At 42.4% G+C, this 72,089-nt stretch overlaps 1 long non-coding RNA gene across 1 annotated transcript; it reads right to left on the bottom strand.

Moving 5' to 3' along the window:
* Positions 1 to 19,528: 19,528 nt before the first annotated feature.
* On the bottom strand, positions 19,529 to 40,670 carry LOC117501963. The gene is made up of 3 exons (XR_004558144.1): positions 40,660 to 40,670; positions 39,706 to 39,724; positions 19,529 to 19,586 (listed from the first exon to the last, which is right to left on the bottom strand). It is a non-coding gene; the product is annotated as an uncharacterized LOC117501963 (long non-coding RNA).
* Positions 40,671 to 72,089: the final 31,419 nt, after the last annotated feature.

Consider the following 72,089-nt stretch of genomic DNA (forward strand, 5'->3'; position numbering starts at 1 on the left):
ATTACGAAGTGACGCGGAAACTGTCAAGTTTTGACACGACTTGTAACTACAGATGGGTATTGATAAGATTTTATCGATATCGATGCCATTATCGATTCTGCTTATCAATCTGATTCCTTATCGATTCCCTTATCGATACCTTGTGAATTTTGTACTAAAAGTAGGCTTTACAGGTTTTCTATGTATTTCATTGAGTCTTAAAGTAAATAAGTATGAAATTGGTCACTGTATCCTTGATCTCTGGACATAAATAAAAATGAACAAAACGGTGTTTCACTTTGAAGTTATTAATTCAGTCTGGATTCTATCATTCTAACTTGACTCGTCAGAGAGCCGTGCAACGTTTGGAGCTGTGTGAACAGAATGGAGGACGATTTTTGTTTCTTTCTCGCAACAAGACAGGAGTCCCAGTTAGTAACTTTAATCCGCAAAAAAGTGACTCATGATTGACATATTCAGGGATGAAAGTGGTGAAAAACAAAAAAAAGCTGAAACCCAAAATTACCCCCAACACCACCTGCACGAAAATGTTTCAATTCTAGAAGCTCTGAAATGCAATCTGGGACTATTCCAGATGATAAACTGGAGTGAGTGCAGCATCCATTTAGGTGAGAAAAAAAAAATAACTTTCCTTATTCAAATTCATTCCAGTAGTATTCTGCTCTTACAAGGATGCAGCAGTTTTCTAGCTTGGCAGATAGTTCTGGAGGAAATCAATGAAGAAATTAACACATTGAAAATATGGTTTGACTGAAAACAAACTGTCATTAAACTTAAATAAGACAGGGATGAAATGGAGGTGTAAGAGTCACTAGGTGTTCACAGGAAACACTTATTTATTTCTGTATGTATGTATGTATGTATTTATTTATTTATTTATGTATGTTCATTGTTAGTTGCTTTTATATTTTCTGTTGTGTTTCTATTCAGGTTCTTTTGTCTCTTTCTCTAAAATTGTATATAATAATCATTAGATTATTAATATATAAACAAAAATACATTTAAGAAATATTACAATTTGAAAACAAATGCACCCGAACGTGATGACAGCTGCAACTGTTTAAAAATTGAAAATGCCATAGACATGCTAACGTGTTAGCATCACTGCCGTTTTTAAGTTATAAAATACATCTATCAACTGTTTCACAAGACCATAACAGTGTTATGTGCAGACGCAGGTTGAGGAGCGGACCAACGTCTGACCGAACCCAGCGCTAAATAACCAGAAAGCGGTTCCACAAACAAAACGATTTTATTTCCCCCTCTAGTGCAATAATTAGTGTACAACATAAATATGTGGTTTGTCTGGTGGAGTGAAGGACGGCGCGCTCTCCAGTGCCCAAAAGGATCGAAGCCTCGGCGCTTCTGGACTCAGATTCACCGCCAAACACCCCCCAGGTGGACACGACAAATTGACTCTGTGAAGGATGGAAAAGGTGAGGTAAGTCAACAGAGCTACAACAAATATCCCTCAGAGGCACACACTATCAGCTACACATTCAGGTCTGAATTTAAGCTTTATGTAAATGAGCAGCTTCTCACAACAGGTGGAGGATCATCAGTCCGTTCGCCATGGCAGTGAGAAGCAAACTGCACAATTCTCATCAATGTTCAAATACACTGCATAACAAAATACCAAATTACTATTAACGATCATTCAGACAATAATCACCTCTGATGTGTGCTGACAGCATGTGTCCCTCACCCGTCCTCCTTCACAGGCACGATGTGTCAAACCCTGGCGCGGTCCTCAGCGTCTCACAAACGAACGTCACAAGGTCGAGTTCCCGGCAATTCTGCTTGAACCACTCATGGCTTAAATGCAGAACGCCATCTCATTATCTGCTTCAGCTGAAAGTCTTTAAGTTTACACGTGAGCATCATCCACAGGTGCTGCGAGTCAGTAGGCCTGCACGTGAACATCCTCCACAGGTGCAGCTAATAATGCTGATGAGGGTGAAGGACTCTTCTGCCAGCACCTTCTCCACAGACAAAAACCAGTTTGCATACCACCTGGAGAGCAAAGAAAAGAAAACAACACAAAAACATCCAGCCAAACCCCCCAACACACAACAAACAGGTCGCTTTAACATAGAAAAGGTAAATAGTACTCACAGACGTATGCTCTTTAGGGTTTTAGCGGGTGAAAATTAAGCGAAAGAAAGAAAGAATAAACGAATCAATAGATCGAAGCATTGCTTCAATCTGTGAACCACTGCTTCGATTGGTTCAAGGTTCAAAGCAAAGCCACGCTGCAGAAAAGTTGATTATGGACCCGCTGCAGGGTCTGTAATCAGTGTAGAGAAATGATCATTTTCCTGACAAACACCCCCCAAAACAACAGCCACTCTCAAGGACCGATAACAGAATCGTTAAGCACAAAGGTTATTGATGTCGGTTGATCGAATCATTTCTTAATGATACCCGAAAGGAACTGGTTCTCGATACCCATCCCTACTTGTAACGCGGTGTCACATTTCCCTGCGTGTCATGACGAATCAGTTTTCTGTCACATGCGCACAATTAAACTCAGCTCCAAATGTCGTTCCACAGTTCCTGCTGAAGCTTCTCGGGATGCTCCTGCAGGTGTTCCACCTGCTGTTGTAACCAATGAGCGGAAGAACAAGTCTGAACCAGAGGAGCGAGAGGAGACTCACGTGCAGCCAGACATCTCTGCACCTCCTCCAGTCCGGCGGAGGAAGAAGAGTGCACACAATTAACGCCTGCTGAACCGCATTTAGTTTGATTGTTGACACCAAGTCAGCTAAAAGTCTAATTTCAGTGATCTTCAGCGCGCTCCTGCAGGTGTTCCACCTGCTGCATGTGCATGATGTTTGGGAAAATGGGCGAGACAAGAGCCGCATGAAGCCACACATCTGGCTCTGTCCTCCTCCTCCTCTCTGCACCACTCCATGGCACAGAGCCCAACTACGCATGCAGTCACAAAGTTCTTCTGAGATCACTTGACGGAGGGTCTATACGTTCAAATAATAATTAAAAAAATACTGTCATCACTCTTTACTCTTACTCAGTCAGTCAGTCGGTGCGCACTCATCGCCCCTTAATATTTTTTTTCTGGCGCTGGGCTTGTTTCAGACATTTTGGCATGAATGTCTTTCCATATACCTGAGCTGAGCTCTTACAGCTGGTTGTGCTGCACTCAGCATCAGTTTAATGCATAAAGAATACAGCACATCTCATTTTGGGAAGAAAAAAAATGTTTTATTTGATTGTAGTTTATTTTCTGTATTACAGTGTTTAGAAAGAGGTGTCATTTTATTTAAAGTGGCAATTTGAAGTTATTAATTCCGACTGGACTGTGTTTGTCTCAGCAGAGCCACGCAGCTGCGCGGCTCTAAACGCACGGAACGGAGGACGATTCTCATTTCTTGACGGCAACAAGATGAGTCCCAGTTAGTGACTTTAACCCACACAAAAGGGACTCATGATATTTTAATGGCTTTGAGAGGAGTTAAGAAGCGGACTTGCCGTTTCTGAAGAGCAGTGAATCAAAGATCCAACGAACTTGTGGTTCGAAGCATTGCTTCAATGATTCATGCATCAGAGAGGAGTCGCGCTGCAGAAACGGTTGATTACAGACCCGCTGCAGAGCAAACCCTGAATATCCGTAATACTTTATTTGTACGTCCGTATGACTCTGAAACTCGGAAAAATCCGTATAATTTACGGACAATCCGTATAGGTTGACATGTATGTTTTTGTGTGTGTGTGTGTTTTTTGTTTTTTTTTGTAACAAGTAACGGCATGGCGCCTAGAAAATGTATCGGAGTAGAAGTATGCAATTAAGGTCGGAAATGTAGTGAAGTAAAAGTGAAAGTAAGCTGAATTTAAAAAACTCAAGTAAAGTACAAAGTCTCCCAAAACATACTGTAGTGAAGTATTTTTACTTCGTTACTCTACAACACTGCACCTGGGGTAAATTCAGTTGATTGAACATGATTTGGAAAAATACACACCTGTCTACATATAAGGTCCCACATTTGACAGTGCATGTCAGAGCACAAACCAAACATGAAATCAAAGGAATTGTCTGTAGGCCTCAGAGACAAGATTGTCTTGAGGCACAAATCTGGGAAAGAGTACAGAAACATTTCCACTGCTTTGAAGGTGGCCTCCACCATCTGTAAATGGAAGAAGTCCAGATCCACCTGGACTCTTCCTATAGCTGGCCACACATCAGAACTGAGCAATCAGGGGAGAAGGGCCTTCGTCAGGGAGGTGACCAAGAACCTGATGGTCACTCTGTCAGAGCTCCAGCATTCCTCTGTGGAGAGAGGAGAACCTTCCAGAAGGACAACCATCTCTGCAGCAAGACACCAATCAGGAATGTATGGTAGAATGGCCAGATGGAAGCCACTCCTTAGTAAAAATGCATGGCAGCCAGGCTGGTGTTTACCAAAAGGCACCTGAAGGACTCTCATGTTTGGAGGAAACCAGGCACCACTCGTCACCTAGCCAATTCCATCCCTACAGTGCAGCATGGTGGTGGTAGCATCATGCAGTGGGGATGTTTTCAGTGGCAGGAATTAGTCAGGATTGAGGTTAAAATGAATGCAGCAATGTACAGAGACATCCTGGATGAAAAGCTGCTCCAGAGCACTCTTGACCTCAGACTGGAGCGACGGTTCATCTTTCAGAAGGACAGTGACCCTAAACACACAGCCAAGAGCCAAGACCTGAATCCAATTGAACATCTCTGGAGAAATCTGAAAATGTCTGTGCACCAACACTCCCCATCCAACCTGATGGAGTTTGAGAGATGCTGCACAGAGGAATGGACAAAACTGCCCACAGATAGGTGCACCAAGCTTGTGGCATCATATTCAAGAAGACATGAGGCTGTAATTGCTGTTAGGTGCATCAAAGGGTGTTGAGCAAAGGGTGTGAATACTTATGTACATGTGATATCTTAGTTTTTTATTTAAATAAATCTGCAAAAAAAAAAAAAAAAATGTTTTTCATGTTGTCATTATTACATTTGTGCTCTTTAATATCAAAATGAAAACTAATTTTTTCAACAAGTATACATAGTTTTTGTTTGTTTTTACAGAAAGCTCCAATAAATAATGACGTTCAAAGGCAGCTGGCTTTGGAAGTAACAGTCAGTGGAAAAAGTTAGTTGTGTTTCTGAATGCACATTTTTCTGGATTGTCCAACTTTGACAAGTCTGTGTTGTGGATAAATCAACACCATGAAGACAAAAGAACATTGCTGGCAACTTCATTAAAGATTGGGCAGTACAGTGGCCTCACAGGAAGAAGGTCATGGGATCAATTCACCCCTGTGGCCCTTCTGTCTGGAGTTTGCATGTTCAGGGGTTTGCATGGGTTTCCTGTGGGTGCTCCGGTTTCCTCCCACATTTAAAGACATGCAGGTTCAATGAATTGTAAACTTTAGAATTGTCCAGGTCTCCCTTGCAAAAGAGATCTTGATCTCAATGGGACTAACCTGGTTAAATAAAGATTAAATTAAATTAAAAGGAAATGAAATGGAAAAGTAATCTTATAGCTAAATCAAGAAAAATTTAAAAATCCATTAGGTTCAGATTTACTAAAGGCTCCCCCTCTAGCTGCCACCTTATCGTGGTGGCAGCTTTGCGTACCTGGATTATCCTAGGAGCTATGTTGTTGGGGGCTTTGTGCTCCCTGTAGGGTCTCCCAAGGCAAACAGGTCCTAGGACCGAGACATCGCCCGGTATGGCGGAGCCGAGGCCCCACCCTGGAGCCAGGCCTGGGGTTGGGGCTCGCGTGCGAGCGCCTGGTGGTTGGGCCTTAGCCCATGGGGCCTGAAAGAGCGATGTGGGCCCGCCCTCCTGTGGGTTCACCACCTGCAGAGGGGGCCATGGGGGTCGGGTGCAGAGAGGATTGGGTGGCGGTCGAGGGCAGGTGGCCCGGCGGCCCGGTCCATGCTCACAGTCCCTGGCTGTTGGGACGTGGAATGTCACCTCGCTGGGGGGAAAGGAGCCTGAGCTTGTGCAGGAGGTTGAGAGATACCGACTAGAGATAGTCGGGCTCACCTCCACGCACAGCTTGGACTCTGGTACCCAACTCCTGGAGACGGGCTGGACGCTTCATTTTTCTGGCGTTGCCCACGGGGAGAGGCGGAGAGCTGGGGTCACATTGATTATTGCTCCCCAGCTCAGTCGCTATGTGTTGGAGTTCACTCCGGTGAACAAGAGGGTCGCATCCCTACGCCTTCGGGTCAGGGACAGTTTTCTCACCGTTGTCTCGGCCTACGGACCGAGCAGCCGTGCAGAGTACCCGACCTTCCTGGAGTCCCTGGGAGGGGTACTAGATAGCGCTCCGACTGGGGACTCCATTGTTCTCCTGGGGGATTTCAACGCCCACGTAGGCGGCGACAGTGAGATCTGGAGGGGGGTGATCGGGAAGCAAGGCCTCCCCGATCTGAACCCGAGTGGTGTTCAGTTTTTGGACTTCTGTGCTAGTCACAGTTTGTCCATCACGAACACCATGTTCGAGCACTAAGGTGTCCATAAGTGCACATGGCACCAGGACACCCTGAGCCGGAGGTCGATGATCGACTTTGTAGTCATATCATCTGACCTTCGGCCACATGTCTCGGACACTCGAGTGAAGAGAGGGGCAGAGCTGTCGACCGATCACCACCTGGTGGTGAGTTGGATCCGCTGGGAGGGGAGGAAGCCGGTCAGACCTGGCAGGCCCAAACGTATCATGAGGGTCTGCTGGGAACGACTGGCGGAACCCTCTGTCAGCGAGGTCTTCAACTCCCACCTCCAGGAGAGCTTCTCCCAGATCCCGGGGAGGTTGGAGACATGGAGTCCGAGTGGACCATGTTCTCCACCTCCATTGTCGATGCGGCCGCTCGTAGCTGTGGTCACAAGGTCTCTGGTGCCTATCGCGGCGGCAATCCCTGAACCCAGTGGTGGACACCGGAAGTAAGGGATGCCGTCAAGCTGAAGAAGGAGTCCTACTTATCTTTGTTGGTAGGTGGGACCCCAGAGGCAGCTGACAGGTACCGGTAGGCCAAGCGTGCCGCAGCCCGTGTGGTCGCAGAGGCAAAAACTCGGGTCTGGGAGGAGTTCGGGGAGGCTATGGAGGAGGACTATCGGTCAGCCCCGAAGAGATTCTGGCAAACCGTCCGCCGCCTCAGGAGGCGGAAGCAGCTCTCCACCAGCACTGTTTACGGTGCGGGTGGGGAGCTGTTGACCCTGACTGGGGATGTTGTCGGGCAGTGGAAGGAGTACTTTGAGGATCTCCTCAATCCCATCGTCATGTCTTCCGAAGAGGAAGCAGAGACTGGGGACTCAGAGGCGGACTCATCCATTACCCAGGCCGAAGTCACCGAGGTGGTTAGAAAGCTCCTCGGTGGCAAGGCTCCTGGGGTGGATGAAATCCGTCCTGAGTAGCTTAAGTCTCTGGATGTTGTGGGACTGTCTTGGCTGACATGCCTCTGCAACATCGCATGGTGATCGGGGACATTGCCTCTGGATTGGCAGACCGGGGTGGTGGTCCCTCTGTTTAAGAAGGGGGACCCGAGGGTGTGTTCCATCTATAGGGGGATCACACTCCTCAGCCTCCCCGGTAAGGTCTATTCCAGAGTACTGGAGAGGAGAATTCGACCAATGGTCGAACCTCGGATTCAGGAGGAGCAGTGTGGTTTTCGTCCTGGTTGCGGCACACTGGACCAGCTCTACACGCTCCATCGGGTGCTCGAGGGTTCATGGGAGTTTGCCCAACCAGTCCACATATGTTTTGTGGATCTGGAGAAGGCGTTCTACCGTGTCCCTCGGGGCACCCTATGGGGAGTGCTCTGGGAGTACGGGGTCCGGGGTCCTTTGCTAAGGGCTATCCGGTCCCTGTACGACCACAGCAGGAGCTTGGTTCACATTGCCGGTAGTAAGTCAAACCTGTTTCCAGTGCACATTGGCCTCCGCCAGGGCTGCCCTTTGTCACCGGTTCTGTTCATTATTTTTATGGACAGAATTTCTAGGCGCAGCCAGGGTGTAGAGGGGGTTTGGTTTGGGAACCACAGAATCTCGTCTCTGCTGTTTGCGGACGATGTGGTTCTGTTGGCTTCATCAAATCAGGACCTTCAGCGTGCACTGGGGCGGTTTGCAGCTGAGTGTGAAGCGTCCGGGATGAAAATCAGCACCTCCAAATCCAAGGCAATGGTTCTTGACCAGAAAAAGGTGCTTTGCCCTCTTCAGGTCGGTGGAGTGTCCTTGCCTCAAGTGGAGGAGTTTAAGTATCTCGGGGTCTTGTTCACGAGTGAAGGACGGATGGAGCATGAGATCGATAGACGGATCGGTGCAGCATCTGCAGTGATGCGGTCGCTGTATCGGACCGTCGTGGTGAAGAGAGAGCTGAGTCGGGAGGCAAAGCTCTCGATTTACCAGTCGATCTATGTTCCGATCCTCACCTATGGTCATGAGATTTGGCTCATGACCGAAAGAACGAGATCGCGAGTACAAGCGGCCGAGATGAGTTTCCTCCGCAGGGTGGCTGGGTGCTCCCTTAGAGATAGGGTGAGGAGCTCGGTCACTCGGGAGGAGCTCGGAGTTGAGCCGCTGCTCTTCCACGTCGAAAGGAGTCAGTTGAGGTGGCTCGGGCATCTTTTCCGGATGCCCCCTGGACGCCTCGCTGGAGAGGTGTTCCGGGCACGTCCCATTGGGAGGAGGCCCCGGGGAAGACCCGGGACACGCTGGAGGGACTACATCTCTCGGCTGGCTTGGGAATGCCTTGGGGTTCCCCCGGAGGAGCTGGGGGAGGTGTGTGTGGATCGGGAGGTCTGGGCGACTTTGCTTGAGCTGCTGCCCCCGCGACCCGACTCCGGATAAAGCGGAAGAAAATGGATGGATGTGGTTGTGTGTGTGTGTGTGTGTGTGTGTGTGTGTGTGTGTGTGTGTGTGTGTGTGTGTGTGTGTGTGTGTGTGTGTGTGTGTGTGTGTGTGTGTGTGTGTGTGTGTGTGTGTGTGTTGGGGGAACACACTCCACAAGCCATTTGTGTTGGGGGGACGGATGATGACGACACACTCCATACGGCATTTGGGGGGGAGGGCGCACAGTAACACCAGTGTATGTTGCTAGGTTATGCCACTTTTGTGTGGCACTTTGACACTTTTCACAGACAGGTCAAATGTGGTCACCTGCTGTCTACTATCGTAACAGGAGTGCGAATAACCATGCCTTTTTCTAAGTGCCCAGCGAGCGGTGTTAGATGTTTGTGTGATGCACCTGGAATTTATCCCAAACCTGCCAAGAGGGGGATCGAATGAGCATTTGCAGGGCATTCGCTGTCTTTCGGCCGCTTGTGTGCGCGAATGGTTGTGGCGACAGGTGTACGAGGAGTTTGAGGTGTCTCCGATTTTTTACGAATGCTCTAAGGCATGCTGGGATATATTTAACCTAATGTCATCAGAAATCTTGGGCTGTAAATGGAGAACGACTTACAGGTGGTTGTCCATGAATGTTGCCACCGTGTTGAACAGGAAATTTGCATTATGCTTGTTTTTGTTAATCAAATCAGAGTTGTAGGCTCATTTTGTAGCCAATAGTGCATGCTTATAGTCTAGAATAGCATTGTGCCATGCAAGATGAAATACTGAACTATGCCATTTTCATTCTAGACCTCGATGCTTGTGGCCGCGTAAGTAATAACTGAACCAGGACAAGTGTGTGTTGGGGTGGGGTTTTAATGTAGGTGGACCAATCATGTCGAGTGTGGTTCTGAGCGCCAAGTTTAAGGTATCCACATGAATATCTGCTGAATGGTCATTTTCCAAAATTGATACCAAGATATCAGGGAGTCTGGCTCCAAGTTCTATTGTAGTTGAGTTGTTGATGTGTCACTGTGATGATAAATAAGTTTCTCATTCCAGTGAACAAGGTAACAAGACTGTAAATTTAATAAGTGAATGATTTGAGTCCACTGATGCAAGAGGCACAATGTCAATATCTGTGATAGTGATACTGTGAACGAGGACCAAATCCAGGGTATTTCCACTAATGTGTGTCGAACCCTGAATTCATTGCTGGAATCCTAATACAACTATAATACCCATAAATGATTTGCAGAGGAGGTCAGAAGGCTTATTTATAATGAATGATGAAGTCACCAACAACCTACCGCGTGCTGGGTAATCGGGAGAGTCGGGAGTTTTCCCGGTGGGCTGGGCCAACCTGGGGCCGTTGTGAGGGGGTGTTAATATATGCATACATATATGACCACCACTGTATCTTAAAGAGAAGACATTAAGTGTTATAAATGTTTTACAATCACGAAAATTCACAAGAAAATAACTTAAGACTGCTTCTTTTGCAACGCTGTTATATTTTCCAAAGCCTAAGGTAGGGACATACCATTACACGTTTAACACCCCTATGCAATCATTACACTTAATTGAGTCAAGCCCTGTGCACTCAGATGGGACTTGTGCTACTAGCAAGTATAGGAGGAGTGGCCCGTGAATGAAAAGATGGACAGAAAAAAGCCAAGTGCTGCCAAGTGTGCAAAGCTCACAGATATTTTTTTTCAAGAAGACAGAGCAAAGAGGGAAATGGTAAATAGGGCCGGGAATAACAGGCTACGTGCCTGTTGATGGCAGGATGTCAGCCATATCAACATTTGTAGTACAGTACCACCTCTTCCAGCTACTTACAGACTTCACTGACTTAAGCCGGGCATACACTGTACGATATTTTCAATCATTGTACTTGGCTCCAGCTCAAACTGTGCGACAAAATGGCAGGGTTTAAAAGTTCAGAGCACATGATTCATGTTCTCACACTGTACGGCCCGATGCTCTGATGCGATCTGACTGCTCACATTGTACGTTCATAAACCACACTTCGGACTGGTGTTTCCAAAAGCAAAACGTAACAGAAGGTTGTTTTTTTTTTAAATGATTTCATGCCTATCAGCGTGCACAGTGAGTGAAATCAGGTGGGGGGAGACTGAACGCATATGCGCGCGGGCGCACACACAGCGGGCGCACACACAGCAGACAACAACGATTCACGAGAGGACGTGTTTAAAATAATCATCTTTCTGCCACAACCAGGTGAAAGATGAACATCTCTTCTCCAGCGACAGGTCCTCAGCACTCAAGCATCTGTGTGCTGGATCATGACCTGAGAAACAGGCTACATGGCTAAAATGTTGAAGCTGTCCCTCCCCCACAATGCAAGGGATCTCCTCATCTTAGTCTCCGTAGTAACCGCTCATTTAATACAAAGTCATTCCAGTGGTATCCAACAATCCTCTGAAGAGACCTGCTGCCAAAGACATTCAGTTTTCACCTTAGGTCACTGGTTAGCAGTCTTGTATAAAGTACCTCAAAGTGATACTTGATACACCATCAGGTGTATCAAGATGGTCTAGTGGTTAAGGCATTGGGCTTGAGACCAGAAGATCCTCAATTCAAATCCCACCCTGACTGGAAAATCACTAAGGGCCCTTGGGCAAGGTCTTTCATCCCCATTGCTCCCGGTGTCTAGTACCTTGTATGGCAGCACCCTCACATCGCGGTGAATGTGAGGCATTATTTGTAAAGCGCTTTGAGCATCTGATGCAGATGGAAAAGTGCTATATAAATGCAGTCCATTTACCATTTACTTGAGTGAAAGTAAATAAAAATTAATCAAAGTAATAAAATTACTTTGATAAAAGTTAATGTCTCTTTTAAAAATAAAGTATCTGACATTTATTGTACTTAAGTATCAAAAATAAATTTCTCATAGACCAGGAGGGGGCGTCAGCCCCTATAAAAGGCTGGATCCACCTCGTGGAGCAGTTGGTGTCGGGATGTGTGTTTTCTGAAGACCACACAGTCTTTTTCCTGGAAGACCCACATACACAACAGCCAGGCTCTTGTGAAACAGAACAGTCATTTATGGTTGAACATTTGTGTCAAATTTAAGTGTCATCGACACCAATCACTGCAAAGCAACCAAAAGTAACGCTCTTTGCGCTCTCGAATCCAAAACGAAGGCATCGCTTTTACACACTGCTTCTCCGCAGCACTTCTCCTAGAAATTTTCAAATAAAATGAAAAAAACAGACACGCTGGACAGTTTTGTCTGTACTGAAATTTTCCCTCAAAGTGTTTGTCAACTCCACCCCGGTCTCACAGCATGTCATGATTCAGCAGCACGAAATATACATTAATCTATTGGTTTGTGATATTGTCACGAAAAGCGCCTCATTTTTGTCACAGCAGCACAAATTCATTCTCATTCATTGCGTGATGGCTGCACGAAATTAAAAATGAAGCGCGGGGAGGGGGTCGGGGTGGTTATGGTTAGGTTGGGGGAAGGAGTAGGATTAGTAATAGTCAGTTAAAAAAAAAAACCCTGTCACGAAAATTTTAATCATTTTGTGACGGGAGCATGAAAAAAAAACGTGAAACTGGGCTGGTTAACTCAGATATATGCGTTGGCTGGACTCCAGCGGGAGCCGATGTGTGTGTGTGTGTATATATATGTGTGTACATCAGCGTCCAAAATGGAGATGCTTTTCACCCTCCACAGTCTCCTCTTCCTCTGCGGGGATGCAGATTCAACTTATCATCTTTTATATTTTTTGTGTTTTAAACTTGTTTTATATCAAATACAACACTTGATGCTGCAGGAATGAAAGGTGCTGCGCTCCAGCTGTAGAGTACTGTACCTACTGCGCTCCGCCTTACTTTCGCCTCTGCAAACAGGCACTGCTCAATCAAATTTCTTCTACTTTTATATTGTAGTAACGAGTAATGAAGATGGTTCAGGGAGATGTATCGGAGTAAAAGTAGACATTTTATTGAGGAAATGTAGTCAAGTAAAAGTGAAAGTCACCAGAAATGTAAATAACAAAGTAAAGTACAGATACGTCAAAATTCTACTTAAATACAGTAACAAAGTATTTCTATTTCATTACATTACAACACTGATGTCCAGTGACCCCATGTAGGGCAGGATACGCATTAAATGTTGGTTTGTTTCTTGACTTAAACTATTGTGATGGCATATCCAAGCAGAAACGACAATTTTCATGTTGTTCGCTGCAACAGCACAGCTTCAGGCCAAACGTCTAAAAACCATGCGGAAGTACACCTCACATCGCAGGAACCGCCTCTGGCTGTTACGATATCACATCCTGTTAATATGACTGCTACACAAACCAGCTGAAATCACAAATCAGTTTGCGAAAAGACCACTTTTGTTGCTTCAAGAAAACATCAAGTTTGCAAGCAGCAAAAAAAAAAAAAATGAATAGATAAATAAATCTAAATAAATTAATAAAGCTTTTCAGAAGATTTGGACTTGCAGTGAACTGTGCCAAGTTCAACTAAATATGCAAACATAAATATCACATCAGAGTGTTGCACTGACAGTTTTGCTGTGTGTGTGTGTGTGTGTGTGTGTGTGTGTGTGTGTGTGTGTGTGTGTGTGTGTGTGTGTGTGTGTGTGTGTGTGTGTGTGTGTGTGTGTGTGTGTGTGTGTGTGTGTGTGTGTGTATATATATATATACGAGGGCTGTCAATAAAGTAACGGTCCTTTTTATTTTTTTCAAAAACTATATGGATTTCATTCATATGTTTTTACGTCAGACATGCTTGAACCCTCGTGCGCATGCGTGAGTTTTTCCACGCCTGTCGGTGACATCATTCGCCTGTGAGCACTCCTTGTGGGAGGAGTCATCCAGCCCCTCGTCGGAATTCCTTTGTCTGAGAAGTTGCTGAGAGACTGGCGCTTTGTTTGATCAAAATGTTTTTTAAACCTGTGAGACACATCGAAGTGGACACGGTTCGAAAAATTAAGCTGGTTTTCGGTGAAAATTTTAACGGCTGATGAGAGATTTTGAGGTGATACTGTCGCTTGAAGGACTTCCCACGGTGCGAGACATCGTGCAGCACTCTCAGGCGCCGTCGTTAGCCTGTTTCAAGCTGAAAACCTCCACATTTCAGGCTCTATTGATCCAGGACGTCGTGAGAGAACAGAGAAGTTTCAGAAGAAGTCGGTTTCAGCATTTTATCCGGATATTCCACTGTTAAAGGAGATTTTTTTTAATGAAAGACGTGCGGACGGATTGCAGCGTCGGCTCACAGCCGCTGCGACACTCCGCCACAGGAAAAACACCTCCGTTGGAAGCCTTAAGGACAAGTTGGAACATGTCCAGCTGTTAAACAATTTCTCATATACTCACTCCACTGAAAGCCATCAAAAGCCGCCTGGATTTTACAAATGGTTATCAACACGGAGGTGTTTTTCCTGTGCCGCCGCACCGCGCTGGCTGCGTCCCGACGCGCGGACCAGTCCACACGTCTTTCATTAAAAAAATCTCCTTTAACAGTGGAATATCCGGATAAAATGCTGAAACCGACTTCTTCTGAAACTTCTCTGTTCTCTCACGACGTCCTGGATCAATAGAGCCTGAAATGTGGAGGTTGTCAGCTTGAAACAGGCTGACGACAGCGCCTGGGAGTGCTGCACGACGTATCGCACCGTGGGAAGTCCTTAAAGCGACAGTATCACCTCAAAATCTCTCATCAGCCGTTAAAATTTTCACCGAAAACCAGCTTAATTTTTCGAACCGTGTCCACTTCGATGTGCCTCTCAGGTTTAGAAAAAATTTTGATCAAATAAAGCGCCAGTCTCTCAGCAACTTCTCAGACAAAGGAATTCCGACGAGGGGCTGGACGACTCCTCCCACAAGGAGTGCTCATGGGCGAATGAAGTCACTGACAGGCGTGGAAAAACTCACGCATGCGCACGAGGGTTCAAGCATGTCTGATGTAAAAACATATGAATGAAATCCATATAGTTTTTGAAAAAAATAAAAAGGACCTATACTTTATTGACAGCCCTCGTATATATATATATATATATATATATATATATATATATATATATATATATATATATATATATATATATATATATATATATATACACACACACACACACATACATACATACATATTTCTTTATTTATTCTGTATAGCTTAAGCATGACTGAGTACCACAGCAAAGCCTGAAGCAGTGAAGATTCTCTAATATGCATAACCTTAACCTAGAGGTCATGGAAATTCATTTCTACTTTCAGACAGCTACTGCCTTCAAGGAAAATAAAGTCGACTACACACTGTGCAGATCTTGCAAAAACAAACTTGCACTGCAGTCACTTTCTGATTCTGTAGATCTGTGGAAAGTTATCCCTGGAGGTGTATTGTCAAACAGTTGCTTGTGTTGAAGTGGCACTGCAGCTGTTCAGGTCCAAGCGCTCGATGGTCCCATTTCATTGTTCAGGTGAGGAAAGACCAGTGAGACCTTGATGCAAACAATGACACTGATTCCTCTTTTCTGAACTGCTCAAATTATGATTTAAGACAGTTTAACATCCACATGAAAACATCTGTGCCATCTGTAACCAAGAACAACAACAAAAAGAGAAGAAAATTTTTTATTTTTTTAATTTATTTTTTGCTTTGAAAAACAAAGGAACAGCGTGACCAAGCTGCAGTGGGACACATGCTGTCTACAGGGCAACTATTTGAAATCCAGCACATGCAGGTGATAAAAAGGGGACTGCATCAGAGTTTGAGGTATTAGTATAGTTTAGCTTTGGTTTTAGTTTAGTTTGGTCTTAGTGTAAAAAATGTTCTGGCATCATTGCAAACACAGACTTACATTTTTCTGTGACTCTGCTCTTCACTTCTTGATTGTCTCTGAGCCACTGGACATTGTGATAGGTAGACTACTGAACTCCTTGTTGTGCTATTGTTTTATATCATCACTTGATTTGTTATTATGACCAAAGCAGATGGTCACCCTACTGAGACTGGACTGATGGGGGTTTCTTCCTGTAATCAAAAAAAACCTGAGGGAGTTTTTCCCTCACCGCCATCAGCAATATGCTTGCTTAGTGGATGGACTAAGGTTTAAAATTTACTGATGTGTGTTGCTGCAGGAGTCTTAGTGTTGTGGACCTCAGTGGCTGGAGAAAGCCAAGGACACAACAACATTTCACCTGGGTGCAGCAGATAAATGGCTACTTTCAAGAGGGGGGGGTCAGGATGGTTGCCATCCAGGATTGTGTTCAGTTCCGTGGTGTAACTGAAGTGGTGACACGCTGCACCAATGCACGTTCCCAGACTGACACTTCTACAACCCCAATTCCAATGAAGTTGGGACGTTGTATAAAATGTAAATAAAAACAGAATACGATTTTCAAATCCTCTTGAACCTATATTCAATTGAATACACCACAAAGACAAGATATTTAATGTTCAAACTGATAAACTTTATTGTTTTTGTGCAAATATCCACTCATTTTGAAATGGATGCCTGCAACGCATTTCAAAAAAGCTGGGACAGTGGTATGTTTACCACTGTGTTACTTCACCTTTCCTTCTAACAGCACTCAATAAGTGTTTGGGAACTGAGGACACTAATTGTTGAAGCTTTGTAGGTGGAATTCTTTCCCATTCCTGCTTGATGTATGACTTCAGTTGTTCAACAGTCCGGGGTCTCCGTTGTCGTATTTTGAGCTTCATAATGCGCCACACATTTTCAATGGGTGACAGGTCTGGACTGCAGGCAGGCCAGTCTAGTACCCGCACTCTTTTACTACGAAGTCACGCTGTTGTAAAACGTGCACAATGTGGCTTGGCATCATCTTGCTGACATAAACAGGGACGTCCCTGAAAAAGACATTACTTGGATGGCAGCATGTGTTGCTCCAAAACCTGGATGTACCTTTCAGCATTGATGGTGCCATCACAGACGTGTAAGCTGCCCATGCCATGGGCATTAACACACCCCCATACCATCACAGATGCTGGCTTTTGAACTTTGCGCTGGTAACAATCTGGATGGTCTTTTTCCTCTTTTGTCCGGAAGACACGATGTCCATGATTTCCAAAAACAATTTAAAATGTGGACTCATCAGACCACAGCACACTTTTCCGCTTTGCGTCTGTCCATTTCATATGACCTCGGGCCCAGAGAAGGTGGCGGCATTTCTGGATGTTGTTGATGTATGGCTTTCGCTTTACATGGTAGAGTTTAACTTGCACTTGTAGATGTAGCGACAAACTGTGTTAACTGACAATGTTTTTTTTAAGTGTTCCTGAGCCCACACGGTAAGATCCTTTACACAATGATGCCAGTTTTTAATGCAGTGCTGTCTGAGGGATTGAAGGTCACGGGCATTCAGTGTTGGTTTTCGGCCTTCCCTCTTACATGTACAAAGTTCTCCAGATTCTCTGAAACTTCTGATTATAGATGTAGATGACTGTAGATGATGGAATCTCTAAATTCCTTGCAATTGAACATTGAGAAACATTGTTCTTAAACTGTTGGACTATTTTTTTCATGCAGTTGTTCACAAAGTGGTGATCCTCGCCCTATCTTTGCTTGTGAACAGCTGAGCATTTTGGTGATGCTCCTTTTATACCCAATCATGATCATGACACTCACCTGTTTCCATTTAACCTGTTCATCAGTTTGAACATTAAATATCTTGTCTTTGTGGTGTATTCAATTGAATATAGGTTGAAGAGGATTTGCAAATCATTGTATTCTGTTTTTATTTACATTTCACATAATGTCCCAACTTCATTGGAATTGGGGTTGTAATGTCCTGTATACTCTTCAAAACTGGTTTATCACAATATTACATTTAGTCATAATAAAGATACTGAAATCATAAAGCTCCAGGACATACTCACACTGCCTATTCTAACACATAGTCAAGTAAAAGATGTTAAGATGTAAACTTAAAATCTAACTTCCAACTTTAGAACTTTGCTGATATATTTTGTACAGTTGTTTCAACCTCAGACAATGTCACATCATGACATAACTGACACCAATACCAAGATTTCTTGGACTAAAGGATTACTTATCTAAAGTGTTTGACACAAGAATATGTATATATGGTACGTACTTATCATATTTCTGTTGGCACTAATGACTTCCTTGACCCTGAAAACAGGTATAGACACCAAACTCATCCTTCTAGCACCAGTAATGAGGGAGTTATGGGAGATTATTATATCTGCTGGTGGCCATTTTGCTTTCCACCTGTAAAAAAATTTCCACAAGGGTGCCAGGGTGGCACTCGGCTGATTCTTGTTCAGGACAGTCCAGAGAATCAACATATGAAACCATAAAACATCATCCATACCACAAAACACGCTTCAGCTACATTTTGTTGGACTAAGTCTAGCTTATTGTTAGGTTCACTGTAATTCATAAAGAACTGAGGATGGCTCTTTTTGGGGGGGAAACAGTATTGGTCAGTTGTAGTTTTTTGTCTGTATTACAATGTTTGGAAAGAGGTGTCAATTGATTTAAAACTGCAATTCGCTTTGAAGTGATTAAATCCCTTCGGCTCCTCCCTTGTTTGCATTCAGGGTCACCACAGCAAATCCAAGGTGGATCTGCATTTTGATTTGGCACAGGTTTAATTAAATCTTTGAATATCTTTCCAACTTAACTCTGTAGTACCCCCTTCACATATATGCCAATTGAGGCTGAATGGCATCAGAATGACACATCCGGTCACAGTCGGGAAGTATTGAGGTGCAATCTGAAGACAGATGGACAACAGTCTCTGAGCAGGCTACATAGATGGTCCCATTTGCTCGGCTGTCCCAAGTGTGTTGCTCAGTTCAAAACACTCTGGGCACTGTCAAAATGGGATGCACATGTGACAGCGATCGATGTGCAGTTTGTGTACTATCTGATCTCAGTCTACATATTCTGATGGCATCATAACAGCATCTGAAATGATCTGATTGAGCTCTGAGATTGATCGGTCACAGCAAAGCCTGCCGGCATGTTGTGCCATGTTTGTCCACCTCTACTGGACCCCGGCCAGGGAGGGCAAAGGAAATGTTCATATGTAATAACATGTATTTGGCAGGCATTCATCATGGGCAGTGGATGCGAACAGCGTGCAATCAGACTGAAAGTACCGTGTGCCACTGTAGGTCAATGCGTCACACAGCGCATGCCACCGCAGATCTGAAAAAGCGGTTAAATCCATAATAGACCTTACAGTACAGCTATAGTTCCAGTCCTTCCCGTGGGTGACATAAATAATGTGAAATATTGTGGCCATTGTAATTGAGACACCACGGGCAGGTGCGCCTCTCTGTGGTCTCATGTGCAGTAACCTGTCATTGCAAGTGTCAGAGGCTTGAAGCTGAACTGATCTCACCGCTGTAATATAGGTGTTGGAGGTGTGTGTATCGCCAAGCCATGACAACATTATTAACATGAAACTCACCTCCGGCACGGAACCAGAATCATTTCACAGACCACAGCATGTGGTGAAAAGCCTCTCACCTGGCTGCTGTGTGCTGCAAACAACCAGGGCATAAATAAATCATATGTGATAATCCAACCAGACATGCACTGCAGTGATGTGAGCAAAAACACACACAAAAAAGAAATGAAAGTTTGCAGGAAAGACTGCGTCTGATGAATGCTGGGAAAGCTTGGCCCACTGCCAGCAAACTTTCTGCAAAGGTATCCAGTGGCCATTTTTGCCATGTCAGCCTGGTTCCTGCACATTCTTGCTATGTGTGATGGGGGCTTAAGTTTACAGTTCACATTAAATGATGACACGTAGGCAGGTGGTGGCAGGGGACCTCGACTCTTTTTAGCAGGGTCACACACGGTGCTCATGTTTACATGTGTCAAGACAACCCATTTATGCCCACATTTTTTTTTTTTAAGTGGAAAAAATTGCATTAGTACCTTTGAGATTTTTTATTGTGAGTAGAAAATGACAGCGACACACTTCAGCAACAGTTGTTGCCAGTGGGGCAAAATGGGTTAAGTGCACATTTTATAAATTGTGGCCACCCTGCACACAATGTTTTATAATGGTCTGCACTAAATTGTGCTCTCATTATACTAAACAGTTCCCTCCTTTTAATAAATCATGCCATTCTTTTACTAAATCATGCGCTCATTTTAGAAATTGTGCACTCATTTTACAATGTTTAAAATGAGCGCACACTATAATACATAAAACAAGAACACAGCATAGTAAATTGTGAAGGGTATATCGTAAAACGAAAACACAATATTACAAATTGTGCACACAATATAGTAAAACAAGAGCACAATTTATTAAAACGTGCGCACAATGTCCTAAAACATGCACAGATTCTCTCCACATGCAAAACATTTTGCGATGACACTTCAAGGGCTCCATAGATCTACACATGTGGAAATTTATTCTTAAAGAATCAAGCACAAAATAAAGTTCGATATGCCAATTTGGGGTGGAGGGGGGTTCTTGTTTTCGTTGTTTTGTATTTTCTTTAATTGTGTGCAGCCTCTGTGCTGCACCTGAAACTCACTGATATCCATCTCATTAAAGCATTATGGAATCACAGCCACAGTCGGTGGAGACTTTTGTCAAAGATCAGTTTCAAAAATCTTTGTAAATATTCATCAACAGCAGCTTCATCATTTTTAAATTTTCCATATGCAAAAAAGAATGAATGTATGAATAATATGTATATGTCATGGACATGAACGAGCGAAGCTCTTCAGCATCTCACCATGTCATTTAGGTCCCTCAGACTTTTTTTTTTTTTTTTTTTTTAGTAAATGCCCCAGACTCCCCACCTTTTTAAGCATCGTTCTTTATTTGCCTCTCACATGCCTGGAAGCTCCTCACCATCTAACCATGTCCTCTAGGTCCATCACACTTTTTTCAGTAAAATGGTTCTTGGGAGCATGAGCATGACGACACACCCCCCCCCCCCCCCCCCCCCCTTAAGCATTTTCCTTAATTTGCCTTTCAGCTTCTGGAGGGGCTCTGCCTCCATACCACCCACCTTTTTAAGCATTTTTCTTTTTTATTGCCTTTCAGCTGACCCCCCAAATTACAGCCCTCTTAACCCCCTGCCATTTAAAACATTTTTAATGTAGATGTAAATTAATATTCAAAGTTTTCAGTTAGTTGACAGTAAGGCTATACAATATGGCCAAATTATCATATCTCAATATTGTCATATCAATATGATATACGATATGACTTTGATTTGACACAAAGTGCAGCAACAGTAAAAATGAAACATTCTTAAACAAAACAGTAATAATACCACACTCATTGTGTACTCATCATGAGGTTAGGATACTGTGCCCTCAAAAAAGTATTGGAACACTTGGAATTTCACACTTTTTAATTTGTTTATGCTATTTTAAATAAAAGAAATGCAAAAAATAAAGAACTAGAAGCACTCAGAGAGTGCAAACCTGCCAAGGCCATGGGGTCACTGACGCCATAACATCTACACGCCGTGGAATCATTGAACCTAAAAAAGTCTAACAATGATGTTTGCTCAGTAGTAAAAAAAGTTTCATCTGCTGTGACTGGATAGCATGTATCCTTAGCGCTTGGCATTACAGTTTATTGCAACTTGCACCTTTCCCAGAAGCTACTGTCATCTGAGCACTGATATAGATATTGCACGTGCTTATAGACAAAAACAAATAAGAGACAAAATTCAATTTATTATTCAACTAAACTGCAAACATATGAATTTTTTAACATTACAAGGCCATAGGGTCACTGACCCTAAAGAGATTCCCTCCTTGGCACAGTGATCTATTTCTTTTTGTCTCTTTCTCTAAAATTGTATATAATAATCATTAGATTATTAATATATAAACAAAAACCACTCCACAAAATTTCATCAAAATCTGTTCAAAACTTTTTGAGTTATCCTGCTGACAGACAAACAAACAAAAGCGACCGAAAACATAACCTCCTTGGTGGAGGTAATAAAAATTTCTAAAATTATTTTCCTCAAATTCAAACTGAAAGCAAATCTCTAAAACTTGATCAAACCTGTGTAATAATCAGTTTTATTGCCAGTTTTCTTTAGACAAGTCAGGGGATGGAAACATGAACATTTCCAAGTCACTGAATATGTCTTGGATAAATACAAAAGTTTCTTTTCTAGGCTTTCATCTCAAATTGTCATGCCCCGCCCAGTTCCAGGCTTCTGTCCTTATTTTCCCTCTTTCTTTGGTTCTGTTCCTTTTGCCCCAGCCTTGTTTTATTAATTGCCATTTTCATCATGTGTTTATTCTATGTTCTATTTTTGTTTTGGCACTTTCTTTCTTTGTTACTCTTATTCTTCAGCCATGTTCCAGTTCTGTTCTAGTTTTGTTCTATCAGTCTGTGTTTTCATGGTTTATCATTTAGTTGTTTGCCTATTTTTGCTGTTCTCATTTCTGTAATATGTAGTACTGTGATGCCAGGTTTTGTTATCACTTAAGTTTCTGTTTTTCTTATAGTTTTGTCTGTCTGTGCCACTCAGTTCTGTTTATCATGTTCTGGTATGCTTTTCAGGCCTGTTCAAGTTTAGATTCGTGTTCATGTTTTTCTTTGATCTTTAGTTGTCTTGTTGGTAATCTCTTCACTGCTCACTTGCACCTGTCTGTCTCAGCCTGTTCTCGTCTGCTCTGTGTCTGCACTCTTCTCAGTTCTCACGTGTTCACACCCAGCTTCGTTTTTATCTATCTTCTTCTGATCACGGCACTCTCTGCACCTGCACTTTCTCATCACTGTTGGCCACGCCCATTTGTCACCACCTTTCTACATGTCTTTTGCCACTTAGTTGTCACCTGACCACGCCCCCTTCAAGGCCCGTCCTCCACCACGTGCACCTCATTATCTTATTAACACCGGTTCTTATTTAAACTGCTTCAGTTCACTTCCTCCCTGCTCGTTCAGTCCTGTTTTGCCGTGTTTTTGACTCAGCTCTGTGTACCGGATCCTGCTTTTTGCCTCAGCCCTGACAACTCTGTTTGCTCGTGTACTGACCCTACTTGTTTTTGACCACGTCCTCTGTCTTGTCCCTGCCCGGTACTTTTGCTCCACGGACTGCCTTCCTGTTACCGAACCCAGGCCTGAATTAAACCATCCTTTAATCATACGTCCTGTTGTGAGCCTGCATTTGTGTCCAGCCTCTGTCTGTGCCTCTCCTCCGCTCAGTCCTGTCTCACATGCCTTTCTGTCAAATTGTAGTTGAACTTTCAGGTCTTCTTTTTAAGAAAATCTTCCTCTACACCTCTTCATCAGGAAGCAGGATTTTACATTTTTAATTACTTTATATCAAGTTGTAGAGATTTGCTTTCAGTCAGAGTTAAGGAAGATAATTTTAGAAAAAAATGTATTTGAAATGGAATAAATTAATTAAAATGTGTGAAATACCAAGTGTTCCAATACTTTTGAGGGCAGTTGAGAAACACTGAGGAGCCGTGGAATTCTGTAAATGGTGATACAAACATCAAGTTCAGCACAAATATTCCATAGGCATTAACTCTTTTGAAAAAACTGATTGGTCAGTTGAATTTTCTATAGGCAGCCAGGTAGGGGTCAACTGAAGAATTACATAGGGGTCAAAATTAAAAGATGCTCCAATCATATAGAAAACTACACCAAATTATTTGCCTGATCATAAAGATTCCACAAAGGTGTAGTTTGGACAATCTGTGACTGAATGTTATGGAGTTATGAGGTACAACCCCAATTCCAATGAAGTTGGGACATTGTGTAAAATGTAAATAAAAACAGAATACAATCATTTTCAAATCCTCTTCAACCTATATTCAATTGAATACACCACAAAGACAAGAAATTTAATGTTCAAACTGCTAAACTTTATTGTTTTGTGCAAATATTTGCTCATTTTGAAATGGATGCCTGCAACACATTTCAAAAACGTTGGGTTGGGCAGCAGAAGACTGGGAAAGTTGATGAATGCTCAACGAACACCAAAGTGGAAACAGGTGAGTGTCATGATTGGGTACAAAAGGAGCATCCCCAAAAGGCTCAGCCATTCACAAGCAAAGATGGGGTGAGGATCATCACTTTGTGAACAACTGCATGAAAAAAATAGTCCAACAGTTTAAGAACAATGTTTCTCAATGTTCAATTGCAAGAAATTTAGGGATTCCATCATCTACAGTCCATAATATAATCAGAAGATTCAAAGAATCTGGAGAACTTTCTACACGTAAGCGGCAATGCCGAAAACCAACATTGAATGCCCATGACCTTTGAGCCCTCAGGCGGCACTGCATTAAAAACCAACATCATTGTGTAAAGGATCTGACCGCGTGGGCTCAGGAACACTTCAGAAAACCATTGTCAGTTAACACAGTTTGTCGCTACATCTACAAGTGCAAGTTAAAACTCTACCATGCAAAGCGAAAGTCATACATCAAAAACATCCAGAAACGCCGCCGCCTTCTCTGGGCCCGAGCTCATTTGAAATGGACAGACGCAAAGTGGAAAAGTGTGCTGTGGTCTGATGAGTCCACATTTCAATTTGTTTTTGTAAATCATGGATGTCGTGTCCTCTGGACAAAAGAGTAAAAAGACCATCCAGATTGTTACCAGCGCAAAGTTTAAAAGCCAGCATCTATGATGGTATGGGGTTGTGTAAGTGCCCATGGCATGGGCAACTTATGCATCTGTGATGGCACCATCAATGCTGAAAGGTACGTCCAGGTTTTGGAGCAACACATGCTGCCATCCAAGCAACGTCTTTTTCAGGGACATCCCTGCTTATTTCAGCAAGACAGTGCCAAGCCACATTCTGCACATGTTACAACAGCGTGGCTTTGTAGTAAAAGAGTGCAGGTACTATACTGGCCTGCCTGCAGTCCAGACCTGTCGCCCAATGAAAATGTGTGGCGCATTATGAAGCGCAAAATACGACAATGGAGACCCCGGACTGTTGAACAACTGAAGTCGTACATCAAGCAAGAATGGGAAAGAATTCCACTTGCAAAGCTTCAACAATTAGTGTCCTCAGTTCCCAAACGCTTATTGAGTGTTGTTAGAAGGAAAGGTGATGTAACACAGTGGTAAACATACCACTGTCCCAGCTTTTTTGAAACGTGTTGCAGGCATCTATTTCAACATGAGCAAATATTTGCACAAAAACAATAAAGTTTATCAGTTTGAACATTAGATATCTTGTCTTTGTGGTGTATTCAATTGAATATAGGTTGAAGAGGATTTGCAAATCATTGTATTCTGTTTTTATTTACATTTTACACAACATCCCAACTTCATTGGAATTGGGCTTGTAAAAGCAGCAAGAATGGTGACAAAGGTCAGTTTCAGTTTGTTAAAGTTGCTCCAATTTTGGTTAAAAAAAATAAATAAATAAAAGATGCAAATTATTGGTTGAGTTAATCAGATTTTAAAAAGTAACAGTTTGCATCATGTGTCATGCTTACGGTAGCTCATGTTACAGGGTAACATATGTCACATGTCATAGAATCCAATAGACATTGACGTTGTTTGACCTTTACTTTGGAGACCAAGCATTCAGCACTGTCAAAACTATTATATTTATTAACTCAACCAATAATTTGCATGATGTTTTGCCAAAATTACAGCAACTCATTACCTTTTGTCCCCTGTACAAACTGAAATTGATCTTTGCCACCATTCTTGCCATTTTTACCCCAAAACACCATAACATTCAGTCATAGATAGTCCAAACTATACATTTTTGGGATGTTTATAATCAGACAAGTAACATGGCATAGTTTTCAATTTGACTGGAGCATTTTAAAATTTTAAGCCTGTAATTCTTCAATTGACCCCTACCTGGCTGCCTATTGAAAATTCAAGTGGCTAGTCATTTTTTTAAAATGTAGTGTCTAAGGTGTATTTGTGCTGAATTTGATCCTTGTATCACCATTTGAAGGATTGTTTCAGTTATCTGCTGCACTAATAAGCCAACAGAGCATGAACCAGCTGCTGTCTGTTAGCTTAAACATGTGTATATAAGGCAACCCGAATTAAAGGAGAAATGCTGCTTTTAACAACCTGGACCTCATTTCTGACATAAAATATGGTCGTTTACTCACAAATATGAGTTTGGTGTGATTAGCAGTCCATAGTTCAAACAATGTGTTCAGTTCAAATCTGAAGCAAACATTTTTCTTCTTCTACTAAGGTGGATTTGAACTTTTTGTGGTACACACCACCAACTACTGGACAGGAGGAGCAGCAGTCAATGTGACTCACTAATTTCAAAATGCAGGTCTTTCAACCAGATGTGAGGTGCCGTGACATGTCAATCATCTGTGTCCAGTCAGATTTCAGGGGAGTCCATTGCAACCCTGGCCTCCGCTCTAGCTCCACCCATGTCAGGAAGTGTTTCTGTTTCACTGTGACTGAAAATTTGGCACTTACTCTTTAAGTGTGAGCTTGCCAATGAATTCCAGAGAGATTCCATGGGATCTCGTCTGTCAATCCAGGAAGTGTCGATCTTGGAAGTGTTTGACATTTGACATTTCCTGTTTCACTGTGGAATAAGAATTTGGCGCTTTCTGTTTGGGCCACAGTGTACTATGAGCGAGCTTTGCGCCGCTGCGCGTTACTTCGCTCGTATTATAAAGATTATTGTTAATAATTCTACATATTTTAATCAAAGCTAAATTGAGGAAAACAATAAATACGAGGGATGCAGACTGACTGAACCCAACATGTCTTCATAATCCATCTCTCACATGTTTGAGTGGATTTAAAGTCAAATACTGTTCGCCGTCATTCACCACAGACTGTGTCTGGTCACCGCCATTACAGTAATGTGTTCAGCTCATATGCGCGCTAAAAATGGATTTAGGATCCATTAGCTTATTAGCCACAAAATTACATTATCTCCCTCAATGTGAACTCCAGAGCATTCCACTCTGAGATAAATAAGGCCACAGCAACAACCCCTGAACTGGCTATCAATGCTCTTATCTGTTTTTTTTTTTTGGTTTTTTTTTGTCCACCAGGGATCACGGTCACTCAGTCATTCCCTGCGCAATGTTTGGAAAAGAGACAAATTCACAGCTATTGGAAATATGTCACTGCAGTTTGTAGAAGTTTCACAGACAACAAAAATCAGATTTTTTTTATTCTACTGTATTTTAGTTCAATGTGAAGGAATCAGTCTTATGGGTAGATTGATTTTTAAATTTATAAAATGTAAGAATTTTTTTATGTTTATTTGTACCTTTTCCACCTCTGGAGGCAAAGATGAAGTCTCCAAATCAATTATTCAGTCTAATCAGACAAGCCCAGAGAAGTTGTGTTCCAAAAGGAAAGGATTCACATAATTTTCAAAACCAACTTTTCATTTGAACATTTTGAAAATATTGTTGAGTTTTTGGAGATATGAATTATTCAAGTTGTGTTTTCAGCACCATAATTATATATTTTATATTTATATAAATATTTCAGTACAATGGATAGGGATGGGGACAAGACCACCTACTGTTGTCAGGTTTTTGCCCTGATCTGGGTTATGGTTCCATTTTTTCCCCCTTTCTTTTGCCCATTGTCTGCCCCGGCCTTGATTTATTCGAGTTTTATTTTTTGTCTCTTGTTTACTCTCTGTTTGGTTTGTTTTTGCCACTTTGTATCTTTATTACTTTTCATACTTTAGCCATGATTCAGTTCCATTCTTGTTTTGTTCAGCCAGTCTGTATTTTCATTGTTTATCATTAGTTTATCACTTGTTTATTTTGTTCTTCTCATTTATGATATTATCAGTTATGTTGTAGTATCAGGTTTTGTTTTCTGTTAATCACTTCGTCTCTCTTTTACTTATAGTTTGTTTAGCCACTTTGTTGTTTGAGTCTTAGTTGCAGTTTAGTGTTGTCTTAGTGTTTATTTTCTTATTGTTCTTTTATCAGTTCCAGTGTAGTTTTGTTTCAGTACTTATTTTCAGATGTTTGCTTCTCAGTTCTGTTCTAGTTGTATTGCCAGTTTGTGTAGTCATTAGTTGCCATTGTTGGCAATGCTTTCACTTCTCACTCTTTCATGCACTTACACTCTTGCACATGCCTGTTTCATCTTTGTCTCTGTCTGCCATGTTCACTCTTTCCTTGCCTCTGTTTTCCCCTCTTGGATTCACCTGCCTACAGCTCCTTTCCAGATCCTTCTCCCACTACGTGCATCTTGTTATCCAATCACCACCTTTCCTTATTTAAATTGCTTCTGTTCACTTCTTCCCTGCTCGTTTGTTGACTTTTTCACTTAGCAGCTTACATCAATGTTCTGACCCTTGCTCTGTTTTTTGAACCTGTCTTTGCCTTTGTCCTGATTGGCCTGTGTGCCCACATATTGAACCCTGCTTGTTTTGGACCACGTTGCATTGCCTCGCCCTCGTCTGTACTTTTGCACCGTGGACTGTTTACCTGTGTACCGTAGCTTTGTCTGCATTAAAGATCCTATCTTTTATACTCATATACACAGCCTGTGAGGCTACATGTTGTGTCCAGCCTCTGTCATTCTTTTTGTACCAGTCATTCAAGAGAGCATTGCACTATAAAATGTCTTAACACATATAGTGCCAGTCAACATCATGTGATTTTTTTTTTTTTTTTATGAATGTGTTTTTTTTATTAATGAATGTATATTTTTATAATCTGAAACAGAGCCATGATCAGGTGGAACTGCTTTCAATTCTGAGAGGAAACCCAAGGAATTGAAAAGGTCACCTTCAGACGAAGAGTGGAACTAAATGCCAAATTTTGAGTCACTGCATTTTTTTACATTTGTAGTTTTCTCCTCATGCGTTTCTTTGCGATTAACTGGTTTAGTCTGACTACAGTTTTGTACACGATCAGGGTAAAGAGGTTTAATCTACTTTAAGATATCTAAAACTGATTTAAAGCAGACAGTTTCTGTGAACTGTTTCAAATTGTGCCAAACTATTGTGAAAATAATTTAAACTCATTTCTTTCCAAATAATTGTTTTTTTTTTTTAAACTGTTCTAAACCATTATTAAATACTGGCTGAATGAGATATTATCTGGGTAAAGTTGAGATCATTTTGATTTATGCAGCTTGAATACTTTCAAAAGCAAATAAGTCTTTTTAAGTCACTTTAAACTATTTTGAAGCCATTATTAATTTAAATGTTTTATTGGGTATTAATTAAACACCTTAAACCAGTAGGAAGCAATTGTGACGGGTACAGCTGTCTGACATTTTATAGAGAAAATGACTTATTACTAGTAAAAATGAGTTGATAGATGAATTATTAATGACCACAATCATTAAATGCACCTTGAGATTAAGCAAAAACTTTCAGTGTGGCCTCGGCCGGATGAAGAGAGAATATTTTTCTAAAGGCTTAGCTGTACTGCAAATTGTAATCTTTCTTCTACTTGCTTCATTATCACAACTCCCTCTTTGTGTCGGCTCAGAGGCTAATTAACGGGGGACAGAGGGACAGAGAGAGGAACGAACAAGACCTCAGTGATGGAAATCAAATCACAAGGACAGCAATGGGAGAAACGAATAATAATCAGCCCTCTGACTGCTCTCGTCAAAGTCAAGTAAGCAGAGTGAACAACCAACAGCTAGTAAGTAAGGCCTTTCACACTTACTTACCCATTCTAGGTGTTAAACGCGTCACGCATCATTCTAAAACCTATAATTTTCAATGAGAAGTGTTGCATTTTTGAAGCGTTGTGCCACCGCGATCACGCATTGCTGCTTGTCCTCAAGCAGCCACGGACAAAGTTCAACCCAATCCAACTTTCAATGCCGCGCGCTGTGACGTAGCTTTGTGCGTCCAATAGAAACACGGCATCAGGCCAAAACACAAAAGACTATGGAGTGCAGAAATGTGTATACACAGCAGTTTTCTGAAGAAAATCTTTAAAAAAAAATTTTACTTCATAATTAATTTGATAACTACCATACTTTCTGAACTATAGAGTGCTCCTGTATATTAGCCGCACCCACCAATTTTAAAAAGAAAAAAGAAATTGTACATAAATAGACCACACTTATTTATAAGCTGCGGGTTTCTACGTTATAACATGAGATATTTACACAGAAAGATGTTAGACAGAAAGATTTTTAACTTTTAATTAAATACATACCATAAATGCTTTTTTCCCCTGAAGTGTGACATGTAAATATTGATGCACATGTCATTGTCCAGCACGCGCAAATGTATGGAGCTAAATCCAGGCCAAAAGTTTTGTAATCTGAAAATAAAAAAAGATTGAAAAAATTAATTTTGAAACTGAAAATTCAATGTTTGTTCTTGAATTTTATAATCATTTAAAAAGTATTATCAAAATAAAAATAAGTGTAAGATATATATTTTTCAGTTTACATAAATTTTTGATTCAACTCTGTAATTATTTTGATCAAATAATTTATTCTCATTCATATTTCTTTTTTCACTTTCAGATCTTTTTTTCACTTTCAGATCTTATTTTTTCAGTTTCAAACTTTTGGCCCGTTCTGGCGTGGGAGGGCGTGGCTTTGATTGAGAGAGGCGTGAAATTGTGAGTGACAGGATAGCAATCAGTCCTCACATGATGTTGCTTTCAGGAAATGTGGGTACTTTGATAGATAATGACTTAACACTTTCTCTCCGCTGTATTGTCTTGATACCTGTAAATAAAGTGATGCTAAAGATGTCTATTACAAGTAATTCTTGACCACTCTTGGTCATTTTTGATGTTTAAAAACTGGAAAATATGCAAGATTGTAAAGTTTAACACCTATACCTAAAAAAAACGATGTGTCCCAAATCCACACAAGACCGTGAATGCAGCGCAGCATCGCCACATCAAAATGAGGCAGGTCGCTCATTTTACAGTCTGCAGTGGAGTGTTATGAGCTTTCTAAGTGACACACAGAGAGAACTGGCTCAGCAGATCTGAAGGAAGCTTTAATATGGACAGAAGCAAGCAGACCGCCCGTAAATCCAAATCCAAAGCCGCCCCGAAGAGCGCTCTGGCTACCGGCGGTGTGAAGAAGCCTCACTGTTACAGGCCCAGCACTGTGGCACTCCGCCACTACCAGAAATCCACCGAGCTGCTGATCCACAAGCTGCCCTTCCCGCACCTGGTGCGAGAAATTGCTAAAGACCTCAAGACCGACCTCCGCTTTCAGAGCTCCACTGTGATGCTCTGCAGGAGGCCGATGAGGCTGACCTGGTCGGCAGCTTGTGGATCAGCAGTTCGGTGGGTTTCTGGTAGCGGTGGATCTCTTTCAGTGCCTCAGTGCCGGGCCTGTAACAGTGAGGCTTCTTCACACTGCTGGTAGCTGGAGCGCTCTTCCGGCTTTGGATTTACTGGCGGTCTGCTTGGTTCTGGTCATATTAAGTTTACGCTGTGAAACCGCCAGCCACTTTGTTACATCCTCATTAAATTCACTATCCGGTACACCATATGGATCCACTGAGCCAACTGTTACACATCGATCACAACAAAACAGCTTTATCTCAAGGGTTTAAAGCCTCGTAATAAGCTTTCATTCTCTGTATTTTCTTTCACGCGCCAGCCGCGTAGTAATCCTCAATGGAGATGGGAGCAGAGTCATTATCTATTAAAGGACCCACATTTCCTGAAAGCAACATCATATGAGGACTGATTGCTCTGCTGTCACACACAATTCCATGCCCCTCTCAATCAAAGCCACGTCCTCCCATGACAGAACGGGGCCAAAAGTTTGAAACTGAAAAAATAAGATCTGAAAGTGAGAAAAAAATATCTGAAGGTGAAAAAAAAAGAAATATGAATGAAAATAAATTATTTGATCAAAATAATTACAGAGCTGAATCAAAAATATATATTTAAACTGAAAAATATATATCTTACACTTATTTTTATTTTGATAATACTTTTTAAATGATGATAAAATTCAGTAAAAAAATTATTTTTTCAATCTTTTTTTTCAGATTACAAAACTTTTGGCGGTAAATGAGACCTTGTGACTTTTTTGACTTGTTGCACCAAAACAGAGAACTGGTGGGGGGAGAAGGCACCGCTCCTCTAACTGATCTGACAGCGCGACTCTGGTGCAAAGTGCTGGAGAGGGATTTTTCTTCAGCCACTACAAGTAATGAAAGTAGGATCAATCCACTAAAACAAACAGGTAAGACCTTATATTTATACTGTGTGTGAATTTACACCGCATGAGGACTGCAGCCTTCAGGAAATCAATTGACGTATTTCGACTTTTGAAAAAGCCTGTAAAAATCCATAAATTAGCCGCATCATTGTAAAAACCACAGTGTTCAAAGCATGTGAGAAAAGTAGCGGCTTATAGTCAGGAAATTATGGTATACATTTTAAAGCAAAAAAAAAAAAATCTTACATTAGAAAACTCGTAATTAAATAGTTTTAAGGAAAAAGATTTGAAATCTTTGTTCATCTGTTAATTAAAACTATAATTTATCTGTTGTTGTTGTTGTTGTTCCAGATGAAATGATTTCACTCACTCATCTTCAGCCACTTATTCGAGATTGGATCGCGGAGCAACAGCTCTAGCAGGGGACCCCAGACTTTCCTTTCCCATGCCACATTGATTACCTCTGACTGGGGATCCGGAGGCGTTCCCAGGCCAGTGTGGAGATATAATCTCTCCACCTAGTCCTGGGTCTTCCCAGGGTCTCCTCCCAGGTGGCCATGCCTAGAACACCTCCCTAGGAAGGCGCCCAGGAGGTATCCTTACCAGTTGCCCGAACCACCTCATCTGGCTCCTTTCAACACAAAGGAGCAGCGGTTCTACTCCGAGCTCTCCACAGATGACCAAACTTATCATCCTATCTCTAAGGGAGACACTAGCCGCTAGGGATGAGCGAGTACACCACTACACTATCTGTATCTGTTCAACCATCTAAATGATCTGTATCCGCATCTGTAGTCATAGTGGGTGGGGCCTAAACCAGAAGTGGGCGTGGTTTAAACCAAAATGGCTGGGGCTTAAATCAGTACATTATTTTACATCTGTGCATGTGTGTGTGTGTGCATGACTGTCTGTGTGTGTAAGACTGTTAGAGGGCGAGAGAGAGGTTGTTCGACTGACCAATTTATTTTTATGAACTGCAGTGAGAAAGTGTCAGATACTGCATGCAGCCATATACAATAAAAATATTAATATAGGCTACTTTGTGTGTTCAGCTACGTGTGTATGTGTGTAAGTGGTCTGTAAGACTGTTTATTTTTTAATGATCTGTGTGAACTTGGTGATTCATGCAAACATCCAGTGATGGCAAACAGGGAAATAATATGTCAGCCTTGTTCACTGTATTCTTCTCAAAAGCACTGCGTTCAATAGGAGCAAAGTTTTCCAACTAACTTTATATCACCAACAAAACAAAGGGCAAGCAAACGGTTAAAAAAATAAATAAATAAAAAACCCGACCAGAGTGGAGGCAGTGACCGACACGACAGGAGCCATTTTCAGCTCTGTCTTGTCAAAAGCACGCGTAAGATATGAAACAAGTTCACCAAGCAATTTTAAATATCAGACAAACCGAAAAAGAGGCGAGCTGAAGAAAACTTAGAGTACTGACAGAGCAACATGAGGCAGAATCCAGCCAAGCACAGAGAGAGATCCTGTGTGTGTGTGTGTGTGTGTGTGTGTGTGTGTGTGTGTGTGTGTGTGTGTGTGTGTGTGTGTGTGTGTGTGTGTGTGTGTGTGTGTGTGTGTGTGTGTGAGAAGCTTCAGTGAGACGTGTAGGGTAGAGAGGGGCGGGTGCTGTGTGAGACTGGCCAATCACAGAGCGTGAAGACAGTCAGTTAGCCAATGAGAATTTTCCTTCAGCACGAGCACAGATATTGATGAGTTTTATTCGGATCATGCTTGTGTTCATCAAAAATGGTTTACCCGTACCGGATACTCATCTGAAACAAGTAGCCAGCTCAACCCTACCAGCCACCGTCCTGAGGAAGCCCATTTCGGCCGCTTGTACCTGTGATCTAGTTCTTTCGGTCATGACCCAACCCTTATGACCATAGGTGATAGTAGGAACGAAGATGGACCAATTGATAGAGAGCGTCGTCTTTTGGCTCAGCTCCCATTTCGTCACAACAATACGATAGAGCGAATGCAACACCGCCCCTGCTGCACCAATTCTCTGGCCAATCTCATGCTCCATTTGTCCCCTCACTGGTGAACAAGACCCAGAGGTACTTGAACTCCTTCACTTGGGGCAAGACCGTGTTCCCTACCCGGAGTAGGCAATCCATCGGTATCCTGCTGAGAATCATGGCCTCAAATTTAGAGGTGCTGATCCTCAGCGCAGCCACTTCACACTCGGCTGCAACCGCAAACCAATCCAGTGAGTGTTGGAGGTCACCTATCGATGAAGCCAACAGGATCACATCATCTGCAAAAAGCAGTGATGAGACACTGAGCCCACCAAACTGGAAACCCTCCCCCCCGACTACGCCTCGATATTCTGTCCATGAATATCACAAACAAGAGTGGTGACAAGGCGCAGCCCTGGCGGAGGCTAACCCCCACTGGAAACAAGTGCGACTTACTGCCAAGCACCTGAACACAGCTCTCACTATGTGACCACAGAGATTGGATGGCCCTGAGAAGGGACCCCCTCACTCCACACTGCCGCAGCACCTCCCACAGTATCTCCCAGGGTACCCAATCACATGCCTTCTCCAAGTCCACAAACCACATGTAGACTGGATGGGCATACTCCCAGGCACCCTCCAGGATCCTTGTGAGAGTGAAGCGCTAGTTGTTCCACGGCCAGGATGGAACCCACATTGTTCCTCTTCAATCAAAGGTTTGACTATCGGCCGAACCCTCCTTTCCAGCACCCTGGAATAGACTTTACCAGGGAGGCTGAGTCGTGTGATGCCCCTATAGTTGGCACACACTCTCTGGTCCCTCTTTTTAAATATGGGGACCACCACCCCAGTTTGCCACTCCTTAGGCACTGTCCCAGACCTCAACGCAATGCTGAAGAGACATTTCATCCAAGACAATCCTTCCACACCCAGAGTCTTCAGCATTTCTGGACTGATCTCATCAACCCCCGGGGCCTTGCCACTGTGGAGTTGTTTGACTACCTCAGTGACTTCCACCACAGAAACTGATGAAAATCCTTCATCAGCTTCCAGTTCTGCCCCTACTGTAGATGAGTAGGGGCAGAAGATGAGTGAGGTGCCTCACGGTCCGCTAGAAGCACCTTGGTGCTGTCTGAAAGTCCTTCTCCATGGTTGCTCTGAACTCCACCTACAACCGCTGCTTTGCCTCCCCCACAGCAGAGGCTGCTGCCATTCAGGCCTGTCGGTACCTTCCAACTCCCTCCGGAGTCCTCCAAGATAACATATCCCAGAAGGACTCCTTCTTCAGTTGGACAGATTCCCTGACCACTGGTGTCCACCACGGTGTTCGAGGGTTGCCACCCCTTGAGGCACTTAAGATCTTCAGGCCACAGTTCCCCGCTACAGCTTCAACAATGGAAGCTTTGAACATTGCCCATTCTGGTTCAATGCCCCCAACCTCCACAGGGATGCTACAAAAGCTCCGCTGGAGGTGTGAGTTGAAGATCTGTCGGCCAGTGGGATTCTCCAGATGCTCCCAGTTCACCCGCACTACCCATTTGGACTTACCAGGTCTGTACCAAGTCAGGAGATGATTTCTTGATTAAAATTATAAGGAACCCTAGACTTTTATTTTTAGACAAATAAAATAGCATATAAAATAGCATGTAAAATAAGTGAAGTCTGGTAGATTCATTCATTCATATTTGCATTTCAACAAAGAAAAATAGACACTGTAAATAAATATTTATTATAAACACAACAGGAAATAATGTAACAATGACTGTAATGTGTCTGTTTAGGATTTCTCAGTGTGACATAATCCTCATGACGAGATCATTTTTTAATTCAGTCATTTCAACATTTAATTATGTCCTTGTTGACCATGTGATTGATTTTATGCTGTAATCAGGACAGATTAATGACTAAAATATGAATATGACTATTCCAGTGATTGTGAATACTTTAAAATTGTGCATAATAGGGTTGGGGCATCTTCTACTTGTGCAAGTGACTTTCTGACTGAACTTTGACTTAATGGACATGTTTAATGATTCATTCATTTAATGTTAAAATATAAAAGGAAATAATAAAATAGTTGCTCTTTTAAAAGCCTTTGCTTTATTTAGAAGCATAGCAGCAGGTGTTGGTTTTCAGAGACGACAGATGAGCTGGACTCTCAGGAAATTTAAAAAGATGAAGGTCTCCTCTGCAGCTTTGAGCTCTTGGTGGAGTTTTTGGAGACACTTTTTCACATTTTGAAGAGCAGGGATGTTCTCTTCTTCCTTCTGGACTTCAGGTTTTGGTGGTCAGCTGCATCACTCAAAGTTTTTGAAGTTCATCTGTATTTACAAGGTTCTCTGCACCCCAGATGTTGAAATGTTCCTGATGTGGGACAAGTGAAGAAATATATTTCTTACAATATAAAAGCATTGAAACTTTATTGCCATTGCACATATATACATATATACAACAAAACTTGTCCCCTGCTGTTAACCCATCCTAATTACAGTTAGACACAATCTAACACTAGAAGCAGGGGGCAGCCACAGTCCAGTGCCCGAGGACCAACTCCAGATGTAGACGCTGCCTAGGTCAGGGGCAGAGAAAGGAGCAGACCCTAAATAAGCATGTTTTTGATTGTAGGAGGAAATCGGAGTGCCCAGAAAAATCGTCATGGGGAGAACATGTAAACTCCACACAGAAAGGCCGGGAATCGATCCCACGACCTTCTTGCTGTGAGACACCAGTGCTAACCGCTAACCCACGTTGCTGTTTCTTAAAATATAAAGAAACACAAAACACACACACACACACTCATCTTCAACCGCTTATTCTAACTAAGGGTCGCGGGGGGCTAGAGCCTATCCCAGCAGTCATAGAACATGAGGTGGGGTACACCCAGGACAGGATGCCAGCCTGTCACAGGGCCACAAACAGACAAACAAACACAGTCACACCCACTCGCACACCTAATGACAATTTAAAGATCCTAATCCACCTAACCCGCATGTCTTTGGATGTGGGAGGAACCCGGAGCACCCGGAGGAAAGCCACGCAAACATGGGGAGAACACGCAAACTCCACACAGAAAGGCCACAGGTGGGAACTGAACCCATGACCTTCTCACTGTGAGGCAACAGTGCTAAGCACTAAGCCACTGTACTGCCTGAAACACAAAACACTTAAAAAAAATTTAACAAAAAAAATTCTCTAATTTAAATTTGAGGGGGGGGGGGGTTGTTTGTTTGTTTGTTTTTGGGGGGTTTTTTGTTTTTGTTTTTTTTTGTAGTTACAGCGGTAACAATAAAAAAAAACGGTGTAGCTTTACTTGGTAAAAATAGATTGAACAATTTATAAAATTAAATGCTCACTCAGCTTGACTCAGTGATTCTGCAGGAAAAGGCTAAGCTAATGGATAAAACTTCAGCGATGCACAACATCACATTTTATTCTCAACTCAGACAAATTTTTTCTCCTAATATTGTGGTTGTGACTGGCAGACTTTGTTTTGCTTTTTCCTGACGAGAATACAAGCTGCCCATTGTCCTGCTTGTTCACCAGGCCCTCGAAAAGACAGATCGTGACGTAGAAGTCTCTGCCTCCCCCTCTTGCCCCATCCAACTCATCCAAAGCATTCAATGCAAGGGGAGGCGTCAAAATGATCAAATGATGTCTTCAGTGTCAAAAGTCCTTAATCTAGTCTTCATATGGGTACACGTTTTCCTCACTCCTTCACCAGAGTTCTGGCTAATCTGTGCTATGAGGTCTAATATCTGTCAGTCCAGACCATAAATACCTCTCCTGATTACGTTAAGTTAGAAAGTAGGGGTAGCTGGCATAAATGGGATATCGTCAAAGTGAGGACAAATTTGCTCTACAGTATGGATTATGGCTTCTTTATGTAATATACTGCCCCTGACCAAGAATCAAAACATTATATTCCTCATTTTGAATTTATTGAAAGTCACATTGAAACCTGGCCTGGGTCCCCACAGATGGACTCTATCTTGTGAAGGGACCACAAAGATGGCTTGCACAACACTTGTATAGAATGTGAGCATTACAGTGGGTGTGGCTTAGTCTCACAATTTTACTGGCTCATCTACAACTTGCACATGCATGATGGAAGTGAAACTTAACTCTTATGTTTCAGCTTTAAACTAGATTTCAAGCATTTCTAAACAAAATTACAAATGTAAATACTTGATCACTAACATATAATAAGGAATGTCAGATCCTGCTTTTAGATACACGGCACACGCTCACCCTCCGATGAGTGTGTTTGTGTAAAACCAGCTCTCCGTCTCTGGGGTCCGACCTTCGTGTCTCCACGGGTATTACCCGGCAGGGCTGCACAAGGTTGTTCAAGCTGGTGGCGAGGAGATTCGTCTAGCTGCTCACTGCCTCCATCCGGACATCCACCCCGCTGAAGCTGATCTTGCACCCCGGTCGAATAGCCTTCTCAGGAACCAGGATATGAACTGGCCACGCCCGTTAACGGCAGCTCTCCTCTTATGGATCAGGGCTCTTGGAATGTTGCTAGATTTTAAATTTAGTGATTCGTACAGTGAGTCCCCAGGATGTGTTATTTTCATTAAAAAAACAGACTAACCTTTTAGAGCCTTTTGATGTTGTACACCTAATAAACTTAACTTTCACACCTTAAGAAGCATCAATAATCCAATGTCCAAGCCTTAACACTTTAACTGCATGCTTGGAATTTTATTGCAGGTTTTGCAAGTGCCGATAACATAATCAACATAGATTATATGGTGATAATTTCACAACAGTAATTCAAATATAATTCGAATAATGATTGGCAGAGATTTTTTTTAATTCAATAATTCTGACTGATCTTACTTTGACTGGGACTGGATTGATTTCTTAACAAATTTTCCTGGGAGTGAGGGAGGAAGGTTTTCGAGGTCAAGGTCCCCAGCTCGATGAACTTGATTTCCTCTTCATCAGCTATTAGTCGTTGGCTGACCACGATCCTTGTGCGATATTGTGATCCTTCAGCAAAGTTAATCCACATAAGATATTATTCCATCTTCAATCAACCACAAGTTGATCTAATCCATTCTGGTATGCTGTCGTATTTCTTGAGAGAGAAATCGTTGAACATTCCCCACTCAGACTTAAGGCCAGTGGTTATCCTCCATCATTCTGCTACTCCGTAACTGGACGGCCTGAGTGGGCATCGTAATCTCTCTCAAACGACTCTGCACGGCTCCAATCCTCTCACTCCACGATTCCAATTGATGCTCACAAGATGGTCAAGTCTTGTGATCTCCTCGTAGCAGGGGAGTAGTGCCAACAGCACCTCTCCCTGGAAGAATAACCCCGTTTTCTGGTGTTTCAACAGGTTATATATGTTCTTGACTCTAGTCGTCCTCAGATGATCTTGGTTACCATGGGGACGCTGTTGACTCAAAACCTCCTCCCTTCTCCTTCTGCTTTACTGGAAATCTCCGCAGCCCCTACCAGTAAATTATTTCTCAAGTTCCTCTTTTCTGTTAACACTTCAGCTTTTCTGAGAATTCATTCTTTTAAATCATTTCTTCAAAATCACATCAATCATATTCAATCATTTCATTACAACTCTCTTTCACATAAAAACGATTCATATGATCATATACAAACATTCTCATTCCTTATTATTCATTTCATATTTTACCAACATCTTAATCATTTGGTCAGTTGTTTCACATCAGTTTTTCTTGCCCCACTTGCTACATCTTCTTCACTCCCTCTTTTTCTCTGACTCTGCACTCTTTATGAAAAACAACTCATATAATTATTCATTTCACTTATTCGTAAAATACATCTTCTAATCAACTCTTAATTTTAACACATTACTACTTCATTTGATCATACTTGTCATGTTAGAATAATTTTTAGATATATTCCCTCATCTTCACCACCGAGTTCATTCCGTGGACCTCCCCATTTGCAATGGAAAAGTCCTGCATTACCTCACTTACTCCTGGAAGGTACCAAAAACTGTGCAGTTTAATTCAACAGCATGTATATTAATCCCATGGCACGTATTATACTCCAAGATGAAAACAAGCTGAGAGCAAGCTTAAAGTCATCTTTCCTGACACCCCCTCCATGACTTGAAGCTCCGCCGATCTCTCTATACCTCCATAAAAACATCCTCGTCGTCGTCGACAGGGTGAAGGGTGATGTATCCTTCGTTCGAGGTGAAGCTTCAGCGAGAATATCCTCAGACTCGGGCTGTTGAAGGTGTTCATCCAGGAACACCTGCGTGAGGGCCTCCAAACACCAGTTCATTTCCTCGGTTTGCACCCCAACCTCCGCAGTGCGCTGTGGAGGTGAATGTGGAACTGGTGGTAATGAAGGACCAATGGCCACGATCCGGCCATCGGCAAGCTGAGCTGTGGAGAATCTTATTCCCGTAGGATACATCCACATTTTGGTAAACACGGGGCAATACATATATCCTTCTGGAGACACTATAGTGTCAGATCGTAATTGATCAATCAAGAGAGAATCCCAGATCATATCTGCCTCGATCTCATATATCCTTCTGGAGACACTATAGTGTCAGATCATAATTGATCAATCAAGAGAGAATCCCAGATCATATCTGCCTCGATCTCAATTTTTAAGTATGCTTCCAATGGTACCTGGGGCAGAAAAGAAGTATCCTTCCGTCCCACTATTCCCCGCGCCACTTGAACAGGGAAGTTGTTGCCGTAGCATGTCGGGCACCACAGAGTCGGTGTTATCTCCCAGAAGTAGAGCGCTTGCTCCAGGGTGGCTTGACAATGAATACATCTTATATCCCCCTGTAGTGTAAGAGGAAACAGTGTTTTAACTGTTATATTGCAAGCAAGCAGAAGTGTTCGCCGGGATTATTCAGATGTACGCCAGAGACGCCTCATGATCACCATAGGAGAGCGGGACTGTGGTGACGTTGTCATTCCCGCTGTAGCTGAAGGAGCCGTACGCGGGAAGCAAGCATCATAGGTCGTAAACCATAACAGCAGGAGTAACTGACTAACCATGGACAGCCAGTATAAAGCTGATAATATTCCCCATCCTAAGCCCCAAATTATGATAAGTCCAAGTTTGTAGAGCCAGGGTTTCTTGCATTGTATGGCTCCAGTTAACGTAGCTATGTACGCTAACAGGGTCAAGGTCATCACAGCTTCGCACACAATGTCAGCTATCACTGCCGGGGCGTAAAAGATTGCTGTCATATCTATCACCATCCAAATTGATGTATACTGCCATATTCCCCAACAGTCAAACTGGAGAGTAAAGTGACCAAGGACGTGAGTGACGAATAGAGACAACCCTAAGTCACTCTGACCGTAGTGCAGATTGATGATCGCCAATCTGACACATCCATGTAGTAGCGTTACTATTCGCAGTGGTTGTCGTAAGTCCCAATGGCCGACACAGCAGTATAGCAGCCATACTTACAGTAGTGCAATAAACTCCACTCTACTCACTTTGAAGATGGTGTCATTTACATCGCCAGTATTGTTGGACATTGTGCTCTCTTATTCTTTTTACTTATCTCCTTAAGTTTGTACGCTGTTATGTAGATGCTTCTTCTTTCTTCACTCCCCCAAGTCAAAATGAACAGGGCGTGTCTCGGCGTCGGGCTTTGTAGGCTTCATTGCTCCTCCCCTAATGGAGGAGGGGCTCCATCTCACTGCGTTGTGTGCTCCTCCCACACAAGCGCAGGGCGGCTGCGAAACTTCCTTTTAACAAAACATATCCAATCATTGCAGCAATAATAAGTCCTATTATGATTAACAGATAGGGCCAAAGATATCCAAACAAATGTCCAATCCAACCAGTCACCACTTTGAGACCTTCTTTAATGACTTCTCCGGTCTCTGCAGCGAAAGTGGTGATGATTCCTCCAGCTATTATTTACATTCTTTCCCACCAAGAACATTCATGCCGACCTCTTCCTTTCCCACAGCTCAACCAATGTTCTGCAGGCAATTCACATGTACCATTATTGTAAATCCGATTCGATCCCAACCATTCGTAACCGACAATTTCTCGTCCTTCGCATAGACTTTTCTTGAAGGCGTATCCTTCCTCAAGCATTATTAAAGCATCACCAACAAATGGCACTATGCGGCCTAGGACCTGCTTCCTTTTTGACATTCCATGTCCCAGGACAGCCTTGGCACATCCAACGTTGGGTGGAAAAGCTCTTATCCATGTGCCAGCTCTGTTCTTCTCCCAAACTGTTCGATGGCCGTAAGTGTCATACTCGCCGTCATAGTAAGCGTCACAATATTCTTCCCAGCCGGGAACATTCCTACAATTTTGGCGGGCAAGGCTTATCGTGCATGTGGTATTAAGTTTGTTACAAATCATTTTCCAGGGCCATGGGGTAACATAAGGGTTTGGTCTCCAGAGTACACTGGACCAAGTAGCTCTGTCTCTGGAGTAGACCGTGGCGATGTATTTATATTTAACCCAGTAATTATTACTTTGATCCAAACAGGGGAATACCCATATTTCTCCATTCCCCACCAGGTGACGTCCTTACTACGTCTAACTTCTTCCTGCCATGCTTGAAGGGTCCCCTTAATGGTTGGAATCTGTAACAACTGTGTACAGTTATATACCCATCTTAGCAAATTCCCTGTCTTAATTTGGTCTATGGGACATCGGGGGGATTTACCAGAACCTTCGGCCAAATTACTATGGTATTCTGTCTCATGTAAGTTTTCATAAATTCTATTCACTACACATTGATCAATCTTTCTAAAATCCTCCTGAGGTACTGACCTTAGCTCATCAGGCTTTGGTAGTTTTTGCACATAGAAGTTTGCTATATGTGGACCCCGCAAACTATGCCCAGTCCACGTGTATCCCTTCGGAAAATTCCCCTCAAAATGTATCAGTGGAACGCTCCAGACCCACGGAAAAGTGTCGTTAAGCCATTCATCGTGTTTTGCCTCTTGTTTCTGTTTCCAAGTAATCCTGTCTATCAAATCGATGACTGGTGCAAGCACCATGTAGTTTGAGATTTACATCCAATAGGTCGATTCCAATAACATCTATCTAATTTTGCTACTTTTTCTTTTACACAATAATCATGAATCTTATTCCATCTTTTTTTAGCCGCATTACCAATACTTTTAACTTTTGGTTCTAATACTTGCTGGGTATCTTGTGTTGGCGATGTAGGGAGTGGTTTGGTTTTTCCCTGTGTTGGTGATATCTTTGTGGATCCCACCGATGCTGCTGGTGGGATGGCGGTTAGTTCGGAATATAATATCCCTGCTCCCCTGCCGATAGCGTTGTTCAACAGAGGGACTGTTGTAGATATTATATCCACTTTCGGCACTCTGCTGCGGGTGTTATCACAGGTGAGGTTATAATTACCCCAATGTTTCCAGGTAGGCATTATCATTCTGCAAACATCATGTCTTGGTAATGCTGGAAAAACAGCTTATTTTTCCCAATATCCTGCTTGATAGCCTAGTAGTACTCTGCATCCGCATGAGCAATACCAGGCTGGCTCGCCAGGTTCAGGTCTTATCCAGGTGCAGCCTACTTCTCTTCGCTCTTTTTGTTTTAAACGTAAGATGGTTACCACGATAACCTCTTGATCCCTTATTTGTAGGTTTTGAAGGATATCTGCTCCGGTGGTCAGGTTGTAATTGGTGGTGACGGTTGGAAATTCCCCACTGTCGTTCAAGTATTGCAGCCACTTATTCTTTAGCATCTGCTGGGTTAGGTTCTTCATCTTTGCCCATTTCTCTGTAGAACTTTGGTCCCATATCATGTAGATGTTTCTTGATTCAACTCCCCAACGTGTCTGTTGGAAAGTTTTAGTTGTTGCGTACTGGACCCTGATATGGGTTAAGGTCCAGGGCGTACTACCATAGTAGTACAGGATAACTAGAAGTACAGCAACGCCGACTAACAATGCTGTAATTTTAGCCATCCAACTCCAACATTGGAGGCACTTTTTCTTCTGTGGCTGGCTTTGTTACTGCTGCTTTCTTCCAACATTTTCGTAGTAGAATTCACTTGGTACTGGTGGCAGCGGCTCCAGCTTTTGGGGTCGTTGCAGTAGTGGCATTTCTATGCCAAACTCCTCTTCTCTTGGTCTTTCGTTGGTTGTTTGAGGTTGCGTGGTGATCACGCTGTCTTCCCGTGGTCCTTCCATCTCGGAGATAGATGATCTTAGGTGCTGTTGTTTGTCTCGTGTTTCCAACAGAAACGCTTGATGCTCGTTGCCGAAGAAGGGTGACTAACAAGGGAGATGGCCATGGGAGTCTAATATCTAGTCCTCGCCACGCCCATTTCCAAGTGACGACTGTCACCTCCTTCATTTCAGGCGGTGGTCCTTGAGGTGTGTAGAAACACTGTGAAGGTGCAGGATTCAATTCTCTACGTAGGTGCAAGATATCTTCATAGGTGTCCCGATATGCCATTCCACTGTAGACATACTGCACCATCACAGAGTACAGAGGAGTCAATCTCCGGAATAGTCCTCTTCCCGACTTTATGCTAAGTCGTATCAGTATAGCCCTTGGGGGTTGCCAAAGCCCCACTAGTACTCTGGTTTGCCGTCCACTTCTAATAGGTGGGAGACATCCGCCATTCTTGATATCAAGGTGCTGTACCGTCATGCATATTGGCAAAGTTTGGTTCTCAACCAAATAGAAAGTTGAACGTGCCTCTTGTAGTTGAAGTCTTTTAAACATATAGAGACTACTGGTCCAGATCTGGAAAGATCCAAGCCAAATGTCCACATACACTCCCTGTAATGGATCAACATAATTAGGTCCCCACCTCATTTTAAACCTGTAGCCCCTTTTTTGTACATGCACTACATTCAAGATGCAGGGAAATGAGTCTGGACACCGGGGAATTGGGTAAAACTTCCATCCGACCCCAGGGCAATACCAGTGTTGTCCAACTTTGTCCACGATAGCTTCCAGAGGAGTGTACAGTCCAGGCTCTGCAAGGTCAGCAGTCCTTTTATACGAATCATTATCTACAAAGTATCCTCCTGTTCCCAGCACCCATCCTTTCTCTTTGTAATCCTTTTGTGGCCAGTTTAAACATATTTTCTTGTAGGGTAATTCCAAGTATGGTGTAAGTCCTCCATGCCTAGATTGTAGACTATTTACATTACTTTCATCCAGTTTGAAGGTCCGCGACATGATTCAGAGTGAGTTGTCACTCCGCCATCGGTTTCCTTCTCTTTCTCCCAAGATGCACCACCATAGGGAGTAGTTGTTGTCTCTTAAAGAGATGAGTGTAGATGGGAGATGGGTGCTTAAGCTCTGAATCCATTCCTTTCCACGCCCACTTCCACATCATAACAATTATCCTGTCAGGTTTAGGGAGGGGTCCTTCAGGGATCCTCTGTACCTGATGTGGGGGTACATAGTTCCATAGATCTTGCCAATGCTGCCAAAACAGTTTTCCAGAATACCTGGTCTGTGATAAGGCTAGATAAAGGGGAACTATAGGCTTCTCTTCTTGATCCTTAGGCTCAATTTGAAGCTGAATCTTCCTTACTTGACAACAGTTCCAGACTCCTTTTTTGTACAGGTAGAAGAAGTCTTGATTTACAAAAATTGTTGGTACGGTTGGGGGTAGGCAGCTCATACAGGCCCGAGGTTGATCGATAACTCTCAAATTTAATGTTTGGTTATCTAAAACGTGATATCCTGGGTTTTGCAGTCATCTGTACATTTGACGTCGCATGTTGGGGCTTGTCGTCCAGATCAAGCACTGGTTAAGGTATATTTCAACATAGACTCCTTGGAGTGGCTCAACGTAATTAATCCCCCATTTCAATGTGAATCTCAGGTCTTTGAGTTGTAGGTAAACCACATTTAATATCCAGGGATATGTGTTCGGACATCTTGGAACCGATTGGGGTAGTTTTCGGCGTCCTATTATGTACCAATGCCGCAGACTTTCCTCACTAAGCACTCGTTCCGCAAGTAATTTTTGTCCTGTTGTCTCTGTTAAGTTGGCATCTCTTTTATATTCATAATTTGAGACATAATATCCGTTAGATGCTAGTTCCCAATCTTCATCAAAATCTTTTTCTGGCCAATTTAAGTATAGTTTCTCAGCACCAATGCCACATTGTATATAGGGTCCAAATCTTCCTCGATTATTGATAATGGGTACTCTATTTACATCTGGTCCTTGCGACATTTTGCAAACAGCCGCTTCTTTTTAGTTCTTCCTTATCCTACGGAAAATGGAGGGAAACATCCAGCGACTCTGAGGCTTTCCTGATTTTTCCTCACCTTGAGTCGGTTGGTGTAACGACTGCTGCTGTTCCTCCAGGAGGTCAAAATGTGCCCTGACAGAGTAAACCCCCACATAGGGGACCAACACCACCAGCACTGTGAGCCGTTTGGTCCGGCCTACTAGGAGTGTCTGCTCTGCTAGCCACTCCCCCCAAAGATTGTATCCTCCTCTTTCTCACCCATTCTTCGGGTGTCACGTGGTACTCGGCTGACTTCTTCTTCGGTTTTGCTGCTTTATTTCCCCAGGCGTCTAGTCCAGTGGTAAAATAATGCATGAGGGTTTCTCTGCCTCCTTTTTCTTGTGGCACCTTTTCTGCATCTTCCAGTGGAATTTCTGGTTTTTTAGAACTTCTTCTATCAACATGGCCCAAATTGTCAGTTCCCAAGGGCCGATCCATCCTTCTTCTTGGGCTTTTTGCTGTTGATCATCGGTCAGTCCTCCCATCATGTCTGTATATCCGGGTCGCTCCGGGTCTCTATACACTCTGAACACCAGTGGAATTTGCACTGTGTCTATTGGAGGGTCATAAGTTTGCCCATACTCTGGATCATGGGACCAACTTTGATGTATAGCTTTATGCAACAAAGACGGCTTTCGCTCACCACCTCCTGCAGCTTGGTTACTTCCTCCTGCTCTAGTTGTTTCCAACATCAAATAGACACTTGGTGCCGTTGGACTCACGTCACCGCTGCCTTGATTCCCTTCAGCTTGATCAAGTGCAACTGTTGCTGCAGGATTAGCCCAACAGGCTTCATCGGTGTGAAAGGTCCTCAGGGGGTCCAAAAACCTTCTCACTTGCCATCCTTCTGCTCTTGCCACATGCAGAATTCTTCCCATATGAGTTTTTGCTTTACACACCAGGCAATACTCGATCGCATGTCCATTCCAATAGCATGAGCACACCTGCATATCCACATCGTCTCCACGTATCTCCCACTGGGTGTAAAAGACCATTCTTGGCAACTGGACTAGTCGGCATAACCCACATACAAGTGCATCCAAAACCTTCACCGGCTTGTGGAGTATTTGCTTGAACTCATGTTTTGCCCCACTTGGAATTGGGGGTTTTCTAATCCCAGGTCCCGACCATTGGACCGTCAGCGGTACTTCTTCGCGGCAAATCACACAGTGATTCTCAACTTTTTTCCATTTTAATATCTCCTTTTCACAAGATAAAAATCCTTTCTTTGCATGATATAGTTTTCTCAGGGCTCTGCCTGCCCAGAGGTCAGTTTTTGTTCTTCTTAAGGCAACCACCCCATTGACAGTGGCCACTCTGATGAAGGGTGGAAGATCTTGGGTGTTTTTGGCCATGTTTAGCTCCTGGTTTCGTCTAGTTAGGAGTTGGCTTCAGCTGCTCTACTCCTTGGATTCCCTTCTTCTTCAATTCTACTGTGTTGCTGTCCAGTATCTTCACTACTGTATCTGTGGTCTCATACTTAGGTTTAACAGCAGTGTTGGTTAGGTGATCTCGAGCTCTCACCCACACCTTCTGCCCAACCTTAAATGGGATCTTTGGTTCTGGTTCTCCGTCCCTTTTAGTCTGACTCCGCCCCACTTCCGGTGTCAAAAATGGGCGTTGGTTCAGTTCTTGCGAAGGGGTGGGCCTGCCGGCACGATGGCGGTCATTCAGGGCCTGTCCAATTTCCAGGGCCTTAGTACTCCATTCCCTTGTGTTAGCATTCTTCCCAATCCAGTTTTTCACCAGTCCAATAGCCCTTTCCACGACTCCATTTGCTTGAGGGATGTATGGGGGCGAGCAAATTCTCATTACTCCATTTTCCTGGCACCACTGGTTGACCTGAGCATTACGGAAATGTGTCCCATTGTCCGTTCTCAGCTCCCTAGGTATCCCCAGAATTGAGCACACTTGATCCAACATGCTTATCACACTGCTGCCGTTGGCTTTTCTCACAGTCTTAACAGTCACATAGCCCGACATAGAGTCCACAAGCACCAACAGATACTTCTCTCCTTTCTTACCGGTCACCCCCATGGGCCCGGCAACATCCATGCATACTGATCCCCATGGAACAGTACTCTTTATGGTGAAACCATCCACCCTTTGTCCTCGTCGTCCTGCATTGTATCGACCACATACTTCACAGTCTTTGAGGACTTGGCAGACTTGGTTTCTCGGAATCCAAAGTTGCAGCTTCTCCAGCTCCTTCCGTGTGGGAATGGTGCCTGCATGGCCAAGCGCTTCATGTACGGCCAGCACCACCTCTTTCACGGACTCTTTTGGAACTACCCTTCCCTTGGGTGTCTGTTCCCACTTCTCAATCCCGACAACGACGACTTTTCTCAGCTGCACATAGCGGTCCACTTCTTTGTTCCCGCTCCAATGTGCTCCTTCTTTTACATAGGCCTTCTGATGTACCACATCTAAGTCCATTGTTAGCCTCAACTCGGCTATTTTCCTCCACAAATCCATATGAGCTACAGGCTTCCCCTTAGCTCCCTCGAATCCGTTTTCTTCCCAAATGGATGTCCTCTTTCAGGGCTTGTGCGCAGTAATGACTGTCTGTAACCACTTTAGCCCTTTTTACTCTCCTCTTGGTTAACTCCAAGATTCCTTCCAGTATTGCTGTAACTTCTCCAGCTTGGGCACTCCCTGGCGTTCGACCTTTTTGACGATATTTCTCTTTATCTTGATACTTCAGAATATAGCCCCAATAAGCTATATTGTCTGTACCCTTCTTCGACCCATCGGTGTGCATAGTCCAGTCATATGGCTCCATAGGGAGTTGCCTCTCCTTCGGCAACTTCTTTGTCGCCGACTGTTTTGGCCCAATTTCCAGCTCAGGGTCTAGCAGGATGTCCTCCCACCTTCCCCATCTGGCATTTGTGGCTTTAGTACTCTCAATAGTTCCTTTTCTCAGGAACTGGTGGACTTGGCTTTGGGTAGTAACTTTTATTCCCTGACCTTGTGCAAGTTCTTTTAATGCACTCCAGTATCTAGCCAGGACTGCCAGTTCTTTTTCTTTTGGTGGATATTTTCTCACAATCGAAGACAGAGTATAGCTCCACAAAGTTACCATACCCCCTCCTTCGTTGCTCACTTTTACCACCGAATCCTCTTCTTCACAGCTTATTTCGGCTAGCAGACGAGTAGTCAGACTACGTAGCTCCAGCCTAACTGCGTCGTGAATGGCTTTCTTTAGCTTTTCCAAGCAATCCTGATCTGTAGCTGTCCAAATCCATTGCTTTTGCTCTTGTCCATTAGGTTTCTTCTTGAGACGAGCATAAAGGGGCTTTGCATATCTCTGATAGTGTGGAACATGATCTCTCACATAGTTACATAATCCCAATATTTTCTGTAGGTCATTCTCAGATTGCGGTGGTTTAATCTGACTCAATTTTTCTCGGCATACTTCTGAGAGTCGCAAGTCTGATGATACCTGGAATCCCAAATAGTTAACCTTGAATTGTCCAAACTGACATTTCCTCAGGTTGAGTTTTAATCCCGCTTCTGTGAGCTTCTGTATCACCTTTTGCAGCCGCATTAGGTGTTCATTTTCATCATCATCTGCGATAAACACATCATCGATGTAGACTGTTACTCCCAGGTCTTTTAATATTTCCATTACTGCTGCTTGGAACACATTTGGTGAATTTCTGTATCCCTGCGGGAGTCGTTGCCACACATAACTTTTCCCTTTATGTGTGAATGCTGTTTTCCCTTGTGACTGTTTTGCTAATCGCAGGGAAAAGAATCCATTTGCCAGATCAATGCATGATTTGTATCTCTTAATTTGCAGCATTTTCAGTGCTCCTTGGGGATTTATCAAACTCGCTCTATTGGCTATTGTTCGTCGATTGAGAGCCTTGAAGTTGATTACTGGTCTCCAGCCTCCTCCTGCCGACTCTGGCTTCTTAACTGCTTGGATGGGGCTGTTAGTGATCGGATTCAACTCCACTCGAATGATCCCCAAAGCTTCCAATTCTTTTACTATTTTATCCATTTCCTCAACCGCTGCAGGGTTCAAGGGATATTGTCGCACCGGTGGATGTACTCCTCCTTCGATGACATGAATGTATTTAGCCCCCATATCTCCACAATCATTTTTAAATCATGCTACTTTAGCTTTGGAGATAATTTCCCTCAATTTTTCTTTCCCTGCTTCAGAGAAATCACTTTCTCCAATCTTTTCTTCTGTGACAGCTGGTACATCCACTTCTTTGTACCAGCTTACCGAACTCTTTCCAATTGGAGTCATATCCATTCGTACGACTTTTGCGTGTAATTTTTTCACTCGTCGTTTTATTGGATTTCGAAGCCTTTTGGGCCGATGCAATTCTCTCAAATCCTTGACCGTTATCAAATTAAAGGGGCCTTTTATCCAAACTACCCCTTTCCATATTCCAAATGGTCTTTCCTCCTTTGCCGCATTCGCATACTGGATCAGTAGGTATCCCTTGGTCTCGAGGCTTCTGCGGGTCATGGACACCTCTGCTCCCGTGTCCACCAGGTACGGTTCTCCATCCACATCAGTGTAGATATTGTCCCCCTCCCAGTAGGCATGGTCTAGCGTGACCCCCGCCTCCGAAGCCATTACTTCTTCTGCCCTCCAGCTGCCGCTGAGGCTTGGCGGACCTCCTGGGGGGCTTTCCTTTGTTCTGGAGTTAATTTGTCGTACTCCTCTTTAGGGAGATAGCCCCCACTACGAGGTGCAGGTGTAGGTCGCAATTGTGGTGGTGGAGGTGGTGGACCTCTCGGCCGAGAGCTCCATTGTCCAGCTGGAGGCCTTTGATTATTCCTCTGTGGTGTTTGATGTGGCTGAGGAGGTTGTGGTTTAGCCACTGAATTTCTTTTCTCCACTCCCACCGGTTTTTGTCCTGATCTTATTGTGCTCTCCTTCTTTCTCTTTTCCTCATAGAACTGCTGCTCCAGATCCCAGCTCTTCACCACCGCGTACATTTGTGGGACTGTAGTGCCGTCTATGGGCATTTTCACAAAGGTTATCTCCCCTCTTCTTCCTTTAGTGACCTCTCTCAGTGCCCTAACATAGCGTTGTGGTAAAATCGTCTGTTTTAGCCCATGCCACACTTGAACTAATGTTTGACCTTTGTCTAGTCCAGCTTTAGCTCGAGCAATATGGGAATCTTCATCATTTGGATCTTCCAACACTAACCTGGCATAATGGTTTCGTGCTGGTTCACCCCGACTGATGGGTTGACTGGTAACTTGGGCCAGCCACATAGATTTACCCTCTTCGCTGTTAGAAACTCTGTCAATAAGGGGCCACACTTCTTTCAAATAGTCCTTTAGGTCCTCATTTGGTTCTTTCTCTCTCACCAGCATCTTTAATTTCTTGAATTCCCGGAATTCCCTGCCGTCTGCTTGAATTTCAGCTTGAATTGCTGGCAGACTTTGCTCTCTAGATCCAGCAGGAAAGTCCTGATTTGGGAGGCTCGCTTGTAATCCTGACGATGGTGGAATTGTTTCTCCTTCATCATCCAGATTTTCTTCATTAATTTCTCTCAACACTTGCCATGACCAGCGTAAAGCTGCTGTTTTTAGTTTCCTCAACATCACATCATGGGCCACGCCTAAATAGGTGACTCTGAAGTTATTTGTTAACTCTTTACAGGCAGTCAGTGTAGGATAGAATGGCCACATTAGCCCACTCTCCAACAGTTGCTGTTACCTCAAGAGTTTTCTTTTCATCTTGTCGCTCAATCCACTCTTCTGGGATGTCATACCCAGTTTGCCCAACTTCTGGAGCATAGGTTTGTCGCTTATCTCAGGTCTCCACTGGGTTGACCCTGATATCTCTTGCAATTCTTTCTGATGCTACACGCACATTATACACCCCAACTCCTTTCTTTTGTCCTCTGTAGCATCCAGTTCGTAGTTCTGGGTGTGAGACTTCTCTTTCCCCTACCACAGATAGCGGTTCATCCTCTTCCGAGTCTTGTGGATTGATCTCCTCTTCAGACTCTCTTTCCTGGTCGTCATCCATATCACATTCATGGGAAGGACGTGGGTCTCATGGTTGAAGCTCCCTGTTTTGTTCCGACTTTCAGGGTGACCCGGATGCTTCGGCATTTCCGACAGGTAGAGGAATGAATATAGGATCCTCTTCTCCATTATCCGGTGGAGGAGCCTGGAAAGGCTCTCTCATCCAAGATTGGGAGCTTGTGGGGTGTATGATAGTCTGGAGCCCACTTGCAACTCGTTTTAATGTTGGTCGTGGGGTTTTAATCCTTAATTGCTGCACTCCCATCATATTTGTCTAATAGATTACAATTTGTTCATGTAAATGGGGAATCTTCTTCACAGACTAAAGTTAATTATGGAGTTCCACAAGGTTCTGTGCTAGGACCAATTTTATTCACTTTATACATGCTTCCCTTAGGCAGTATTATTAGACGGTATTGCTTAAATTTTCATTGTTACGCAGATGATACCCAGCTTTATCTATCCATGAAGCCAGAGGACACACACCAATTAGCTAAACTGCAGGATTGTCTTACAGACATAAAGACATGGATGACCTCTAATTTCCTGCTTTTAAACTCAGATAAAACTGAAGTTATTGTACTTGGCCCCACAAATCTTAGAAACATGGTGTCTAACCAGATCCTTACTCTGGATGGCATTACCCTGACCTCTAGTAATACTGTGAGAAATCTTGGAGTCATTTTTGATCAGGATATGTCATTCAAAGTGCATATTAAACAAATATGTAGGACTGCTTTTTTGCATTTACGCAATATCTCTAAAATCAGAAAGGTCTTGTCTCAGAGTGATGCTGAAAAACTAATTCATGCATTTATTTCCTCTAGGCTGGACTATTGTAATTCATTATTATCAGGTTGTCCTAAAAGTTCCCTAAAAAGCCTTCAGTTAGTTCAAAATGCTGAAGCTAGAGTACTGACGGGGATTAGAAGGAGAGAGCATATCTCACCCATATTGGCCTCTCTTCATTGGCTTCCTGTTAATTCTAGAATAGAATTTAAAATTCTTCTTCTTACTTATAAGGTTTTGAATAATCAGGTCCCATCTTATCTTAGGGACCTCGTAGTACCATATCACCCCAATAGAGCGCTTCGCTCTCAGACTGCAGGCTTACTTGTAGTTCCTAGGGTTTGTAAGAGTAGAATGGGAGGCAGAGCCTTCAGCTTTCAGGCTCCTCTCCTGTGGAACCAGCTCCCAATTCAGATCAGGGAGACAGACACCCTCTCTACTTTTAAGATTAGGCTTAAAACTTTCCTTTTTGCTAAAGCTTATAGTTAGGGCTGGATCAGGTGACCCTGAACCATCCCTTAGTTATGCTGCTATAGACGTAGACTGCTGGGGGGTTCCCATGATGCACTGTTTCTTTCTCTTTTTGCTCTGTATGCAACACTCTGCATTTAATCATTAGTGATCGATCTCTGCTCCCCTCCACAGCATGTCTTTTTCCTGGTTCTCTCCCTCAGCCCCAACCAGTCCCAGCAGAAGACTGCCCCTCCCTGAGCCTGGTTCTGCTGGAGGTTTCTTCCTGTTAAAAGGGAGTTTTTCCTTCCCACTGTAGCCAAGTGCTTGCTCACAGGGGGTCGTTTTGACCATTGGGGTTTTACATAATTATTGTATGGCCTTGCCTTACAATATAAAGCGCCTTGGGGCAACTGTTTGTTGTGATTTGGCGCTATATAAAAAAATAGATTGATTGATTGATTGATTGACTCCCACAGCATGAACTGATCTTTTCTCACTTGTCACCGTGGGGATGGACTGCATCACTAGCGGGGGACTAGTTGCCACTCCACTAGCTCCAACGGCACCCTTCCTTGGACATGCTCTACTTGGTCCTAGGTTCACCGCTTCAAGTGCCTTTCTCACTCGATCTTGCTCCTGCTCATTGCTAGTGACCACCACAATTTCTTTCATTGATCCCCATGCTCCTGGGGTATGCATGTGTAGGTTCACGGCTGCCATGGCAACCTTTTCTGCCTCTTCCCATGTCATATGTCCAGATCGTAATCCTTCCACACATATCACCACCCGCCGATGCTGGCGTTCTTTGGCCAAATCAATAGCTGTTCCCAGAGTTTTCAGCATTTCCTCCATGTATTCGATCAAATTTTCTCTCCCTGGGTAGCTTTCAAAGGGCACATGTATGAGTGCATGATAAGCCATCCGTGGTGCGCTTGTTATCACCATCGATCTTCCGTCCAGATCTCTCCCCTTTATATTCTTAAGCTCTTCTTGGTATTCTCTGCCTGCCCGCTCCTTGAGCTTTGCTTGGAATTTTCGGTTGGCAATTTTCAGTCTGGGATTTGTGAAGACAATGAGACTATCTCCATCTATATCCCAAGGACTGCCAAAATAATAATATGCCTGTCTTCCGTCTTGGGCCACCATTTTTTTGGTTCCTTCGGGCATAGGGTCCAATTCCTCCATGTAGTCAGATTCAGTGTATACATGGTGGGTTTTTGCTTTAGATTTTCTAAAGATCTCCTGCGAACGCCCTTCCTCTTTAATATGGTAACTCGGTCCGGCAACAGATTCTTCAGCTTTAAGCTGTCCCAAGCTTCTGGGTCCACATTCCGGCGATTGATGGAATATCTGTCCAGACACTCCCTGAAGGCTTCTTCGTCTTTTATCCTGCTCAACCAGGTGTTCTGTCTGTTTTCTAACTGTTGAGGTTGTTCCTCTCACACTTCCTAGGGGCAATTTTGGCCACTCTGGGTCAAAGCTTGTGTGGAGCTGGTCCGGGCTTTTATATTCTTGACCATTTACCCCAGGATTAGGACCTCCCAGGGATATCGATTCATCTCCACCTACCTCTGGGTTGTGTTCCTCATCACTTTGTTCGGATTCGGCCTGGGAGTCTATCTTGCCTTCGTCTTCATTATCGAGGATCTGACTTCCACTCATATCTTCCATTATAGGATATTGTTCCCTAAGCATTCTTCCTAACCCTTTTAGCCGTTCTGCCGTGGACTTAAACTCAGCATATACGGACGCTGATTTTGCTTTAACATCAACCAGGACCGTCTCTACTTCCAACAACCCAGCTGTCATTTTTACTACGGAGTCATAACTTTTCTCAGGGCTTATTAAGGTGGTGATTTGTCCTCTTTTCCACTCTTCTCTGAGAAGTTTGCACCACCATACAAGCCACTCTCTGGTCCCCATCTTGTCCTTTGGGACTGGTGGGCTCTTCAAAACGGCCAGGATCTGCCCCTCCTTATGCTTACCTGGATAGTATATCCCTAAAGTGTGTATAATTCCTGCCATGTCTTCTTTGAAACGTTCTTCATCAGTTTCCACACTTTGATCTATGACATATTTCTGAACTATTTCTGCCCAAGTATCATATCCTCGTCCATACAATACCACTCTGTGTGGCCGGAAATCCATTTCTTTTTTCCTTCATGTTCGGCTTCAGGGTTTGCTACGGGTCCTGGCTCTCCTTCAGCCATATTTTCACTGCTTGTTCTTAATACTAAACTTACTGTTCGTAATGATTGTCCTCTCTTTATTCTCTCGGTTGCTGAGATTGTCGATTCCACCACTGTCGTCTCCTTGACTTCAGCTATGGTCTTTGTCGTCTCGAGTCGTCTGCCTCTCAAAGCCTCTCTTGGCGCCTTGCGTCAGGGATGAGTGACAGACTACTTGGCTATTCAGCGCTAATTCCAGAGGTTAATTTCAGATCAGCTGCTCCTTTTCCCGCTTCTCCCCTCAGGAACCTCACGGGGTGATGATCCTATTCTCTCTTGTAGATCACCATTTTGCACGGTATACTCTCATACCTGCTTTCTTGACGATCCGATCCAGCAGGCTCCCTTGCCTGCTTCCCTTCCTCGTCATTTAATGACGATCCAGCAGGCTATCCCCGTCTGCTTCTCGTCCCCAATCCCAGCTCCCTGGGATAATTACTCCTGTTGCCTTTACTTCATCCTTCTGGTGGTCGCCTCCAAATTTTCACACCTCTGGAGGACAGATATGTTTCAAGCCGTTACTGGACCTATACAGGCCATCAGCCGACACTCTCCACAACACTGTCTCCTTTGGTGATCTACTCAGGGGCTTTCCACCTGCCCAATGGCAAAGACTCTCCTTTGGCCAGGATTCTTCCTAGGACCTGACTACATTTTGTCAGGTCCCTGTTCGGGCGCCACGTGTCAGATCCTGCTTTTAGATACACGGCACACGCTCACCCTCCGATGAGTGTGTTTGTGTAAAACCAGCTCTCCGTCTCTGGGGTCCGACCTTCGTGTCTCCACGGGTATTACCCGGCAGGGCTGCACAAAGGTTGTTCAAGCTGGTGGCGAGGAGATTCGTCTAGCTGCTCACTGCCTCCATCCGGACGTCCACCCCGCTGAAGCTGATCTCGCACCCCGGTCGAATAGCCTTCTCAGGAACCAGGATACGAACCGGCCACGCCCGTTAATGGCAGCTCTCCTCTTATGGATCAGGGCTCTTGGAATGTTGCTAGATTTTAAATTTAGTGACTCGTACAGTGAGTCCCCAGGATGTGTTATTTTCATTAAAAAACCAGACTAACCTTTTAGAGCCTTTTGATGTTGTACACCTAATAAACTTAACTTTCACACCTTAAGAAGCATCAATAATCCAATGTCCGAGCCTTAACACTTTAACTGCATGCTTGGAATTTTATTGCAGGTTTTGCAAGTGCCGACAACATAATCAACATAGATTATATGGTGATAATTTCACAACAGTAATTCAAATATAATTAGAATAATGATTGGCAGAGATTTTTTTTTTTTTAATTCAATAATTCTGACTGATCTTACTTTGACTGGGACTGGATTGATTTCTTAACAAATTTTCCTGGGAGTGAGGGAGGAAGGTTTTCGAGGTCAAGGTCCCCAGCTCAATGAACTTGATTTCCTCTTCATCAGCTATTAGTCGTTGGCTGACCACGATCCTTGTGCGATATTGTGATCCTTCAGCAAAGTTAATCCACATAAGATATTATTCCATCTTCAATCAACCACAAGTTGATCTAATCCATTCTGGTATGCTGTGATATTCCTTGAGAGAGAAATCGTTGAACATTCCCCACTCAGACTTAAGGCCAGTGGTTATCCTCCATCGTTCTGCTACTCCGTAACTGGACGGCCTGAGTGGGCATCGTAATCTCTTTCAAACGACTCTGCACGGCTCCAATCCTCTCACTCCACGATTCCAATTGATGCTCACAAGATGGTCAAGTCTTGTGATCTCCTCGTAGCAGGGGAGTAGTGCCAACAGCACCTCTCCCTGGAAGAATAACCCCATTTTCTGGTGTTTCAACAGGTTATATATGTTCTTGACTCTAGTCGTCCTCAGATGATCTTGGTTACCATGGGGACGCTGTTGACTCAAAACCTCCTCATTTCTTCTTCTGCTTTACTGGAAATCTCCGCAGCCCCTACCAGTAACTTATTTCTCAAGTTCCTCTTTTCTGTTAACACTTCAGCTTTTCTGAGAATTCATTCTTTTAAATCATTTCTTCAAAATCACATCAATCATATTCAGTCATTTCATTACAACTCTCTTTCACATAAAAACAATTCATATGATCATATACAAACATTCTCATTCCTTATTATTCATTTCATATTTTACCAACAACTTAATCATTTGGTCAATTGTTTCACATCAGTTTTTCTTGCCCCACTTGCGACATCTTCTCCACTCCCTCTTTTTCTCTGACTCTGCACTCTTTATGAAAAACAACTCATATAATCATTCATTTCACTTATTTGTAAAATACATCTTCTAATCAACTCTTAATTTTAACACATTACTACTTCATTTGATCATACTTGTCATGTTACAATCATTTTTAGATATATTCCCTCGTCTTCACCACCGAGTTCATTCCGTGGACCTCCCCATTTGCAATGGAAAAGTCCGGCATGACCTCACTTACTCCTGGAAGGTACCAAAAACTGTGCAGTTTAATTCAACAGCATGTATATTAATCCCATGGCACGTATTATACTCCAAGATGAAAACAAGCTGAGAGCAAGCTTAAAGTCATCTTTCCTGACAGGAATTAGCACAGATATTATCTAACACCAGCTAACTGGTAAATAGCCCAGCAAATCTGTGCCATATGGGGAGGTCACCCAAAACAAATTGAAATAGTAATGAGCCATATACCAAATGAAAGCTCTCAGTGAGCTCTACAACATATCAAAAATCTACCAAAATCTAATTAATGGACCAACATTTTTTAGGGGGGGGGAAGCAATTTCAGCTTCACGTATACAGATGCCTGCTGAGTTTTGTGATATTGCCTTAATAAACATTAATATAATGCCAATACGTATTATGTGGGATTTGATATATTTTGTAAAATAACATTGAACAACATGAGAACAGATCATTTTTTGTATTTCCAAGGTATGACACATCAATATCTGATTACAAACACAGATTGAACAATCTTACACGGCACACACTACTTACTAAAATGAGACATAATGGACATAAAACATGTGATCAATATTCAAACAGGACAAATGTATACATCACATACATGTAGTACATATACATAAGTGTGGAAGTAACATAGATACTCAAAATGGAACTGCAAAATGTTTTTCCAAAGAATACAATGAAATGCAAAATGCTTTAACCCTCTGGGGTTCGAGGGCATATTTTGGACAGTTCACTCACCTGGCATAAATGTTTTATTATTGCTGTTAACAGCTCTCCCTGCATCCCACAATCAAGTTTTATGTCTCTTTTTTTTCAGGACAACCTGTGCTTTCATAATATATATGCTTTTGTTGTGTTTTATAAGTGTAATAAAGGTTTACAATCAGAAATAAGAAAGGAAAATGTAAAGCGGACATAATTTTTCACACACATTTATTCAAAACACACAGCAAATGATAATAAACAACTGTTTTGACACTTTATAAAGGTAATTTGAGGTCTTGTGTGAAAGGTTCAAACAAACACAAATGCACATTTTGAACAATATATACAAAATGGTCTCTGCACTTTGTCTTCATCTCAAAGCAATCTGTCTGCTATTACACAAAGGTTACATCACAAACCTCTACTTCTACTGTGTTTTGGAGTGTTGTGTGCTGCTCCTAAAGCAGCTTTCATTCACACTTTGGCCCACTTTGGCTCCTTACTGTTTGAGGAGCGGCCCTCCCCCTCGCTCCATTGATATGGTAAAACAGTGTTTTATGCTGAGAAAGCAACAGAGTTATCCAGTAACATTCACATGCAAACTAGTGGAGAAATCCTGATAGTTACACACTCTTTGTTTGAGCATGTGAGATTGTCATCAGAGGCTCTCCGTCTGCTTTCACTGATCGCTGTGCGTAATGGCGCAGGGCGCATTGGAGACCAATAGTATGTACTCATTGGAGCACCCAGGGGGCTATTCAAACGGGCCAACAAGTAACATATCACTCCTGAAAACGATCTTTGGCTTTTCACGTGAGGTAAATCTGCCCTACGATTGGATTTTGGAAAACCATGTGACGGTGAACCAATTCTGATTGGACACTCACATTGAGCACGTCATCACACAGCTTCTACAGTATAAGGAGTACAAAGATGGCCGATGGCTGGCTCGAAAGTCTGCGGACTTAACTTTACAGCAAAAAAAGTAAATTTGTATCTCATATCATTAAAAAGTTATTTCTAATTTAGTAAAGCTTGGTCTTATAGCCCTCGTATACGACGGCGTCAGCCCCAGAGGGTTAACATCATTACTGTCACATTAGCTGTGTCATTTAGTATTTGTAACAATTTCACATTATTCAAGAGAGTTGTAATGAATTTCAGCTTTTACATCAGCAAAGTTTCATTTATATTTACAGTCATCTATGCAGTGTTATTCGGTACTATGACATATTTATCTGAATTTCAAAGGTAGAGTTGTATCAGTCAACCTCAGAGTCAACGTCAAAGTCATTTGCTGCATTAGCACACACACCTCTACACTCTGAACAAGCAGTAGAACAGGGCATCCCATGCTTTCGACACAAACAGCGCAGAGTATTGCAGCCAGATGTGCAACCACAATGAATAACTTCCAGGAGTTTCTGAGGAGCAGGTTGCAGATCAGTCATGATGGGCAGTAACTTCCCTGCACAAACTTTCAAGCCCCAGTCCACAGCAGCCGTTTCAATGCCGAGCCATTCCTGGATCTGGTGATACACTCTCAGGCTGTGGTATTTCAGTGATGCTGATGTAGGAGGCAGTGCACCAGGCTGCACCGTTACTCTGGTTGTAGCCGCTTTCACACAGAATTTCACATCCTTTTTGGTGCAAAACTACTGATGATTCCCCATCAGCAAGTGAATGGTTGCAGAATACAAACATGTCCATCTTGACTCTTAAGTCACCTGGAATTACAATACAAAAGACATGGAGGAAAACTAACAGCTGTAAACGAGTTAAAGTAGGACTTTGTGACACAGTAACATTCTGTTCAGTTATAAATGTTTACAGGGGTATTACCACACCCGTGAGTCAACAATTACTTTTGAAATAGTTACTATTTAATAATATCATGAAGATAATGTGAAATAACTTACTGTCAATAATTCTGCATTCTGGGAGCAATCTTAAGGCTATAGACTTGTAAAAAATTGCAAAGAATCCCTGGAAACATGTCAAGGCTGAGGTCAAGTCATTTAGATACCGTCCTCTGGTATTAAGCTCATTTTTAAGTTCAAACTATTTCCAGAACTTAGCCAACATTTAACTGCCCCCCTATTTCCATCTGAAATTAGGTCCTATTATTAATTAATTAATTCTAATTCAGTTTGTGACCTATCTGTCCTGTTTTATACACAATCTTAAGGTTTTTTTCTTCATGTTAAGCATTTATATTATGGTCAAGACAAATATATCTCTCATTCTGGATATCCGTGAGGCAAAATCTTTCCCCCCTCTAGAAAAATGTGGTCCACTAATTAGATTTTGGTTATTATTGGTTGATATGTTATAGAGCAGACTGACAGCTTTCATTTGGTATATGGCTCATTACTATTGCAGTTTGTTTTGGGTGATTCCATAGATTTGCTGGGCTAAAAGCTGCCTTCAATGTCATCCACCTGGAAAACATGAATGCACATGCTGCTTTGTTTTAGTTCCATATTTTACAGAGTAAAAGTTGCTTTGTTTTTTTGTTTTTTTTTACTGATTTGAGAGGCCCTGTGACGTATAACCTATATACGGAAAATTCACAGGTTTGTTATGAATAATAGTAATTATAATATCCATTTATATCGGACTTTCCTAGGAATCGAAGCACTAAATAAATAAACTGTAATAATCATGATGAATAAATGCAAATTATAAAAATTACACTGCAGCAATGCAGAAAAATGAAAGCACTCATCATACAGAAAAAGGTGTGACTTATAGTCCCGTGTGACTTATATATGGTCATGTTCTCTTCAAGAGTGATTTATTGACAGGTGCAACATATATTCTGAAATAATAGTAATAAGAAAAACAATTAAAAACGACTGAGGCAGAATGGCACATGAAGGAGGTGTCAAATGCCACATGTGAAAAATCGGAGCTACCTCAAATGCCTCGTACAGTTGTCGCCACAACCATTCATGCACACCAGCGACATCAGCAGGTGTCGGCCAAATTCCAGGTGACACACACGTACATCCAACACTGGACACTTAGAAAAGGCGGGGATATTCGTGCTCCCAGCACGACCGTAGACAGTAGCTGACCACATTCGAGCTGTGTGGTTTTTACTTTTTTCCCCACAGCAGCGACAAAGGGTGCATGTCCCTGTGACTGGCAGCTGTTCAGATATCTGTGCTCGGAACTCACAGCCTGACAACACCTGTAGTGTCTGGTCGTATATGACATCGCATAACGTCACCGTGAAGTGCAGACTTCAGCTTGCTGTCCTCACCTGCAAATAAATAAAACACATATCGCTTCAGCTGACCGCTGTGTCGGTGCACCACAATGCTGGTGAATATCATGCCATGCAGAAAACGCAGTGTGTCACTGCGGGGTTTCCCCACACTGTAATAATTAAAACGCATCACATTTGCAATGCGGTCACCAGCGGATCACTGCTCGCTGTACATGCCATGCTGGCTGATGTGTTCACGACATGAGAGCTGACTCTTCATGACACGGGAGCCAACTCTTCTTGAGACGGGAGCCTGGCTGATGTCTTCATGAGAGGGGCGCATCAGGTAATTCATGTAAAACATAAAAGGGAGAACAGTAATCCACATCATTTCAGTACTTCCTGGTGTATGTTTAAGTCCGCTCTTTATAAAAAGAATTAAGTATTATAAATTGTGGTGTTTTATTAATTTTTCCTCCGTTGCTGTGTATGTGACTTTCCACATGCTTGCATGGTGTTCATACCCGTGAACACAAGTGTGCATGATGATACTGTCGCCGCGGTATCGCGCACGCCTGTCTGACCACGCGTCCCTCCTGACAGCAGGTGGAATGTGTTGCGGTTCCCCATTTCGTTTTTTTGTTTGCAGATTTTCATCTGGTTTCTGCATCTTTCGCCCAACGTCATGTTATGTGTGAAGGGGCCCTGAGATTTAAGAAGACAGTGAGTTGAAAGCCATAATTTGCAAACTGCTTGGTGACAGTGGTTGCAATGTTTTTCTATTACCTCAAATTAAAATATACTGAAGTATGAAGATTGCAAAAGATGTTATGCATCCACCACAAACATTAGAGAAACTGTTGCGTAGCAATGGGAAGAAGAAAGGTAACTGCCAATCAGCTCAGTTTTAGTTTCACTTTCTATAGCTTAATGTTTATATTTTTTTATGGGTGTTTTTCAAAGATTTAACTTGAGAAAAGGTTCTGTCATTTTTTTTTTCAATTCATTACACTTTAAGTGCTGAAAATGTATGTATTTGTGAATTACAGTGGTATGTAAAAGTTTGGGCACCCCTGATGATTTCCATGATTTTCCTTTATAAATCATTGGTTGTTTGGATCAGTAATTTCAGTTAAATATATCATATAGCAGACAAACACAGTGATATTTGAGAAGTGAAATGAAGTTCATAGGATTTACAGAAAGTGTGCAATAATTATTTTAACAAAATTGGGCAAGTGCCTAAATTTGGGCACCCTTGTCATTTTATTGATTTGAATACAATTAGCACTAATTATTGGAACACAAAATTGTTTTGGTAAACTCATTGACCCTTGACCTCCTTACACAGGTGAATCCAGTCATGAGAAAGGGTGTTTAAGGTGGCCATTTGCAAATGTTTCCCCTCTTTGCATCTCCTCTAATGAGTGGCAACAAACTTATCCAAAACCCAATCCATGCAGCCATTGAACAGGATAGGGCCCACAATACATCCCTGAGGAACACCACCTTTCACTGGAAACAACTCAAGAGTCTTTGCTTCCATATCCAGCAACATTAAATATTATTTTAATAATGCTGCAACAAGAACCAAATTATGATACACACAGTACTATGGGAATAGTTGTGCCTGCACAGAGTTATTCCAACAGTAGCCAAGGGATTATTTTGTTCAAACACAGATGGATACGCAGGACTGGAAACAAGCTAAGTACTGCACATCAACGTCTGATGTCACAACTCCAAAATTTGATGTTGTGGATCAAAATAACAAAACCAACCGTGCCGGTCATGTTGCATTTAGCTGTTGGAGACTGGTTAAGTGAAATTTGGGATAAAATGCGCTTAACTTTAATTGGAAGGTTGCAATACAATTTCTTGCCATTTTAACTAAAAAAATGTCAGTGCCAACCAAAAAATAAAGTTCACCTTAAAACTTATTTTTGCACCTCAAATTTATTACAGCTCCTCTTGTACCTGCATGAATAAGATCATGAGGGTGGTGAGCACTTATAGTCATGATCACATGACTGACATATCGTTGATGTTATTTCAACCTGTCTGGCGTTACAACCTCCCCTGGTCTCCCCTACTGTGAGCAGTCGATCAATTACTTTCGATCCTGGGTGACATGTGACCTTGCATAACAGCTTTTGTCAACGACTCTGCACCATAATTCACCGTAAATGACACGGCTATGACTGCGCCAGTCAAATCGATCATCTAATCTAATAAAAAAACCAAGATTATTAAATAAACGACGTCTGATGCTGTCTAAATGAATCCTCCAAACCAACGAATGTCAGATGTAAGATAGGAGGCCTTGTGCTCCAGGGCACTGCTTCAATTGCACATTGTTAAGTCTCGAGTTAGGCCTGCAGAGCGACGCCTCTTACCTTCCACGCCAGGCGATGCGCTTCAGATTGTGCTCCCACTTGATTAACGTGTATGAACGTGTTGTTCCAAACCAAACACAATCAAATCCAAAGAAGACCTGCACAAATTCTCACTTCAATGGGTTTGAGAATATACATAAAAGTATAGCAGTAAAAAAAAACAAAAAAAAAAACGATGTATCTGAACATGCGATGGACAGGCAACATGCTCACATTTACATGACTGTCTGGAACTGTGGGAAGTAGAAAAAGCTGCAGAACCACTACCAGAGGATACAGAAAAGACAGAAAACAATGCAGCATTTTGTGGCGTCCTCAGAGACGATCCTCTGAGGCTTTGTGAACAGCATTACAGTTTGTTTACTGCACGTGTGCAATCATGCTATGGAAACTTGTCCTTTGTATGCATTATTCTAATCTCTCTGAAACACAATTCTGCAGAAACACACAATCTGTAATGAATAGGCCGCTGTCATGTCGGCATAAAGAGCCATTACAGTCTGTAGCATAAACAGTGGGAGGTTTCAACAGTATTTACACGGCTCCGTGTTATAAGAAGGTGACAGAATTCACACAGCTGATGATGTCTAAAGCTCCAAAATTGTAGAGGAAAAGTACTTTAAATCTCACCAACTTAGAACACTGCAAGCACAGAAATGAGTCTGGCCTGTTACAATATGCCTCAAATGTCAAATGATTCAGAAATACAGCAAGTCTCAATTATTACATTCTGTCCAATTTAGTAAGCCGAGCATTTCCTATTATGAACAATCAAAAACAAATAATTCAGAAAGATAACACTGAAAATACAGGAGAAACGAAGTGCAGTAAAAATCTGTACAAGTATGAGTATTTTTTTTAATATAACACATCTAATCCATCCCTTGACACAAGTCAAGCAATGGATACATGAACATTTCCACTTCAGTGAATATGTGTTGATCTTAATTTACGTCAATCATTAAGAAATACAAACACTGTTCAAGAAGGAAACTAGTGAGGTAAGCTACGAAGACACCCACACAGTTCTGCCTGTGTGCACTAGGGTTGATCCAGATACTCATTTTAGATGAGTATCCGGTACAGATAAAGCATAATATGCATATGCCATGGACATGAACGAGCAAAGCTCGTCAGCGTCTCACCATGTCATTTAGGTTCTTCAGACGTTATTTTGAGTAAATGCACCAGGGAAGCATTAGTACAGCAAAAACCTTTCAGCTTCTGGGGTGGCTCCACCCCAACCCCACCCCCCGAACCCCCACCTTTTAAGCATTTTTCTTTATTTGCCTCTCACATACTTGGTAAAGCTCCTCGCCATCTAACCATGTCCTTTAGGCCCTTCAGACTTTTTGTCAGTAAAATGGTTCTTGGGAGCATGAGCATGACTAAATCCCCTAATTACAGCCCTCTTAACCCCCTGCCACTTTAAGCATTTTTTTTAAATGTAGATGTAAATTAATATTCAAAGTTTTCAGTTAGTTGACAGTAGGGCTGTACAATATGGCCAAATTATCGTATTTCAATATTGTCATGTAAATGTCACTTATATACATGCTGTCCATATTCTTGAGCTGCTTAGGTGGGTAGGGAGAGTTCTCATGGGATAAAAAAGCTTTTCAACCTACCATCTCTGGTTCTCAAGACCAGGCACCTAAGTGGCTCTACTCTAGGGTGGAGCTTATTTTTTAACTTAAGAAAATTGGTCTCACCCTCTTAAATTATTCCTCTATTACATACACTCAACAAAAATATAAACACAACACTTTTGGTTTTGCTCCCATTTTGTATGCGATGAACTCAAAGATCTAAAACTTTTTCCACATACACAGTATCACCATTTCCCTCAAACATTGTTCACAAACCAGTCTAAATCTGTGATAGTGAGCACTTCTCCTTTGCTGAGATAATCCATCCCACCTCACAGGTGTGCCATATCAAGATGCTGATTAGACACCATGATTAGTGCACAGGTGTGCCTTAGACTGCCCACAATAAAAGGCCACTCTGAAATGTGCAGTTTTATCACACAGCACAATGCCACAGATGTCGCAAGATTTGAGGGAGCGTGCAAAACCAAAAGTGTTGCGTTTATATTTTTGTTGAGTGTAAAACCATATTCTGAAAATATTAGGGCTTTTGGTTAATATTTACTGGTAGCTCAGTTGGACTAAAGTTTCATAGTTTTAGTTAAATTCTACATCAAATGGCATGATATAACTGAAAGTTGGAAACCTCCTGTCTCTCTTCCAGTAACATATTCCAATCTCAGACATGGTAATTATGACTTTTTGGAGACTATTTGTTGATTCTTAATAACTTAGCCAATGACAAACTACTTTAAGAATGAATTAAATTGTCTGATGTTTTCACTGACTTTCCAAAAGTTGGCAATTTCATCGTAGAAGATTTTGTTTCTCCAGAATCCAAGGTTATCTTTAACATGATGAAATTGCCAGAAACGTTTCTTGAAGTATACCCAGCAGAATGGGATGAAAGGGAAGACTACAACTGGCTCGCAAAACTGTGATGGCCATCAAAGTTGTGAATGATCACGCAGAGCAAGGTGTAGCCCTTGTTCAAAAATACTGTGGTCTTATTACAAAGGATGAATCTCAGCTGCAGTACCTGCTAAAAATTATTGAAAAACACCACAAAGATTACCCAGACTGCCGTAAGAAGACATTAACTGCAACAGACACTACTTCCTCAGTTACAGACTCTGCAGTCTAGTCAGTCTACACTCTACATTGTATATATAAATCCATAAATTTGATTGCGATTTCATTGCAGTACTTACTGTTGTTTAATGTTTATATTATTAAAGCTTGTATTAAATTATGTGTTATGCTTTGGTAATTTTTCAATTTTCACTTATTTGTACAACAGGGTTTAATATTTCGCATTCAGTTCAATATAATTGTTATGATCAAACTTTGAGTTCTTTGAGCTACCTCTAAATATTATCATAGGACTCTCAAATTTTACCTATATATTTTTTAACTAATAAGAAATTTTTTCATGTGTGAGACCTTAGAAAATCTAAATAAAAAAAATGTTAATTTTAAGCTCCACCCTACTCTCTCTCTCTCTCTCTCTCTCTCTCTCTCTCTCTCTCTCTCTCTCTCTCTCTCTCTCTCTCTCTCTCTCTCTCTCTCTCTCTCTCTCTCTCTCTCTCTCTCTCTCTCTCTCTCTCTCTCTCTCTCTCTCTCTCTCTCTCTCTCTCTCTCTCTCTCTCTCTCTCTCTCTCTCTCTCTCTCTCTCTCTCTCTCTCTGAAGATATCGATGTGTACCTTAGTAAACCCTAGTAGAGTTCCACCTTAGATTTGGCATGTATAATAGAAGATATACCTTACTGAATTGTACAGCAAGAGTAAAATTAAACATTCTTAAACAAAACAGTAATAATACCACACCCATTTTGCATTCATCATAAGTTTTGGATACTGTGCCCTCCAAAAGTATTGTAACAATTGGAATTTCACACATTTTAATTTGTATATGCCATTTTAAATACAAGAAATACAAAAAAAAAAGAATACAAATTTCTAAAATTAACTTCCTCAAGCTCAAACTGAAAGCAAGTCTCTAAAACTTGATAAAACCTCTAAATAATAATAAGTTTTATTGCCAGTTTTCTTCACACAAGTCAGGGGATGGAAACATGAACAATATGTCTTGGACTTTATTTACATCAATTATGAAGAAATACAAAAGTTTCTTTCACCAAAACATTAAATCTAGGCTTTCATCTCAAATGTACTTTCTGTCAAATTGTAGCTGAACTTTCAGGTCTTTTTAAGAAAATCCTCCTCTACACTGCGTCATCAGGAAGATGGGTTTTATATTTTTAATTAATTTATATCAAGTTGTAGAGTTTGCTTTCAGTTTGAGTTAAGGAAGATAATTTTAGTAAAAAAAAATGTATTTGAAATGGAATAAACAAATTAAAATGTGTGAAATACCAAGTGGTCCAATGCTTTTGAGAGCAGTTGAGAAACACTGAGGAGCAGCATCTTACATCTCATATATACAACCTCTGGCAAAAATTATGGAATCATCGGCCTCGGAGGATGTTCATTCAGTTGTTTAATTTTGTAGATAAAAAGCAGATCACAGACATGACACAAAACTAAAGTCATTTCAAATGGCAACTTTCTGGCTTTAAGAAACACTATAAGAAATAAGGAAAAAAAATTGTGGCAGTCAGTAACTGTTACTTTTTTTGACCAAGCAGATGGAAAAAAATATGGAATCACTCAATTCTGAGGAAAAAATTATGGAATCATGAAAAACAAAAGAACGCTCCAACACATCACTAGTATTTTGTTGCACCACCTCTGGCTTTTATAACAGCTTGCAGTCTCTGAGGCATGGACTTAATGAGTGACAAACAGTACTCTTCACCAATTTGGCTCCAACTTTCTCTGATTGCTGTTGCCAGATCAGCTTTGCAGGTTGGAGCCTTGTCATGGACCATTTTCTTCAACTTCCACCAAAGATTTTCAATTGGATTGAGATCCGGACTATTTGCAGGCCATGACATTGACCCTATGTGTCTTTTTGCAAGGAATGTTTCACAGTTTTTGCTCTATGGCAAGATGCATTTCATTATCATCTTGAAAAATGATTTCATCATCCCCAAACATACTTTCAATTGATGGGATATGAAAAGTGTCCAAAATATCAATGTAAACTTGTGCATTTATTGATGATGTAATGACAGCCATCTCCCCAGTGCCTTTACCTGACATGCAGCCCCATATCATCAATGACTGTGGAAATTTCAAAATCATCACCTTGGCCAATGCAGATTCAAGATTCATCACTGAATATGACTTTCATCCAGTCATCCACAGTCCACGATTGATTTTCCTTAGCCCATTGTAACCTTGTTTTTTTCTGTTTAGATGTTAATGATGGCTTTCGTTTAGCTGTATGTAAATCCCATTTCCTTTCCTTTCCCATTTGAAATGACTTTAGTTTTGTGTCATGTCTGTGATCTGCTTTTTTTCTACAAAATTAAACAACTGAATGAACATCCTCCGAGGCTGGTGATTCCATAATTTTTGCCAGGGGTTGTAGTGCAGCAAATAAGAATATTTAGAGTGGAATCCTGCAAACGGTGATACAAGCATCAAAGTTGGCATAAATAATCCATAGACATTAACTCGTAAAAAAAAAAAAAAACTGATTGGTCACTTGAATTTTCAATAGGCAGCCAGGTAGGGGTCAATTGAAGAATTACACAGGGGTAAAAATCAGGGGTGGGCAAGTTGTTCCAGAAAAGGCCAAGAGGGTGCAGGTTTTCTTTGCAGCCACTGACTCCACCAGATGATTTCACTGATTAATATCACTTTGAGCAGATGGAATCAGTTAATCAGTGAAATCACCTGGTGGAATCAGTGGCTGCAAAGAAAACCTGCATCCTCTTGGCCCTTTCTGGAACACGTTGCCCACCCCTGGTCTAAATTAAAAGATGCTCCAATCATATAGAAAACTACACCACATTATTTGCCTGATCATAAAGATTCCAAAAAAGGTATAGTTTGGACAATCTGTGACTGGATGTTATGGAGTTATGAGGTAAAAGCAGCAAGAATGGTGACAAAGCTAAGCTTCAGTTTGTACAGGGGTCAAAAGTTAAAGTTACTCCATTAATTTTGCTCCAGCTGAATTTGATGCTTGTATCACCATTTGAAGGATTGTTTCAGTTATCGGCTGCACTAATAAGCCAACAACAATAAGCCACCCGAATTAAAGGAGAAATGCTGTTTTTAACAACCTGGACCTCATTTCTGGCATAAAATATGGTCATTTACTCACCAATATAAGTTTGGTGTGATTAGAAGTCCATAGTTCAAACGACGTGTTCAGTTCAAATCTGGAGCAAACATTTTTCTTCTTCTACTAAGCTGGATTAGAACTTTTTGTGGTACACAGCACAAACTGCTGGACAGGAGGATCCTAGCAATGTGACTCACTGATTTGAAAATGCAGCTCTTTCAACCAGATGTGTGGTGCCGTGACATGTCAATCATCTGTGTCCAATCAGATTTCAGGAGAGTCCAGTGAAACCCCGGTCTCTGCTCTAGCTCCACCCATGCCAGGAAGTGTTTGACATTTGAACATTTCCTGTTTTACTGCGGATTTACAATTGGCACTTCCTGTTTAGGACGCTCTGTACCATGAGTGAGCTTCGCGCCGCTTCGCTCATAATATCTGTGCTTGTGCTGAAGGAAAATCCTGATTGCTAACTGACTGTCCTCACACTCAGTGTGACTGGACACTGCAATTGTCCAGTCACACACAGCGCCCGTCCCCCCCTACAAAGACATGTCCCTGCAGCTTCTTAATCCTGGTTCACAAGGCAGGATCTTAAAATTATCTTTAGGTTCCCAAAACCTGAGAGACAACACATGTGAAGATAAAAAATCATAGCAGTTGGGGTTTGGTCATACAGTGTGTGGTGTTCAGCCACACGGTAAGGACAACAACACCACACACGAACAGATTTCACACACAAACATTCACAGCTCAGACAGGAAATCTCACAAAATCTCTTGAGATTAAACATGACTTCAGAGTAAACAAACTGAGGTACTTTGTGGACTATTTAAAACAGAGGGAAAAAAATGATACAAAAAGAAAAAGAAGAGGCGTTCTTTAAAGGAGTGGAGACAGCGCGACCACCGGACTTTTTGTAAGTCAGAACAGCTGTTTTGATTTTATTTTCTGCTCCATGCGTCCGTCACCTCACTTTCTGATTGGCTGCACGTCACATTCAGCAGGCTGTGTGCACGTTTGTGGTCGGAGGACACAACACACGCTGCGATATCGGGCCAAAAAAATCCAACATGTTGAATATCCCTGATTTGCGATCAGAGCGCTCCTCACGTCTTTCCGAGCAGATCAGAGCGCTCTGAACACTTCACGCATGGCAGGAATATCTGATAAGATTATCTTTAGCGTCATCACGCTAAAAATCTTCCCCTTCCGTCATGTCGGAAAGGGAAGATCGGGTCCGATATAGGCCTAATTATCCTGCCGTGTGAACCCGGCCTTAGGCACACACACAGGAAATGATCTCTCTCTCTCTGTGCTTGGCTTGATTCTACCTCACGTTGTTCTCTCAGTACTCCTTACATTTTCTTCAGATCGCCTCTATTTTGGTTTGAATGGCATTTAAAGTTACTTGGTGAACTTGTTTCATAACATACGTGGTGCATTTGACAAGACAGAGCTGAAAACGGCTCGTGTTGTTGGTCACTGCCTCCACTCTGATCGTTTTTTTTTTTTTAACCGTTTCTTTGCTCTTAGTTTGGCTGGTGATTTAAAGTCAGTTGGAAAACTTTGCATGTACTGAATGTGGTGCTTTTGAGAAGAATACATTGAACAAGGCTGACATATTATTTCCCTCTTTGCCATCACTGGATGTTTGCATGAATCACCAAGTTTACACAGGTCATTAAAAAAATAAACAGTCTTAGAACAACCTCTCTCTCCCTCTCACTCAGTCACACACACACATGCACACAGACGCACATGCACAGACACCTTAATCAAAATGCCAAGAACATCAGGTAGTAACAATAAATAAATGATTGATAAAATCACAGTTTGATCATAAGATAAAAAGAAAGTTGTGTTGAGTATGACAACTCTTCCTCATGCATACTTAGTAGTTCATAATTTCCAACAACACTGAATGTTAATTCTGA

The sequence above is a fragment of the Thalassophryne amazonica genome, chromosome 2, assembly GCF_902500255.1.
Source record: "Thalassophryne amazonica chromosome 2, fThaAma1.1, whole genome shotgun sequence".
Lineage (NCBI taxonomy): Eukaryota > Metazoa > Chordata > Actinopteri > Batrachoidiformes > Batrachoididae > Thalassophryne > Thalassophryne amazonica.